The sequence below is a fragment of the Sinohyriopsis cumingii genome, chromosome 13 (genome assembly GCF_028554795.1).
Source record: "Sinohyriopsis cumingii isolate HCF-2022 chromosome 13, ASM2855479v2, whole genome shotgun sequence".
In the NCBI taxonomy this organism is placed as follows: domain Eukaryota; kingdom Metazoa; phylum Mollusca; class Bivalvia; order Unionida; family Unionidae; genus Sinohyriopsis; species Sinohyriopsis cumingii.
In genome coordinates, this window is record NC_142973.1 from 32096077 (window position 1) to 32168165 (window position 72089).

The 72089-nt window shown below is 36.6% G+C and overlaps 1 long non-coding RNA gene across 1 annotated transcript; it reads left to right on the forward strand.

The window, feature by feature from the left end:
* Positions 1-18765: 18765 nt before the first annotated feature.
* Positions 18766-53043, forward strand: LOC149785155 (uncharacterized). Its single transcript, XR_016413489.1, has 3 exons — positions 18766-18822; positions 37586-37769; positions 51054-53043. It is a non-coding gene; the product is annotated as an uncharacterized LOC149785155 (long non-coding RNA).
* The last annotated feature ends 19046 nt before the right edge of the window (positions 53044-72089 follow it).

Here is a 72089-nt window from a genome sequence, read left to right on the forward strand (position 1 = left end):
TCTGGGATGAGATTTGTACTGTTTCGGTGGAAACGTTGAAAATATTCATAGATTGGTTATCAACGAAAAATTCTGTGATCCCGGTCAACCAAATCCTATTGATGGAGAATCTCCTCATGAATGGCTGAAGAATTTTGTTGATTATTATGAAGAAGCCGACACCGATTACAGATCACTTGATGAAAAATTAGTTGAATTTAAAAAATTAATTCGATTGCAATCGAATTAAACTCAATGCGGTATAATGAGAGAAGTAATTTCAGAAACATCAATGAAAGACTTTTTAAATCTGTGGACGCCAAACAATTTAATAGTTGCTAGCACAAAAATAGTTCGTGATGAGCTTCAACGAGAATTATTTAAATTACATCGAGAAAAGTTTCCATTATTAACGGTACCATTATGTTATCGACCAGCACATACTCGGACAAGAAGGAAAAAAACCTGGTGCTGAATGATATTGTCACCGTTCATATCAATTTCGTCGAAGAAGCAATTAACGCAGAAAAATCTCTTTGTATGCTAGGATAGGCTATGACGATTCATTCGTCGCAAGGATTAACTATTACTGATACACGGGTTTGGATTGTTGATAATCGCATAGAATGGTCTAATTTAGTTTATTTAGCTGTATCTAGATTGAGAAAAATATCTCAATTAGCGCGGATCGTTTTAGATGTATCAATAACCGACGATCACGGAATAAACAAAAAATTATTCGGTTATAAACAATTTCATAAAAAAAAATAATTACGAATTTGACTTAGATGTTGAATTTATAATGTCGCTGAAATAACAACAAAACAATCATTCTTTTGGTTGTAACTGTATAATGACGTGGCAGTATCAGAAATACGATTCAAAAGAGTTAACCGTTGATAGGAAAAATAATAATTTAGGTCATACACGAGAAAATGTTACTTTGGCGTGTTTGGAGTGTAATCGACGTGGAATTGATTATTTAAGAAATTGAGGCGGTAATTGAGTATATGTGGGAATTGTAATTCTTCACGAGTAAATCCACGCTGGACAGCAAGTATATAAATTGCTGGTCTACCTGACGATCTTGTCACGGTAGATATTCTATGTGGTGCTGTACTCCAGATGGGATCAGTTGCTCTTTTTCTGCCACCCTCGGCCTCGCCCGGTTTATATAAATATCGTACAATAATATTACCTAGAACTGGCCGTGTGGAAAAATCACGTCTTTTTATTGGTATTTTTTTTTTTTTGTAATCGCGATAGCTGGTTTCATCGCTATTGCTCGCGTTGGTTCATTATTTATCGCTGATATTACACCTGGCAATCTTTCCACCCACTCGTGAGATCGTTTATCTTGAATAAATTCTCTCGCGTACTGATATCCAAATAATCGTTCAGCAAGTGTTTTATTGAATCGTTCAACAATTGCTTGATCATTATGAATATTAACTTTTCCACGTCGTATTTTAACATTATTTTGTTTCATTAAAAAAGAACCTAAAAAGTCTCTGCCAGGATCAACCTGAAGTAGGATTGGCCATTTTAATGGTCCTCGTTGATAAATTTTTCTAAATACATTTGCTACCTCAGTGGCTGTTTTAGTTATTAGCGGCTCTGCTTCTTTGTATCTACTTGCGATATCAACTATCGTTAATACATACTTCTATGTGTTATCGTCAACGGTGTCGTGCAGTAAAAACATAATATCAGCTTGATGAATTTCATTAGGAACACTAACGTCAAAATGCGCGTATTCAATTCGTTTAGGTGGTGGTAAATAAATTTGCCAAACAGCCTGCTTAGATAACCACGCTGCGGCCGTAGCAGGTTTTACTCGAGCAGCCGCGACAAGTTTTTTAATCGCTGTTTTACCTTTCCAAAATCCAAAAGGAGAATAATAAATTGCTTCCATAATATTAATTACCGGCACCTAACGCTAATTTGCCTTTCATCGCGGTGTTGATTAACCAACTAGCTAATCTTTCGTTAATGGATTTATTTTTTTTTATAGAATTTAACGTATGAATTAATTTCACATCCGCGAGATGTCGCTGTTGTAAATCATTACTTCGACAGGCAATATCATGGGCGAGACATGCTTGATCAATTAAATTTATTGGATTCTCCCCTGATTTTGGTTGATTCTGATTATCGAGTCTGATATCGAGTCGAGTTCCAGGGCCGCAATAATTATATCCAGGAAGATGTTTTTCTCCTTGGTATTTGGACCAAAATAATCCTGGCAGCGATGCTAACTTTGCAGTGATGTCAACACCGTATTTCTTTTTTTTTATAATTAAGTTTACTTTGATTGGCTTTTTACCAGATGAAACAATCTAAATTTCTTTGTGCCACATTTCACAAACGTACCAGTGACGGCTGATCTATTGTTGCGCGTGACAACTGTAATCAGATTTGTTGTTGGTGTACGTGAACGACATTTTACACAATATAAATCCATAATATAATTATATCATGAATGTAATTGATTTTTCAGCCACAAAGAAACATGAACCAGTTAAACATCACGCGGCATTACCAAATTCTATTAGAATGATAATAATAGGTCCATCTGGGTCGGGTAAAACACAATTGTTGTTAAATTTGATAATGAGAGGGTTGAAATGGGACAAGTTATATTTGGTTGCGCCATCCGTTGATGATCGCGATGCTATGAGGTATTAAAAGATTTTAATGAAAACGCATGATTAATAAGTGAAAATAATGATGATATTATTGAATTTATCACCGATATCGAAGAAGCCCCATCGGTTGATTCTATCGATGGATCTATTAATAATTTAGTTGTATACGATGATGTAATGTTGGATAAGCAAGCGAATCCTGCCAGGATATTTTCTCGAGGAAGTCATAAAAATACTGATGTTACTTATGTAACTCAGAGGTATACGCAGATACCAAAAGTTATCAGGGATAATTGTAACGTTTTAGCTGTTTTTAACGGCGTAGATACGCACACGCTAAGAAATATTCATTGTACTTGGTGCAGCGGCGACATGGATATAATTAAATTCAAAAACTTTTTCAGTCGCGCCCAAGCAACCCCGCACGGATTTGTAATAAACCTGCATGATCCTCGAAAACGATATCGAATCGGCCTTGACAAAATATTTGGATTTAAAAAAAAACTCACCAACAACAGCAACGGGGGTGGGGTGGGGTGGCGGCGTCCTAAGGTTGTTTCGATATTTTTGTTGTTTTTTAATCATCGTGGAAGCGTTTATTTTGGGAAATCAGCCTGTCTTCGAACAATATTTTCGTAGAAGCTTTTATTTCGGAAAATACTCCTTGATTATTTAAGTGATTGAGGCGGTAATTGAGTATCTGTGGGAATTACATGTAATTCTTCACGAGTAAATCCACGCTGAACAGCAAGTATATAAATTGCTGGTCTACCTGACGATCTTGTCACGGTAGATATTCTATGTGGTGTTGTGCTCCAGATGGGATCAGTTGCTCTTTTTCTGCCACCCTCGGCCTCGCCCGGTTTCTACAAATATCGTACAATAATATTACCTAGAACTGGCCGTGTGGAAAAATCACGTCTTTTTATTGGTATTTTTTTTTTTTTTTTGTAATCGCGATAGCTGGTTTCATCGCTATTGCTCGCGTTGGTTCATTATTTATCGCTGATATTACACCTGGCAATCTTTCCACCCACTCGTGAGATCGTTTATCTTGAATAAATTCTCTCGCGTACTGATATCCAAATAATCGTTCAGCAAGTGTTTTATTGAATCGTTCAACAATTGCTTGATCATTATGAATATTAACTTTTCCACGTCGTATTTTAACATTATTTTGTTTCATTAAAAAAGCACCTAAAAAGTCTCTGCCAGGATCAACCTGAAGTAGGATTGGCCATTTTAATGGTCCTCGTTGATACATTTTTCTAAATACATTTGCTACCTCAGTGGCTGTTTTAGTTATTAGCGGCTCTGCTTCTTTGTATCTACTTGCGATATCAACTATCGTTAATACATACTTCTATGTGTTACCGTCAACGGTGTCGTGCAGTAAAAACATAATATCAGCTTGATGAACTTCATTAGGAACACTCACGTCAAAATGCGCGTATTCAATTCGTTTAGGTGGTGGTAAATAAATTTGCCAAACAGCCTGCTTAGATAACCACGCTGCGGCCGTAGCAGGTTTTACTCGAGCAGCCGCGACAAGTTTTTTAATCGCTGTTTTACCTTTCCAAAATCCAAAAGGAGAATAATAAATTGCTTCCATAATATTAATTACCGGCACCTAACGCTAATTTGCCTTTCATCGCGGTGTTGATTAACCAACTAGCTAATCTTTCGTTAATGGATTTATTTTTTTTTATAGAATTTAACGTATGAATTAATTTCACATCCGCGAGATGTCGCTGTTGTAAATCATTACTTCGACAGGCAATATCATGGGCGAGACATGCTTGATCAATTAAATTTATTGGATTCTCCCCTGATTTTGGTTGATTCTGATTATCGAGTCTGATATCGAGTCGAGTTCCAGGGCCGCAATAATTATATCCAGGAAGATGTTTTTCTCCTTGGTATTTGGACCAAAATAATCCTGGCAGCGATGCTAACTTTGCAGTGATGTCAACACCGTATTTCTTTTTTTTTATAATTAAGTTTACTTTGATTGGCTTTTTACCAGATGAAACAATCTAAATTTCTTTGTGCCACATTTCACAAACGTACCAGTGACGGCTGATCTATTGTTGCGCGTGACAACTGTAATCGGATTTGTTGTTGGTGTACGTGAACGATATTTTACACAATATAAATCCATAATATAATTATATCATGAATGTAATTGATTTTTCAGCCACAAAGAAACATGAACCAGTTAAACATCACGCGGCATTACCAAATTCTATTAGAATGATAATAATAGGTCCATCTGGGTCGGGTAAAACACAATTGTTGTTAAATTTGATAATGAGATGGTTGAAATGGGACAAGTTATATTTGGTTGCGCCATCCGTTGATGATCGCGATGCTATGAGGTATTAAAAGATTTTAATGAAAACGCATGATTAATAAGTGAAAATAATGATGATATTATTGAATTTATCACCGATATCGAAGAAGCCCCATCGGTTGATTCTATCGATGGATCTATTAATAATTTAGTTGTATACGATGATGTAATGTTGGATAAGCAAGCGAATCCTGCCAGGATATTTTCTCGAGGAAGTCATAAAAATACTGATGTTACTTATGTAACTCAGAGGTATACGCAGATACCAAAAGTTATCAGGGATAATTGTAACGTTTTAGCTGTTTTTAACGGCGTAGATACGCACACGCTAAGAAATATTCATTGTACTTGGTGCAGCGGCGACATGGATATAATTAAATTCAAAAACTTTTTCAGTCGCGCCCAAGCAACCCCGCACGGATTTGTAATAAACCTGCATGATCCTCGAAAACGATATCGAATCGGCCTTGACAAAATATTTGGATTTAAAAAAAAACTCACCAACAACAGCAACGGGGGTGGGGTGGGGTGGCGGCGTCCTAAGGTTGTTTCGATATTTTTGTTGTTTTTTAATCATCGTGGAAGCGTTTATTTTGGGAAATCAGCCTGTCTTCGAACAATATTTTCGTAGAAGCTTTTATTTCGGAAAATACTCCTTGATTATTTAAGTGATTGAGGCGGTAATTGAGTATCTGTGGGAATTACATGTAATTCTTCACGAGTAAATCCACGCTGAACAGCAAGTATATAAATTGCTGGTCTACCTGACGATCTTGTCACGGTAGATATTCTATGTGGTGTTGTGCTCCAGATGGGATCAGTTGCTCTTTTTCTGCCACCCTCGGCCTCGCCCGGTTTCTACAAATATCGTACAATAATATTACCTAGAACTGGCCGTGTGGAAAAATCACGTGTTTTTATTGGTATTTTTTTTTTTTTTTTTGTAATCGCGATAGCTGGTTTCATCGCTATTGCTCGCGTTGGTTCATTATTTATCGCTGATATTACACCTGGCAATCTTTCCACCCACTCGTGAGATCGTTTATCTTGAATAAATTCTCTCGCGTACTGATATCCAAATAATCGTTCAGCAAGTGTTTTATTGAATCGTTCAACAATTGCTTGATCATTATGAATATTAACTTTTCCACGTCGTATTTTAACATTATTTTGTTTCATTAAAAAAGCACCTAAAAAGTCTCTGCCAGGATCAACCTGAAGTAGGATTGGCCATTTTAATGGTCCTCGTTGATACATTTTTCTAAATACATTTGCTACCTCAGTGGCTGTTTTAGTTATTAGCGGCTCTGCTTCTTTGTATCTACTTGCGATATCAACTATCGTTAATACATACTTCTATGTGTTACCGTCAACGGTGTCGTGCAGTAAAAACATAATATCAGCTTGATGAACTTCATTAGGAACACTCACGTCAAAATGCGCGTATTCAATTCGTTTAGGTGGTGGTAAATAAATTTGCCAAACAGCCTGCTTAGATAACCACGCTGCGGCCGTAGCAGGTTTTACTCGAGCAGCCGCGACAAGTTTTTTAATCGCTGTTTTACCTTTCCAAAATCCAAAAGGAGAATAATAAATTGCTTCCATAATATTAATTACCGGCACCTGACGCTAATTTGCCTTTCATCGCGGTGTTGATTAACCAACTAGCTAATCTTTCGTTAATGGATTTATTTTTTTTATAGAATTTAACGTATGAATTAATTTCACATCCGCGAGATGTCGCTGTTGTAAATCATTACTTCGACAGGCAATATCATGGGCGAGACATGCTTGATCAATTAAATTTATTGGATTCTCCCCTGATTTTGGTTGATTCTGATTATCGAGTCTGATATCGAGTCGAGTTCCAGGGCCGCAATAATTATATCCAGGAAGATGTTTTTCTCCTTGGTATTTGGACCAAAATAATCCTGGCAGCGATGCTAACTTTGCAGTGATGTCAACACCGTATTTCTTTTTTTTTATAATTAAGTTTACTTTGATTGGCTTTTTACCAGATGAAACAATCTAAATTTCTTTGTGCCACATTTCACAAACGTACCAGTGACGGCTGATCTATTGTTGCGCGTGACAACTGTAATCGGATTTGTTGTTGGTGTACGTGAACGACATTTTACACAATATAAATCCATAATATAATTATATCATGAATGTAATTGATTTTTCAGCCACAAAGAAACATGAACCAGTTAAACATCACGCGGCATTACCAAATTCTATTAGAATGATAATAATAGGTCCATCTGGGTCGGGTAAAACACAATTGTTGTTAAATTTGATAATGAGATGGTTGAAATGGGACAAGTTATATTTGGTTGCGCCATCCGTTGATGATCGCGATGCTATGAGGTATTAAAAGATTTTAATGAAAACGCATGATTAATAAGTGAAAATAATGATGATATTATTGAATTTATCACCGATATCGAAGAAGCCCCATCGGTTGATTCTATCGATGGATCTATTAATAATTTAGTTGTATACGATGATGTAATGTTGGATAAGCAAGCGAATCCTGCCAGGATATTTTCTCGAGGAAGTCATAAAAATACTGATGTTACTTATGTAACTCAGAGGTATACGCAGATACCAAAAGTTATCAGGGATAATTGTAACGTTTTAGCTGTTTTTAACGGCGTAGATACGCACACGCTAAGAAATATTCATTGTACTTGGTGCAGCGGCGACATGGATATAATTAAATTCAAAAACTTTTTCAGTCGCGCCCAAGCAACCCCGCACGGATTTGTAATAAACCTGCATGATCCTCGAAAACGATATCGAATCGGCCTTGACAAAATATTTGGATTTAAAAAAAACTCACCAACAACAGCAACGGTGGGGTGGGGTGGGGTGGCGGCGTCCTAAGGTTGTTTCGATATTTTTGTTGTTTTTTAATCATCGTGGAAGCGTTTATTTTGGGAAATCAGCCTGTCTTCGAACAATATTTTCGTAGAAGCTTTTATTTCGGAAAATACTCCTTGATTATTTAAGTGATTGAGGCGGTAATTGAGTATCTGTGGGAATTACATGTAATTCTTCACGAGTAAATCCACGCTGGACAGCAAGTATATAAATTGCTGGTCTACCTGACGATCTTGTCACGGTAGATATTCTATGTGGTGTTGTGCTCCAGATGGGATCAGTTGCTCTTTTTCTGCCACCCTCGGCCTCGCCCGGTTTATACAAATATTGTACAATAATATTACCTAGAACTGGCCGTGTGGAAAAATCACGTCTTTTTATTGGTATTTTTTTTTTGGTTTTTTTTGTAATCGCGATAGCTGGTTTCATCGCTATTGCTCGCGTTGGTTCATTATTTATCGCTGATATTACACCTGGCAATCTTTCCACCCACTCGTGAGATCGTTTATCTTGAATAAATTCTCTCGCGTACTGATATCCAAATAATCGTTCAGCAAGTGTTTTATTGAATCGTTCAACAATTGCTTGATCATTATGAATATTAACTTTTCCACGTCGTATTTTAACATTATTTTGTTTCATTAAAAAAGAACCTAAAAAGTCTCTGCCAGGATCAACCTGAAGTAGGATTGGCCATTTTAATGGTCCTCGTTGATAAATTTTTCTAAATACATTTGCTACCTCAGTGGCTGTTTTAGTTATTAGCGGCTCTGCTTCTTTGTATCTACTTGCGATATCAACTATCGTTAATACATACTTCTATGTGTTACCGTCAACGGTGTCGTGCAGTAAAAACATAATATCAGCTTGATGAACTTCATTAGGAACACTCACGTCAAAATGCGCGTATTCAATTCGTTTAGGTGGTGGTAAATAAATTTGCCAAACAGCCTGCTTAGATAACCACGCTGCGGCCGTAGCAGGTTTTACTCGAGCAGCCGCGACAAGTTTTTTAATCGCTGTTTTACCTTTCCAAAATCCAAAAGGAGAATAATAAATTGCTTCCATAATATTAATTACCGGCACCTAACGCTAATTTGCCTTTCATCGCGGTGTTGATTAACCAACTAGCTAATCTTTCGTTAATGGATTTATTTTTTTTTATAGAATTTAACGTATGAATTAATTTCACATCCGCGAGATGTCGCTGTTGTAAATCATTACTTCGACAGGCAATATCATGGGCGAGACATGCTTGATCAATTAAATTTATTGGATTCTCCCCTGATTTTGGTTGATTCTGATTATCGAGTCTGATATCGAGTCGAGTTCCAGGGCCGCAATAATTATATCCAGGAAGATGTTTTTCTCCTTGGTATTTGGACCAAAATAATCCTGGCAGCGATGCTAACTTTGCAGTGATGTCAACACCGTATTTCTTTTTTTTTATAATTAAGTTTACTTTGATTGGCTTTTTACCAGATGAAACAATCTAAATTTCTTTGTGCCACATTTCACAAACGTACCAGTGACGGCTGATCTATTGTTGCGCGTGACAACTGTAATCAGATTTGTTGTTGGTGTACGTGAACGACATTTTACACAATATAAATCCATAATATAATTATATCATGAATGTAATTGATTTTTCAGCCACAAAGAAACATGAACCAGTTAAACATCACGCGGCATTACCAAATTCTATTAGAATGATAATAATAGGTCCATCTGGGTCGGGTAAAACACAATTGTTGTTAAATTTGATAATGAGATGGTTGAAATGGGACAAGTTATATTTGGTTGCGCCATCCGTTGATGATCGCGATGCTATGAGGTATTAAAAGATTTTAATGAAAACGCATGATTAATAAGTGAAAATAATGATGATATTATTGAATTTATCACCGATATCGAAGAAGCCCCATCGGTTGATTCTATCGATGGATCTATTAATAATTTAGTTGTATACGATGATGTAATGTTGGATAAGCAAGCGAATCCTGCCAGGATATTTTCTCGAGGAAGTCATAAAAATACTGATGTTACTTATGTAACTCAGAGGTATACGCAGATACCAAAAGTTATCAGGGATAATTGTAACGTTTTAGCTGTTTTTAACGGCGTAGATACGCACACGCTAAGAAATATTCATTGTACTTGGTGCAGCGGCGACATGGATATAATTAAATTCAAAAACTTTTTCAGTCGCGCCCAAGCAACCCCGCACGGATTTGTAATAAACCTGCATGATCCTCGAAAACGATATCGAATCGGCCTTGACAAAATATTTGGATTTAAAAAAAAACTCACCAACAACAGCAACGGGGGTGGGGTGGGGTGGCGGCGTCCTAAGGTTGTTTCGATATTTTTGTTGTTTTTTAATCATCGTGGAAGCGTTTATTTTGGGAAATCAGCCTGTCTTCGAACAATATTTTCGTAGAAGCTTTTATTTCGGAAAATACTCCTTGATTATTTAAGTGATTGAGGCGGTAATTGAGTATCTGTGGGAATTACATGTAATTCTTCACGAGTAAATCCACGCTGAACAGCAAGTATATAAATTGCTGGTCTACCTGACGATCTTGTCACGGTAGATATTCTATGTGGTGTTGTGCTCCAGATGGGATCAGTTGCTCTTTTTCTGCCACCCTCGGCCTCGCCCGGTTTCTACAAATATCGTACAATAATATTACCTAGAACTGGCCGTGTGGAAAAATCACGTCTTTTTATTGGTATTTTTTTTTTTTTTTGTAATCGCGATAGCTGGTTTCATCGCTATTGCTCGCGTTGGTTCATTATTTATCGCTGATATTACACCTGGCAATCTTTCCACCCACTCGTGAGATCGTTTATCTTGAATAAATTCTCTCGCGTACTGATATCCAAATAATCGTTCAGCAAGTGTTTTATTGAATCGTTCAACAATTGCTTGATCATTATGAATATTAACTTTTCCACGTCGTATTTTAACATTATTTTGTTTCATTAAAAAAGCACCTAAAAAGTCTCTGCCAGGATCAACCTGAAGTAGGATTGGCCATTTTAATGGTCCTCGTTGATACATTTTTCTAAATACATTTGCTACCTCAGTGGCTGTTTTAGTTATTAGCGGCTCTGCTTCTTTGTATCTACTTGCGATATCAACTATCGTTAATACATACTTCTATGTGTTACCGTCAACGGTGTCGTGCAGTAAAAACATAATATCAGCTTGATGAACTTCATTAGGAACACTCACGTCAAAATGCGCGTATTCAATTCGTTTAGGTGGTGGTAAATAAATTTGCCAAACAGCCTGCTTAGATAACCACGCTGCGGCCGTAGCAGGTTTTACTCGAGCAGCCGCGACAAGTTTTTTAATCGCTGTTTTACCTTTCCAAAATCCAAAAGGAGAATAATAAATTGCTTCCATAATATTAATTACCGGCACCTAACGCTAATTTGCCTTTCATCGCGGTGTTGATTAACCAACTAGCTAATCTTTCGTTAATGGATTTATTTTTTTTTATAGAATTTAACGTATGAATTAATTTCACATCCGCGAGATGTCGCTGTTGTAAATCATTACTTCGACAGGCAATATCATGGGCGAGACATGCTTGATCAATTAAATTTATTGGATTCTCCCCTGATTTTGGTTGATTCTGATTATCGAGTCTGATATCGAGTCGAGTTCCAGGGCCGCAATAATTATATCCAGGAAGATGTTTTTCTCCTTGGTATTTGGACCAAAATAATCCTGGCAGCGATGCTAACTTTGCAGTGATGTCAACACCGTATTTCTTTTTTTTTATAATTAAGTTTACTTTGATTGGCTTTTTACCAGATGAAACAATCTAAATTTCTTTGTGCCACATTTCACAAACGTACCAGTGACGGCTGATCTATTGTTGCGCGTGACAACTGTAATCGGATTTGTTGTTGGTGTACGTGAACGACATTTTACACAATATAAATCCATAATATAATTATATCATGAATGTAATTGATTTTTCAGCCACAAAGAAACATGAACCAGTTAAACATCACGCGGCATTACCAAATTCTATTAGAATGATAATAATAGGTCCATCTGGGTCGGGTAAAACACAATTGTTGTTAAATTTGATAATGAGATGGTTGAAATGGGACAAGTTATATTTGGTTGCGCCATCCGTTGATGATCGCGATGCTATGAGGTATTAAAAGATTTTAATGAAAACGCATGATTAATAAGTGAAAATAATGATGATATTATTGAATTTATCACCGATATCGAAGAAGCCCCATCGGTTGATTCTATCGATGGATCTATTAATAATTTAGTTGTATACGATGATGTAATGTTGGATAAGCAAGCGAATCCTGCCAGGATATTTTCTCGAGGAAGTCATAAAAATACTGATGTTACTTATGTAACTCAGAGGTATACGCAGATACCAAAAGTTATCAGGGATAATTGTAACGTTTTAGCTGTTTTTAACGGCGTAGATACGCACACGCTAAGAAATATTCATTGTACTTGGTGCAGCGGCGACATGGATATAATTAAATTCAAAAACTTTTTCAGTCGCGCCCAAGCAACCCCGCACGGATTTGTAATAAACCTGCATGATCCTCGAAAACGATATCGAATCGGCCTTGACAAAATATTTGGATTTTAAAAAAAACTCACCAACAACAGCAACGGGGGTGGGGTGGGGTGGCGGCGTCCTAAGGTTGTTTCGATATTTTTGTTGTTTTTTAATCATCGTGGAAGCGTTTATTTTGGGAAATCAGCCTGTCTTCGAACAATATTTTCGTAGAAGCTTTTATTTCGGAAAATACTCCTTGATTATTTAAGTGATTGAGGCGGTAATTGAGTATCTGTGGGAATTACATGTAATTCTTCACGAGTAAATCCACGCTGGACAGCAAGTATATAAATTGCTGGTCTACCTGACGATCTTGTCACGGTAGATATTCTATGTGGTGTTGTGCTCCAGATGGGATCAGTTGCTCTTTTTCTGCCACCCTCGGCCTCGCCCGGTTTATACAAATATTGTACAATAATATTACCTAGAACTGGCCGTGTGGAAAAATCACGTCTTTTTATTGGTATTTTTTTTTTGGTTTTTTTTGTAATCGCGATAGCTGGTTTCATCGCTATTGCTCGCGTTGGTTCATTATTTATCGCTGATATTACACCTGGCAATCTTTCCACCCACTCGTGAGATCGTTTATCTTGAATAAATTCTCTCGCGTACTGATATCCAAATAATCGTTCAGCAAGTGTTTTATTGAATCGTTCAACAATTGCTTGATCATTATGAATATTAACTTTTCCACGTCGTATTTTAACATTATTTTGTTTCATTAAAAAAGAACCTAAAAAGTCTCTGCCAGGATCAACCTGAAGTAGGATTGGCCATTTTAATGGTCCTCGTTGATAAATTTTTCTAAATACATTTGCTACCTCAGTGGCTGTTTTAGTTATTAGCGGCTCTGCTTCTTTGTATCTACTTGCGATATCAACTATCGTTAATACATACTTCTATGTGTTACCGTCAACGGTGTCGTGCAGTAAAAACATAATATCAGCTTGATGAACTTCATTAGGAACACTCACGTCAAAATGCGCGTATTCAATTCGTTTAGGTGGTGGTAAATAAATTTGCCAAACAGCCTGCTTAGATAACCACGCTGCGGCCGTAGCAGGTTTTACTCGAGCAGCCGCGACAAGTTTTTTAATCGCTGTTTTACCTTTCCAAAATCCAAAAGGAGAATAATAAATTGCTTCCATAATATTAATTACCGGCACCTAACGCTAATTTGCCTTTCATCGCGGTGTTGATTAACCAACTAGCTAATCTTTCGTTAATGGATTTATTTTTTTTATAGAATTTAACGTATGAATTAATTTCACATCCGCGAGATCTCGCTGTTGTAAATCATTATTTCGACAGGCAATATCATGGGCGAGACATGCTTGATCAATTAAATTTATTGGCTTATCCCGATTTTGGTTGATTCTGATTATCGAGTCTGATATCGAGTCGAGTTCCAGGGCCGCAATAATTATATCCAGGAATTTGTTTTTCTCCTTGGTATTTGGACCAAAATAATCCTGGCAGCGATGCTAACTTTGCAGTGATGTCAACACCGTATTTCTTTTTTTTTATAATTAAGTTTACTTTGATTGGCTTTTTACCAGATGAAACAAATCTAAATTTCTTTGTGCCACATTTCACAAACGTACCAGTGACGGCTGCTCTATTGTTGCGCGTGACAACTGTAATCGGATTTGTTGTTGGTGTACGTGAACGACATTTTACACAATATAAATCCATAATATAATTATATCATGAATGTAATTGATTTTTCAGCCACAAAGAAACATGAACCAGTTAAACATCACGCGGCATTACCAAATTCTATTAGAATGATAATAATAGGTCCATCTGGGTCGGGTAAAACACAATTGTTGTTAAATTTGATAATGAGATGGTTGAAATGGGACAAGTTATATTTGGTTGCGCCATCCGTTGATGATCGCGATGCTATGAGGTATTAAAAGATTTTAATGAAAACGCATGATTAATAAGTGAAAATAATGATGATATTATTGAATTTATCACCGATATCGAAGAAGCCCCATCGGTTGATTCCATTGATGGATCTATTAATAATTTAGTTGCATATGATGATGTAATGTTGGATAAGCAAGCGAATCCTGCCAGGATATTTTCTCGAGGAAAGTCATAAAAATACTGATGTTACTTATGTAACTCAGAGGTGTACGCAGATACCAAAAGTTATCAGGGATAATTGTAACGTTTTAGCTGTTTTTAACGGCGTAGATACGCACACGCTAAGAAATATTCATTGTACTTGGTGCAGCGGCGACATGGATATAATTAAATTCAAAAACTTTTTCAGTCGCGCCCAAGCAACCCCGCACGGATTTGTAATAAACCTGCATGATCCTCGAACACGATATCGAATCGGCCTTGACAAAATATTTGGATTTAAAAAAAACTCACCAACAACAGCAACGGTGGGGTGGGGTGGGGTGGCGGCGTCCTAAGGTTGTTTCGATATTTTTGTTGTTTTTTAATCATCGTGGAAGCGTTTATTTTGGGAAATCAGCCTGTCTTCGAACAATATTTTCGTAGAAGCTTTTATTTCGGAAAATACTCCTTGATTATTTAAGTGATTGAGGCGGTAATTGAGTATCTGTGGGAATTACATTAATTCTTCACGAGTAAATCCACGCTGGACAGCAAGTATATAAATTGCTGGTCTACCTGACGATCTTGTCACGGTAGATATTCTATGTGGTGTTGTGCTCCAGATGGGATCAGTTGCTCTTTTTCTGCCACCCTCGGCCTCGCCCGGTTTCTACAAATATCGTACAATAATATTACCTAGAACTGGCCGTGTGGAAAAATCACGTCTTTTTATTGGTATTTTTTTTTTTTTTTTTTTTTTGTAATCGCGATAGCTGGTTTCATGGCTATTGCTCGCGTTGGTTCATTATTTATCGCCGATATTACACCTGGCAATCTTTCCACCCACTCGTGAGATCGTTTATCTTGAATAAATTCTCTCGCGTACTGATATCCAAATAATCGTTCAGCAAGTGTTTTATTGAATCGTTCAACAATTGCTTGATCATTATGAATATTAACTTTTCCACGTCGTATTTTAACATTATTTTGTTTCATTAAAAAAGAACCTAAAAAGTCTCTGCCAGGATCAACCTGAAGTAGGATTGGCCATTTTAATGGTCCTCGTTGATAAATTTTTCTAAATACATTTGCTACCTCAGTGGCTGTTTTAGTTATTAGCGGCTCTGCTTCTTTGTATCTACTTGCGATATCAACTATCGTTAATACATATTTCTATGTGTTACCGTCAACGGTGTCGTGCAGTAAAAACATAATATCAGCTTGATGAACTTCATTAGGAACACTCACGTCAAAATGCGCGTATTCAATTCGTTTAGGTGGTGGTAAATAAATTTGCCAAACAGCCTGCTTAGATAACCACGCTGCGGCCGTAGCAGGTTTTACTCGAGCAGCCGCTACAAGTTTTTTAATCGCTGTTTTACCTTTCCAAAATCCAAAAGGAGAATAATAAATTGCTTCCATAATATTAATTACCGGCACCTAACGCTAATTTGCCTTTCATCGCGGTGTTGATTAACCAACTAGCTAATCTTTCGTTAATGGATTTATTTTTTTTTATAGAATTTAACGTATGAATTAATTTCACATCCGCGAGATGTCGCTGTTGTAAATCATTACTTCGACAGGCAATATCATGGGCGAGACATGCTTGATCAATTAAATTTATTGGATTTTCCCCTGATTTTGGTTGATTCTGATTATCGAGTCTGATATCGAGTCGAGTTCCAGGGCCGCAATAATTATATCCAGGAAGATGTTTTTCTCCATGGTATTTGGACCAAAATAATCCTGGCAGCGATGCTAACTTTGCTGTGATGTCACCACCGTATTTCTTTTTTTTTTATAATTAATTTTACTTTGATTGGCTTTTTACCAGATGAAACAAATCTAAATTTCTTTGTGCCACATTTCACAAACGTACCAGTGACGGCTGATCTATTGTTGCGCGTGACAACTGTAATCGGATTTGTTGTTGGTGTACGTGAACGACATTTTACACAATATAAATCCATAATATAATTATATCATGAATGTAATTGATTTTTCAGCCACAAAGAAACATGAACCAGTTAAACATCACGCGGCATTACCAAATTCTATTAGAATGATAATAATAGGTCCATCTGGGTCGGGTAAAACACAATTGTTGTTAAATTTGATAATGAGATGGTTGAAATGGGACAAGTTATATTTGGTTGCGCCATCCGTTGATGATCGCGATGCTATGAGGTATTAAAAGATTTTAATGAAAACGCATGATTAATAAGTGAAAATAATGATGATATTATTGAATTTATCACCGATATCGAAGATTGATTGATTGTTTGTTTTTTAACGGCGTATCAGCACCTTTAGGCTATTTAGCGCCAAACAAAGTGTTATTTGTATAATCTTTTAAAACTTATAAAAGGTCCTATATCGACCAGCGATATAAAAGAACAAATGGTTGAAATTAAAAACGGTAAGATGGTAACGGTGCAAAATAAAGCTTCCCGATCAACGGGAGATGTAAAAAAGATGAATAGGTATTAAAATGGGACGGTACATATATTGCATAAAACTGCACAAGGTGATAGCATAAAAGTCAGAGTTTAGAGTAAATATTTACGGCTTTCAAGGACTCTATAATACGAGTGATGTTTATATTATCAAAAAGTTCTTTCATGTCATGCACAATGTAATAACGATCGCGCGTAGGTTGTAGGTCAAAGCACTCTATCATAAAGTGCTTGACAGTGAATGGTTCATTGCAAGAAACGCACTCTGGTGGGTCTTCACCTTTTAGTATGTGGGTGTGGGTGATATAAGTATGACCAATTCGGATTCTTGCAATGACTACCTCCTCCCTACGAATGGTTCTGTAGGAAGGAGTCCATTCTCCTAGAGTTGGTTTGATTGCGTGAAGTTTGTTATTTACAGCATCATTCCATGATGCCTGCCACTTCTGACGTAAGAACTTTCTGATACAAGGTTTAAAATCAGTATACGGTATTTTAAAATCAGATGGTTCTTGAGAAAGGGCCATTTTAGCAGCGCGATCTGCTTTTTCGTTACCTTTAATACCAATGTGGCTAGGTAACCAACAGTATATTATATTGTGGGAGACACTCAGCTCGGTATATTTTACGAGCATGTTTTTCAATAATGGGTTCTCCAGTTTTCTATTGTGTAGCGACTGGAGCAATGATAGCGAGTCGGAGAAGATGATACTGTTTAAAATACGGTTCTTTTCTACTTGCGATATCAACTATCGTTAATACATACTTGTCTTCGAACAATATTTTCGTAGAAGCTTTTATTTCGGAAAATACTCCTTGGTCTGCTCGGCCATCACAGCTTCTAGTTATTTTAGCTTATTTGTACTATGAACATAAACTTGGAGTGCAAGCACGACCCCTAAACATATAAAAAAATTTGTTTTTCAAATCAATTTATAACCATTTATATAATAAAAGCCTAATTCCTCCTAGTACTAATATTAGTACCCTTACTCGTACCTCGTGGACAGGGTACTAACTAGTACTAATATTAGTACCCTTACTCGTACCTCGTGGACACAAATCAAGTTGAGGCTACGACATCGTAGCTAGACGGTATATGTCTGAATGCTTCCTGTTAATTTTTTTGAAAAGGTATCATAAAGATGGGTTCATTTTTGAAATCTGCACACTCAAATTATGCAGAAAACATTCCATTTTTATATATTCTATAATTATGAAAAAATCATCCCCTTCTGCTATTGTTACAGGTTTGAACCCCATCCCTTGATTTTCTTTGTAACGAGCCACTGACCTCAAAATGGCGTATTTGCGTACTCAATCGTGACGTCTGTGAAAACAACCCATAATATTTTTTTGAACAGAATATTCTGGTGATAACTGCCTATTTTCAAATGGTAAGTACTGCAGTATTTTATTTTCATCAATCAGTCGAATTCGGTGTGCGTTTTGCTTCAGTATTGAAGACGGAAACCTTACGTGCGCAGACTGTTCCATGTCACGCCGGATCGATATAAAACTTAGTGGAACTATAATCAAAGAAAGAATGAAAGAATCTTTTTATCGTCTATGAATCGTAAAAAGACTGGAAAGGCTATACACATCCATTTAACAGACACTAACGTACCAACACATACCTTTCGAACGACAATATCATGAACCTAATCCAAATCAACCATTCTCGTTTGCATTAAGTTCACGGAAAATTACCTCGCATGCGCAGGAATTTCACAGCTGTATCCGGGTTAAAGGTCAAAAGGACCCTAATCACGGAGATTTAACACGGCGATAAGCAGCACTTCAATCAGGTAAGAATGATTTACTCTCTGATTAGGTACAAGTTAAGACATTATTTGCTGATAAAAGTCTCTGATGAGGCAAGCTTAAACTTCTGACAGTAAACAGGCTATAACTTATAATTCAAGAGAAGAGCGGCCACATGGTTACAAGTCGGACCAAATCTGAAAAATAAAGTTTATGAAAATGTAAATCAATTACTATAAATATTATAACATAATTCACACAACTTCCCCTGCACTACTTTTGGGGGAAAATGGTGTTTCTGCAATGCAAAATGTGTTCTCTTGCTATCGAGTAGATTGCACCATATGTCACAATGTATGAATGGTAGGCAGCAGAAAATTTCACCGATACTCTCCTTTCATATGGCAGCATGCAAAACCTCTATATTTCATATTGTACCATCTACATTCATCTCTCTCTCTCTCTCTCTCTCTCTCTCTCTCTCTGACAACAGCAAAGAAAACAAAAATGGTTAGATAAAGAAGTATAAATTCAGTTCTACTCACCACAGGCACTTGATTCTGGGGTAAACTAATGTGTACACTCACTATATATAGTGAGTGTATACATTAGTTTACCCCAGAATCAAGTGCCTGTGCAAAAATGTACAGTAAGCACTTCTGACAGCACCAGATTTCTTCTCTGCACAAATCCAAACCTTGTGTGGCTCTCAATTTAGATGTTGAGATGGCTTGCAGAAAGCAGCAAGAAAACAGTATGTTGAGATATTCTGTATTGGGTGATAAAATATTTCCTGGAGCCAATTTGACGTGTAATAACTGTAAGCCTTTCCTTCCTTGTAATCGCCCATAAGTCGGTTTGAAAGTTCATCTGGTGTCCCGTAAGGTTGAGAAAGTTTGCAATGTCCCAATACATGATGGGTGGCCACATTGTCATTTCATCTTTCTCACCTCTCCACTCATTTGGTTTCAGTAGCATAGGGTCAGGTAAATACCCATCTTCTGTCATCAAAAGTGATTTTTACTTTTGTCATTTTTCTCTGTCAACTTCTTCCTGAGTTGGTACTAAGGGTAGCTTTTGTTCACTCGCTACAAATACTCGATCAACTAATTTCTTTTTTGTCCCCACTGTCGAAAGTCCCTTTTTCATCAAAAACACCTTCAAGCTATCGACTTTCCATGTTTCTATAGTGTCAGAAGATAGATTCTCACCGTTAAAAGACATCGTTCACTCCTGTTAAATGGCGTTATGAATGAGGGTGTGCTGCTTGGGTCCCTTTGACTCGTGACGTCACAATAAATATGGCGGCACACAGTATATTATCGTGAACTTGCTATGCATTTGGACATAGAACACAATTAATTTTACTATATGTTCTCTACATTTGTTTCTCAGTACTGAACTTTCCACTGTGTGACAATCAATACAAATCATATGTTAATCTAAAATACATTCAAAGATGACTTCACGGTGAAGTTCTCATCAAAGGTTGACCTGCTCTTTTTTGAGATGCTGGACTGTCAACATAGCAGCATGTAAAAGAACACAGATTTCACTTCCGGATCATCACCAAGGCCTTATTACTCAGTGTGCACTGTCACCAAAACACACACAGACAACAACACCCTGAGCTCATATTATCAAGAATAAACAGTTACCTTTAAATCCCTACCAAAAAATGCATAAATAAAACTCTTCTATCACCAACAAAATGAGAGGAAAAAATGTTCTAAAAATAAACTAGAACTACATCTGTGGGTACTGAACTGGAAGTATTAATTGTGAACCGATTCCTGACAGGGTTAGACAATTTCAGCTCCACGGACAAAACTTCCATCCTTGATCAAATCAATGTCTCTTAAATACTGCTGCAAAGTTTTAAGGAATTTCATTCATGAATAGGACAGTTACAGGACGGAGGCTTTTAGCTGACACCACTTAACACAAGCTCAAGCCAATTCCAAATGGCCAAATTTCAAAAATGCACAAAACTTAAAGTTTAATTGTGATTTTGCTAATTAAGATAAACACCTGAAATAAACTGTTTTAGTTCTAACACCAGTCTGGAAATTACTAGAAATCAAACTTGACTGTTTAACTTTCTTAGAAAATTCAATTTTTAAAAATGATAAATATTTTTATATGAAAATTTAAATTTAACTTAAATTTTAATGAAAATTTAAAACCTGAAGTTGACAAATTTTGTTCTGTGACAAAGTCTGTCCATTCCTTTGTCATAAACATCAATGGTTTTCCTTATGAGATGTGAAGCAATTAAACCAGAGGTTGTCAGTGAAAGGTAACACCTGAAATCTGGTAGCATCTAAATAGGCAAGCCAGGTCCAAGTACATTACATCATTTCCACCCATGAAGGGGAGAAGTCTTCAGATGTCAGGCTTCCAGTAGTGTTGAAGAGTTGGTGAAGTTCTCTGAAACCAAGCTAGCATGCCTTCTCCTAGTTATTTAAGTGAGAGAGAGAGGATAATTCTTGTATTTTACATGCAGTTATTGTAACAGAAACCATGAAAGGGTACAAGAAGAGGAAGACAACGTTTTTAAACCTTGATATATTCTACATAACAAAGGAGTCACATATCTGACTGATGATACTCTACCAAGTTCCAGTGCTGCATCTGTTCCAGTGACCAGAAGAATGGATGCAGACAAGTTCTCTCTCATAGCAGTGGCAAAGCCGACAAATGGGGGTCTCAAGTCAGTTCAGGCACCAGACTGTAATGGCACACCTGGGTCTGCAAAAATTCTATGACTATCATTCAAAGCAAAACTGGACCTGAAAGAGACAAATTTGAATGAGCATGATGGGACACGTATGATCTGTATGAAAAAAAATGTTTAAATGTGGAATGATATCATTCATCGCCATGGTAATCAAGTCAACATATGTGGCAGACCAGAGTTTCAAATTGCTAATGAAATAAAATAGGGACTTGATTGGAAGCATACTATGATGTGTAATAACTGCAGCTTTAAGTCACCAGAGTATAAGTTGTATGATGAGATAAAAACAAATACACCTGGGCCAAATCCTGCTGCTGTAAATATGATGTTTCAAGCTGGACTACAAGATACACCAATGGGCAACACCAGGGCTAAATACTTGCTTCCAGCCACTGACATTCCGCCACCTAGCAGAACATCTATGCAAAGGGCCTCCAACCTTGTAGGCAAAGCAACTGTGGAGCTCAATGAAATGGACACGACAGACAAGCTGAAACTAGTCAGACATGTTAATGTTATGCGTGGTGTTCAACTTTCTGAGTAAATAAATGTTGCTTTTGATGCAAGATACAATGCCATTAGCTTTGGACATGAAAAGAAACCTGGTCAAAGTTCATCACAAGCTGTTGGAATTGCCTGCGAAACTGTTACAGAGAAGCAATACATTGTGGGGACTACAGTAGAAAACAAGCTGTGTTGGACTGGAGCATGGCTGAAGGGGAAAGGTTTTGATGTGCAATGTCCAGGAGGCCATGTTGACTGCACAGCAAATCTGTCACCAGTTGCACCTCATTCAGAGTATGAAATGGCAAGGGAAATGGGAAACAAGTATGTGCTGCAAGAGATTCTCATTAGACATGCAACAACAGATGGAGATGCAAATGCTGCTGCTGGCTTCCAAAATGCTTACACCATTCTGCATCCAGTGTGGAAAGTAGAAAGACTGTCAGATCCCTTTCATTTGGGTCGTTTACAGTTCAAACAGTGTAATTCTGCAGTATTTAGTGAAAACATGTTTCCAGGAATAAGAACAAGAGAAGGAAAAAGGCTCAAACAGAAAATTGTCAGCCAAGACATTAACTCACATTGCAGTTTAATCTTCAAGCAAATGATGGAGGACAATATTAGTGATGTTACAAAAATCAAATGTCAACTTCCCCAAGTACTGGATGCCACTTTGCGCTGTTATTCAGGGGACTGCTCCAAATGCCTGCATTATTCAAAGGTCTGTGGGGGAGGAAGTACTAACACCTGGTGGATGCGATCAGCATACCTGGCCCCTCATCAAGTGACTCATCTCAACATGACAGAAAATGATAAGACCATCCTGCTAGAAGTTCTGAAAATGAAACTCTCCTGTGATGTTGTAGAAAGACTGCGACTGAACACAAACACACAGAAATGTGAGGCGGTGAACAGATCAATCAGTGTTTCATTACCTAAAAATGTGAACTATTCCAGAAACTTTTAGGCAAGAGTGCATTCAACAATACACAGACTCAATAACAGCCTGGGATCATCACTGAAAATAAAAGTGACACACTTGGGAGGTAAACATTCAAAAAGGACTCTGAGATCACTGGAGACAATGGATAAAGACTGCACTTACCATCAGTTGTATCAAAAGCATTCACAAACCAGGAAACATATTCTAGCAAGACGAGGAAATATGATATAGGCCCATCTGACGTACAGGACACAGCAAGGCAATAGGAAGTCTGACTACTGCAAAGGACTTGCTAGACACCAAGGGCAATCACTCATATGCAAAGGTTTAGCAGGAGCCAATGGACACTGCAGACAGAAAAAGTTATCTTAATTCCATGTGCAAAATGAAAGTGCTCAAAGACACCATGAAGAACACATTGTACAGAAGGGAAAACTGTAGTGGGGAAATCCGTAGGTAACACAACGCATGTTATGTGTAGTTGTGTTACTTACTACCACCTGATGAGACCTATGGAGAGGCCGAAACAGTTTTCTCTGAATATGAAGACACAAATAAAGAAATAAAAAAGCAAAATAAATAAAGATTAAAAACATTAAAATTAAAATAACATGACATGAAAAGACATGACTTACTAGACTAGCTGAATGAATGAATGAATAAAATGAAGGAAGGAAGGAAGGGAGGGAGGAATGTATTTAAGAAAGCACTGTCATACCAGCATGGTCTACTAAAATAAAGACCACACTCTTTCCTTTCTCCTTGTTACTCAACACTTCCATCCATCCTTCCTTCCATGCAAGACATAAATTGATATGGATGTGGGTGGGTGTAAAGGATGTATCATGATACCTGAATTTATTTCATATTACAATTTCAACTTTAACATGCAGTCTGGATAGTCACCATGGCCAATGCAATTACCATAACCTTTGCAATACTGCCTATTATTGTTAACAGAATAACATTCTAGAATCAGATGATCCACATTCACACACAAACTATTATGGCATAAATGGGATGCATCTAACTCCTTTGGTATAGTCAGACTTCTCAACTTCACCATCAGTGCCAGTCTGTGAACATGTTTTTTCTTCCATGTGTTTGTCATGGGATCCTTATATGGCAATATGCCATATAATCCATTGGCTGTTACATTTCCTGTCCATATTTTACAAACACTATTATGTGCTATTACAGAATTTAATGAGATTTTTGCTGACAGGCTTTGAAAAAAATCCTCCATTGCAACTTCTATATGGTATAGGAATACATTGCTGCTAATAATAATGAGTGTCATCTCCAACAGATACCATTTCTGTGAATTTATCGGGAAAAATGTATTTTTAAATTTTTTAAATTAATTTTTTTAAAATAATTATATTTTTTAAATTTTAATTATATTTTCTGATTGCTACAGTCAATATATACATGGTGTGAAAATCTCATGTGTCTATCGTTAATAATAAAATTTTTATAGCAATTTAAAGTTAATTTTACTATATGTTCTCTACATTTGTTTCTCAGTACTGACCTTAACACTGTGTGGCAATCAATACAAATCATATGTTAATCTAAAATACCTTCAAAGATGATTTCACGGTGAAGTTCTTGTCAAAGGTTGGCCTACTCTTTTTTGAGATGCTGGACTCACATAGCAGCATGTAAACAGAACACAGATTTCACTTCCAGATCATCACCAAGGCCTTATTACTCAGTGTGCACTGTTGCCAAAATACACACAGACAACAACACCCTGAGCTCATATTATCAAGAATAAACAGTTACCTTTATATCCCTACCAAAAATGCATAAATAAAACTCTTCTATCACCACCAAAAAGAGAGGAAAAAATGTTCTAAAAATATACTAGAACTACATTTGTGGGTACTGAACTGGAAGTGTTAATTGTAACCCGATTCCTGACAGGCCCCATGTTTTACGCCAATATTAGTCAAACTTTTATATTTGCATGCTATACCTATTTCAACTTTAAAAATGAAGTCTTTTTGAATTTCCTTCCAAACAAAATTGTGTGACACCTGTCAGAAAGTATGTAGTGCTGGTGTTCCACAGGTTGCAAGTTCTGGTCCAAGTGCTCTTGAGAAACCAAAACTAAATTTGCTATATCTTCCTTAATTATAAGAATTTTTCAATGCAGTAAAAACCTAATTGTAATACAAGATAAGCCCTGTCTGAAAATATGTTTGAAAGTTACAAATATTGATAAATTAAATTTTAATGGCAAATTAAATAAACATTTAAATTTTAAAAACTAAATTTTATTGAAAACTTAAATTTTCATACAAGTTTTAAAACACAGTTTGACAAATTTTAGACAGAAATGTTGACTAATGAATGGTATTTAAAACAAATGGTAGACTGGGTCTGTACAACTGATAACATTTTTCCCAGGGGTAGTGAAGCAACATAGCTCATAGTGATTTTGGCAGCAAACTGCAATACGCCTGTCCAGATGCATATAGGTGTACACACTAAAGAAACAATGACAGGTGCTATGTTCCACATTTATTGTGTCAGGTACTTATGCAGTGGTTTCCATAACTAATAGCACATTCAGATTTAAAGTTCTAATGGGACCACTACCATGTTTTATAGCAAAAACGCATTCCATTTCAGTGTCAATAACTACAAAATGTGGCAATGGGATAGGAAAGTAGTTTCTAGGGAGGCTCTACCTTACTGAAAAATGGTGCTGATCTCTCTCGTGAAGACCTAAGCCATGTCTTTGAGGTGCTATTTATCAGTGTAGTGATATGAACTAATCTTGGTCACTTATGGCAGTACACTGCACATGCCCTTATGAAACCTTGCTACCGGACTACTGGAGAGTTTTCAAGCTAATCCAACTCTAACACTTTGTTCCAGATACCAGGCTAGACCTGAAAAGATACAGTATGTTTCACTTAATTCTAGAAAACAGTAAGATCTATGTAAATGAAGTTAAAATGTGTTTGATATGGTGATTTCAAAATAACATTAAGGTTGCAAGCATGGGGGAAAATATTAAACTTGACAGAGTGACACTCAGAAATGTGAAGCAATGGCCATGTATTATTAAAGTGATAAATTCATCCTAAAAATATATGAGGTTTCTAGAAGCATATTTAGTCACTTACAAGTTAAATAACTAATCAGGTAGACTATGTATCATAAAATTTAAGGCAATGTTAGGGTGGTGAGGTTTGATCATTAGTGCAAACATTAGTACATACCAGTATATAGGGAAGTCAAGTGACAATGTACTAAATTAGAATATATTACTATAAGCAATCTTATTCATGAGGGAACTAACAATTTTGGATATTGCAAGTGAATACAGCCAAATGTGGTCACACAGATCAACTATAGGTACCAATAAATCCTATATCATCAACTAAATGTGAAATTCTGATCCCCAAAACTTATAAACAAGGATTGAAATTTGCATATGTGGGACATATACAATGTACTTGTTAAGATCAAATGTGCAAACATAATTCAAATGATCCATTTGAACATTTATAGTGTATTTTTAAGAGTGTTGGTTACCAATTATTAAGCTCATTGATTCAATGGAATCAGATATCAGCTGATGCTTCAATACCGCACTCTGTCAAAGTAATAAATTTAAATATGTTACCATACATAGGCATATCCATGATGAAAATAACATTTTGGGATATTTTCAGTGCACACAGCCAGAAATGTGCCTTACAGATTTACTATTGGTACAATGTCAGCCTATATGATGTACTGAATGTGAACTTTTGATCCCAAACATTCTAAAATGGATGGATATTTGTTCATGTGGGATATGTAACCATGTTAAGATCAGTTGTACAAAGTTAAATTCAAATAATCTGTTTGAATATTTCTTATGTAATCTTTAGAGTGTCAGTTAACAAATATTATTAGTAATTAATAATGCATAAAGCAAGATGGATCATTAGAATTCCCATAACATCATATAGGCCACAATGCCACACTACACCAATCAATATCTTAACCAAACTGAACAATAAAATGGAACGCATTTTGTGTTTAACTTACATCATTTTGCTGTTTTCTTACATCCAAGGGTAAATATACCTGGGGAAAGCATATTTTATCCCTTTGACCTGTATTTCATTCTCAGACAGTTTAAAATGATTTAGTAGAGAATTTGAGTAGGTTCTAGTATAAAGTTTTCATCACTGTCCTCTCACTAAATACCTTATAACTATGTTTATAAACAATTACTGAAGGCTATACAAGCAGATGTGTGTTACTCAGGAGGTGACCACATCATAAACACATGAATTAACTGCTTGGACCCCTAATAAATAGTTTGAATGGCCAATACAAATTATAATTTTGTCTTTGTGTATTTTAAAAGAAGGTCTCATTTTGACTTAAAAAAGATATTTTCTCTGACAAAATGTGACAAATATCCAACATTGAAGATTGTATATGGTGTAGGAATATATACATGCTGATAACATTTAATATCATTTCAAAAATATTATATATGTGCATTTTAGGGAGAAAATTTTAATTTTTTTTTAAAAATTTAAAATTTTTAAAATAAAAATTAATTTTTTACTTTTAATTTTATTCTTATATTTTCAAAGTCAATATATATGACACATTCAAATTTCATGTGTCTATCATTAATTATAAAGATTTTATACCAATTTAAACCTTAATCCAATACTGCCCTGACAGGACATAGAACACAATTAATTTTACTATATGTTCTCTACATTTGTTTCTCAGTACTGACCTTTCCACTGTGTGACAATCAATGCAAATCATATATTAATCTAAACTACCTTCAAAGATGACTTTACAGTGAAGTTCTTGTCAAAGGTTGACCTGCTCTTTTTTGAGATGCTGGACTGTCAACATAGCAGCATGTAAACAGAACACAGATTTCACTTCTGGATCGTCACCAAGGCCTTATTACTCACTGTGCACTGTCGCCGAAGTACACACAGACAACAACACTCTGAGCTCATATTATCAAGAATAAACAGTTACCTTTAAGTCCCTACCAAAAGTGCATAAATGAAACTTCTATCACCACCAAAATGAGAGAGGAAAAAATGTTCTAAAAATATACTAGAACTACATTTGTGGGTACTGAACTGGAAGTATTAATTGTAACCCGATTCCTATTCCAACACAAGAAAAGGAGGCTACTTGAAAACAAGGCAACCACATGAACAATAGAAATAACCAACATTATTTTGATATTGATGGCCTCAGTTGCCAAAAACTGCATTTCATCTTGTATAATATATAACAAGATTTCATTGCAGTTGTTCTAACAGATTATTTTCTGTTATTAAAAACATGTCAATGCTATATAATCTAGGAAAATAACTTTTTTGCTGATACAAAGTTTTCATCATTGTGTAGTTTTGCCAATGATTTGTATTTAAGAAGTGGGTATAAAAAATAAAACAATAATTTTAGTATCACTTTGTTTGTTTCCATGTTTATTATATGGATTTTATTTTGGATTCTGTATCAGAATCGGCATCCATGACAGCAAAGTCAATACAGGTTTCCTTCTACTCAGGCACCTACAAACTGAAAAATAATTTTAATGCTTGAACAAAGTCATATATCATCTCGGCACCACCTACATATGTAACTAGTGTAATAAAACTTTATTCGCTGTACTTGAGCTTCCCTTAATACTGGTAAGCAGGGTTAAATGGTAACTTTTCCAGTTAGGATATTGGATGATGAAATCTATTATAGTAAAAGTAGATTTTACTTGTCCAAATGATTAACTTCAGTAAAATTCTATGTAGAAGCACTTGCCTGATTGAATAAGTTGGATGTAATTTTTTGTTGTCTACACAAGATTTTGTATTTCCAGCAATATGATAACTATAAGTTTAATTTGCAATGCAACCACAATGCACCAAAAGACAAAATTGAATCACATTTTGATGAAATAAGAGCTCAAGTGGCTGTTAAACCTTGTATTTTTCCCTCCTCATTGGTTTTGAGCATACTTGATGGTCTCTGATATTGAATCCTAAAGATCAATGGCCTTAGCCTTGCTAATACTATAACAAAATCTTTTAGAAATAAGTTTCCAATAAAATGATACACTGCATTTGTCAAACAGCTATCAATAATCAATGGAGTATTTGAAATGTGGTCTTTGTTGTTGCAGTTTGTGTGAATGAACACTACCTTCTCCATTCATCTGACAATTTGTGGGCAATAATATGAAAAATTTACCATATATATCAAGTAGAACTTAATAAATAACAACTTGAATATCAGGAGATCTGAAAAACCTTTCTTCCCTTTATGGTTGTATAGACTATATCCTGACCAGACCTATTAATCTCAAGTTTTTTCATCATTCTACAGATAATCTCCCAGATATTATATTGACCAAGAGAACTCTGTTAATAAAAATAATAATAATTATTATTATTATTATTATTACAATTTGTATTTTTCATTATTTATTTATCCTATTGGCAAAATGTTTAAAAAAATTTATTATGTTTTCTCTTCCTTTTTTTTGTTGGCCATGTGTTTTCTCTTTTTTCTTCTTTTTTTGTTGGCCATGGTTGCATATAAAATGTATCTGCTCAAACTACACCAAGTATGCTACACAATATACATATCCAAATTATAAAATAAACTAAACCACAGTAAATCACTTAACTTTGCAAGTGGCATTCACTCCAAGATTGAATTTCAATGGCAAAAAATGTGGACTATAAGAAATTCAATGTTGAACCTAACATGGTCCATTTTAGAACAGAACATTTTGAAGAGAATTACACTCGTCCATTTGAAGAAGGAGAGAGGGAATTTCAAATACAAAATAGATTGAAAAAAGAAATAAAGGTATTACATGTACATGTTATTATGTTGTGAATAGTCTGTATAGCTGATGACTTTTATTATTCATGTATGATGTTTGTAACACTGAGAAAAAGCTCATGTACATAATTTTTGCCAAAACAATGCAAGTATTTGATTATTTCACCCAAATAAATTACCGCTAAGTCATGCCTGTACTTATCAATAATTAATTACCTTTTAATTTACATTTACATTTTTACATTTATGCATGTCAGTATGTATAGATTTGTCTAAACATAAATATTTCCTTTTTATATTAATATTAATTTAATATAGGATTATTATACTTGGAATAGGGGTGGGTAAAGAATGATAACTTTTATGCTCTTGATCTATGCATATACACAATTTAAAAACTTTATCATAGCACACCATCCACATCCTTTTCTTTGCAAAATGTCCCAATGAATCAATACAATTTGTTTAATATGAGTCTGATAAAAACTACAGAAATATACAAAAAAGTTGCAAAATTGTATGCATATATTGAACACTTTGGCATTGAGACCATAACTTTGTTTGAAGATGCTCACTTTGCATGCGACATGGTTCTTTCATGTACAACAAAGTATCTACAGACATAATAATCAGCCAAAAAAGGAATCTCTCTATCACTGTGACAATAGCAACATTACTTCTGTAAGTAAAATACAGACTCTAGAATGTTTGATTAGTATTCATATCCAGACTCTGAAAGCAGCAAATCATTCCATGTCTCACTCATAGATACCGTTATGCCAGTACATGAAAAGCTACAAAACTTTGGTTGAAAGATTCATTAAAAAAGTGTACTTCGTGTTTGTAATCATGACAACTGGCAATGAAAATAGTTTTAAACAAAAGCTGCAAACTTCATTATTTCTTTTGAAATTAAAAATCCCAAAACTATGAAACATTAATTGTTTCCCCTCATAATCTAATGTTAAACATGACATTAGAATAACAATGTAAAATTAACTGAGCAAAAATTAAAATTAAAATGTCACATTGTAAAATTAACTAAGTACAAATTACACCATCTGTTGTACAAAAACTACTGTAATAACCACTGCATACATGTGTTATTTGTAATTTTCTATATTTTTGCAATTAGAAGCCAATTAAGATTATGTTCATTTGCAATGTTTTAGCAACATTGCAAGAATGTTATATTTCCATGTAACCAAACTACAACCTTACAGCAATATTGTAAAACATAGTGTTGGCTGGACAGTGAACCAGTATATTGAAAGCTCCTTTTAAAAAGTTCCTTCTTTGGCTTTGGTATAATTCATTTTCACATCTAACAGACCTTAATTTTGGAATACTATCAACAGCTCTTTGGTGAATTATATTTTTTAGGTAGAAAGGAATGACTTTTCTGGCCATTATTTACATAAAGTTATCCTTTCCAAAGAATATTCTTTCAAATATTGGTAAACATTTAATATAATTCTTTGCATCCCAAAAATGGTCTATATGCTGACTCAATTTGCTATGACTCTCATAATGGTCACAAACTAAGTAACAGAAAAAAGCAAAGACTTCAAGTTTTATAAAACTTTATCAAAATTATCAATGAAACTGTGAGAGGAACTTACAGTATTATGAAGTGAATCCAACCTAATCCTTAAAAAGGTCTATGAAATCCTAAATGAATGAAATGTTCCTTATAAATTTCAAAACCGGAAATGTACTAGTCATCCAAGAAAAGTGACAACAAGGTGGCGTTGTCCATAATTTATTCAAATAATTTATAATGGTTCCTGAGTAATATTATAGTCCAAATAATAAGCACTTTCTATTTCCACTGAACAGTCTATACAAATGTTTTTCCTCTTGAATAATATCTAAGTACAACATAAAACACATCTGCAGACTTACAACAGGAACACACAAAATGTGAATGACCCCAAAATTGGAATGAAACTCTCCTCTTTCTATATACATAATCTAATGCAGGGGTCTCAAACTCAAACCACCCTGAGGATCACATGAGGGCATTTTCAATGGCTCAAGGGCTGCACCACCTTTGTTATCTCTCATGACATCTTGTGACGCCAATCATTTTGCAGGCCACAGGATACCTTTTGACGGGCCGCTTGCGGCCCCATGTGTTTGATACCCCTGTTATATTGTGACTGTACTTTGCCAGAGATCCCACATGATGGATCACACTACTCATTTTGCATCAAATATGCCCATCCAATTAATTTAAAATTTTTAAGATAACATCTGAACAAGTGAAATGGATCAGCTGAAAAATTACCATTATTTTAACTCTTTTTATCCGAAGCTGCTTGCTGTACATTACTTTATATTCAAATGCTAATTATATTCATTTTTAGGGAAAATTTTCTAAGATTTTTTTTTAATGGTTACACTTACATGTTAAGTGAAATTTGAATTTTTTAATTAAATATGATGCAAATGAAGTTTGTTTACATGTGGCACATGACAGATCCCAAAATGTTCAGTGATATATCAAAAAGTGGACTCTTCCAGAACTCAGATGAACATTGTGGATTACATGTACACAGACAACTCCATTTTAGCCTGTATCGAATGGATGATGTTGTATTGTGTGTCAGTATAAATTATGTTTAAATCATTCATGGATGACATGAAATTGGTAACTTTAGCTACATTTTGAAATGCTGACCCAGAATCTGATGGGGATATCATTTGCAATGCTGTCCAGAACAAACTATAGATAAAATATGCCACTGAACTGATCAGTTACATATGCTCCAAGAGAAATTTCAATTTCAATTTCAGAGAAATCTGGAAACATTGGACAGATCTGGTGATGAAGTGTTTTGTCAGTAGTGTCAGAAGAAGTAACTATACAGATTGAAATTAGAGATTCTTCAGCAGTGTCTGAGTTATTCATGTTAAAATCAAATCTTAATGTTGTTTCAACCAATCTTTAATGTTCATATCACCTGGATGAGAATAGAAACTTAGTTACCTAGTCAGTTCAGTTTTGACCACTATATTCTGCAACCCTTTACAAATCCACCATTCTGATCTCCACAAAATCAGCACCAAGCTACACTGTGAACACCTTCAACTTTAATACAGAGGCAATGAGTAATAAGCTAAGACTGATCAAAAATCCTTATCTCATCCCATTTGTATCTATTTTAAGAAGAAAGGGCATGTTAATTCTGATTGTTACAGGTTGAACAATAAGCATCAGAATAAAGACAGTTATTCCAAATGCTCTTATTTCAAAGAAGTCAATATCAAAATCTTGTATTGAAAGCAATACATTGGTTGGGTCAAACAAGACATAGTCTGATTCTATTTCGGAGAATTATGGACCAATCATGTTTAAAGGTTCTGTGTCACTTATTGGTGATTCTGCCAGGCCTATTCCTATTTAAACTATTAAGGGATGTAGGAACTTTGCAGAGTCTTTTCTTATCAGGTACTTTGCCTTTGTCTGAGAAGCCTTCTTCTAGTGAAGTGTTCTTATTCAGGGAGTGGGTGCAGTTTTGTATATGTTTCTTGTTATTTTGTCAATTTGGCATCAAACTTAGTCTCGGGACTCGGGACTGATGGAGCAACAACTTCTGGACCTATTGAGGGTATTTATTTATTACTACACAGTGATCTAGCTGCAAATAAGGTTGTGGTTAATCCACCTGTAACTGACATGCCTTGTTTAGATAAAAAAAAATAATAATATCAAGAGTGAAAACCCTGATTTGTATCTTCCTTGTGCAATTACCAGAGCTCTTGAGAATGATGTTGATCAGGAAATTATTCCTTTAGATGACACATGTATTGGTTAGTCTTTTGATGAGGTCACTTTTACTCCTAGTACTGATCGGTCAATAGACCACAGTAATCTTCTTTTTAAAACTTAATCCCTCTATTCTAACCTGGGTGGCAAAAGAAAATCACTTGTTGAACAGGAACAAGAGCCTGAGGTAACCTATTTGTTTCAGAGGGCTATCAGTGAAACTTAAGCCACATAGGACTGTTTGTTGCTTTGTGACACATGGTGTCTTTATGAGAAAATGGAGAGTACCTGAGGTGCTTGCTGGTGACAAGTGGTCGGTGAGCTATCAAATTTTCCTTCCAAAGTCATATCAACGGGAAACTTGTAATCTAGCCCATGAAACTCCCTTTGCTGGTCATTTAGGAGTCATTAAGACTTATCATAAGATCTTGAATATTTGTATTGGTTGAAAATTAGAAGTGATGTTTCTAAATACTTAAGATATTGTCACAATTGTCAAATGGTAGCATCCTATTCCTGCATTTAATGAACCATTTAGCAGAATAACGGTAGTCTGTGTCAAACCCTTACTTTAAAGACCAAGTCAGGCAACCAATACTTGATGACCATAATGAGTGCATCCAAAAGAGTTCCAGAGGCAGATTCTTTTGAGAAGTATTAAAACTAAAACCATAGTAAAAGCTTTGTAAAAAAAAGTTTGTTTACACTTATTGGATTTTCCTAAATCTGTCAATTTTGATCAAGGGTAAAATTTTATATCTGGTATATCTGGTATTTTCCAACATGTTATGTATGAATCAGGCACCCAACAGAATAAATCTGCTCCTCATCCTGAAAGTCATGGGGCTTTGAAAAGATTTCACCAAACTTTGAAGAACTTGATTTGATCATATTGCTTTGACACAGGAATGGATTGGGATGAGTGTGTGTTCGTTTGCTGTTAGGGAATCAGTTCAAGAATCATTTAATTTTAGTCCTTTCAAACTTGTGTTTTGTCATAAAGTCCATGGACCATTTAAGTTATTAAAAGATAAACTTCTTTCAAATGAAGATTCCAAAATAAATCTTCTTGACTATATATTTGACTTCAAATGTAAATTATCAATGTCTTCTGAAGTAACCAGAACTAATCTTTACTCTACTTGGTCATAAAAGAAATACAAAGTAAAGAAGTTGTCTGCATGGTGATATTGTTATAGCTCTCTTGCTCATACCTTAAAATCCTCTTTGGGCTAAATTGTATTGTTCTTAAACAATTGAAAAGTAAATGGCTTAAATTATAACATTAACAATCCTGGAAGGAGGAAACAAAAAACAACTTTGTCATATAAATATGTTAAAGGGTGTTTTGGTAAAGATAGCCCAGTTAATCATTAAATCAATATAGTTATACCTGCCACACACAGTAAGGAAGTAAACAACAGAATGCAATCTGACTGTCGTGACTTGAAATTAAGAAATATTAAATAATTTGGATTAGAACCTTTCACATCTACAACCGCAAGAAAAAAGTGAACTAAAACAGCTAGTATGTGAATATGAGTACTTGTTTCCTGATGTTTGAACAGAAACAAATAAAATCTATCACAATGTTGAGATTGTATATTCTACAATGTCCTTTGAAACAGCATCCCTACATGATGAATCCTCTCAAGCAATAATATTTGAAAAAAGAAATTCAATAATCACTGGAGAAATATGTTATAAAATCAAGTCAAAGTAACAGGTGTTCACCATGTGTTCTTGTGCCTAAACCAGCTAATACATTCCGTATATGAAATGGCTACTGAAAAATCAACATCGTCACCAAAGGAGATTTGTTTCCAATGCCAAAAATGTACAACAGCATTGATAAAATTATAAATGTAAAATATATCACTAAATTTGACCTTTTAAAAGGATTCTATCAAATTCCACTCATGGAAGAGCTAGAGAAATTTCAGCATTTGCAACTCCTAATGGACTTTATCAATATAAAGTGATGCCATTTGGTATGAATCGTTCTCTGGCAACATTCCAGCATGTAATGAATATGATAACATCTACTGTAACTAATTGTGATGCTACATGGACAGTGTCATCATTTACAATAATACCTGGAAAGATCACTTGGAAATTCTTTGATCAACTCAGTGATGCAAATCTAATTTAATAAATTTAGGTAAAAGTGAGATTACCTGTGCTTGTGTTACAATTTCAGGATATACTGTGGGTAAACCTGAAGAAGTTATAGTCAAGGCTATCTCAAGAGTTCTATGTGCCTCTTAGCAAAATGTAACTGATGTGAATTTTGCTTATGGATGGATATTATTTGAAATTTTGTTCTAATTTCTCCATAATTGCCAAACCTCTGACCAATTTGTTGAGTAAGAAATCCAAGTTTCTTTAATCTGTAGGAATCTTTTAACAAATTGAAGACCATACTTAAAGGTGCATGAGTTCTTTCAACTCCAAATTTCAGTCAATTATTTAAAATGTCTGTTGACACAAGTGGTGTAGAGGATGGTGGAGTACTGATTCAAGAAGATAAAAAAAGATAAAAATGGTGTGGATTATCCAGTGTGCTATTTGTCTAAAGCAAAGAAAACTGAACAAGCACAATATAAAATACTCCTCAAGTGAGAAAAAGAATGCTTGGCTTTGATACATTTCCAAGTGTATATTGTTTCAGCTCCTGCTCCAATTATTGTATTCAGTGATCGCAACCCCCTAATTTTCATTAACAGAATGAAAAACAAACAGCAGATATCGTTGAGATGAGTTTTATGTTGTAAAAATGCAACACTGACATTAGAAAAGGTTATGTGATTGCAGATACACTCTCATGTGTATAGAGGTACTATATTACTTTACTTTGTGTATGTTTTGTGTATTTAAACTGAGTGTATTTGATAAGGCAACTTCCTATGTAGTGTTAATTATTATGGTATCATATGTATGTTTGATTAATAGGTAACAGAAACCTTTATTGTATAATTTTTCTTTTTCTTTCTGAGGGTATGTGTTATGTATATTTATATTGTCTACATGACTTCTGTCATGTTTTGCCTACTGAATCTGCGATATGCTTAAACATAGTAAACAAGATGTTTCAAGGCCTAAACTTGTTTACAATTAGATAGAATTTTTCCATTAGAAATTATTTGTTTTCCATAACATTTATTTGCATCACAGGTCAGGTGATGGTCTGTATATAAGGGAATTTGGTAAACAATTATTAATTCCTATTTTATGGTCAGTCTATGGAATCATTTATAGTTGTGTTCAGATATAATTTGAGAGGTATTATTTATTTAAATTATTTACTGGAATTACAAAGTGCTTCATTGACCTTTTGGACTAAAACACAACAGATTACTGAGAACTCATTCAAAGATATTCTGGATTATATAATTGTGGCAGATAGGTTATTCAAGACTCTTTTACATCAATGCATTCAAGACTACTGGATTTAATTTGGGATATTCTATACTTGTAACAGGACATTCAGGATTATTTGGGATTTAAGTCACAATGCTTGAAGGTGTCTTTTCAATTTTAATTTGGATTATAGGGAAATAAATTGTTTGTTGAGTTTACTGAACTTGTTGGTTTTGCTTAATTTATATTACATAGTTTAAGACCAAGATTTGTAACATTATCACTTTCGATGCAAGTTGTTTTAAAAGACTTGATCCTTTTTACTTTTATGAAGAGACTTTAGTTTGAGAAGTTATGCATTTTTTCAATCATAACTTCACCTGAAGATAATGTATTTGTAAATTTATATTGTAATTTAACCCATTTATGAAATGTCACTGTGTCCATGAACCGATGAACTTCAGTGGCAACTAAAATTTGGAAATCTTGTTCATTCTGCCTCTGCTATGTCACCTTTCCCCAGTTTCTTTACACATTTGCCAATAATTACTATGGTAACAGCTTCATCAAAAGTGTTAATACTGCAACATATTTTGTCAGAATTTAAGAAATTTGCTGTAATATCTTTGATTTCTTTCTCTGTAGGCACATATTCACAATGGTCAACCTCCATTATATTAGCAGCCTGGTCCTTGGAAGGCAAATCAGTGTTAGTTATTGGTATTTGAGTCACTACAGGTGCCAAAAACTAAAGTTCACTTCTTTGCTGTCTGTCCAATGTCATGCTTCCTGAACTGACAAGTCGATCCATATTATTACAAGAAGTTCTGTAAGTGGAACATATTTTTGCCTTTCATTTGTTACAATGTCCATGAAATGTTACATTGTTCTCTCAGCACAAGAGAATTGTATGGGACTATTTGGCATTCAGAACATGTATAAGCATAAGCAAGTTCGTTTGTGGGGAAAGCACACTTTTAGAAACAAGTGACATTTGTAGATAAAATAGAGCTGCAGTGCTTCTGGCACACACAATCCAAAACATACAATCCAAAACTGTGAATGATACAAGTTTATCTATAGTAGCTTCACAATCATTAGAAAGAAAATAAACTTTCAAATTTGCTGTCACTGTCAATTTGTGAACTTTGAGACTTATACCAGTTTTATTTCCTGACTTACTGACCTTGTAGTCATTTAAAAAAATTTAGAGAACAGTTTGCCTGTTTTTAATATACCTTACAACAGTTTCTTCCAGATTCCAGCTCCTGAACCTTGAAGGTTTTTCTTGAGCTAAATTACTTGGTGATGGTCAGAAGCTCACATATCATGCAAAATATATATTAAATGTGTATGTTAATGTGTTATGTATATCTATAATTTTTTTAATTTGTATTCATGGCTATAAAGTAGCACATTGGTTCCTGCATAAATCTTGTTATTCTATAACTTAGTTTAGAAAACAATTTCTTACCTGACTGATTCTGACATAATCTTCTTTAAACTTTTCATTATGCTTTTCTTTGGTTAGGCACAGCTTAACAGGTCCATTACAAAGTCCCTTCACATTTTCCCATACTCGTGCCTCAAGTTCAAAATTATGGTGCCATGTTTTATACAAGCTGACCAAATCTTCCAGTTCCTCATCCTTGTCTCAGCCATATTTTGGATAAATGGCAATCAGACTTCTCAACTTCATCAAAATCTGATATCTTCTTTAACTGTAGCCATCATTTTAAGGTTTTTATAAAACTGCAGCACATCACAATCCACTTTTTCACAAACTGAAACAAAATGGTTTGAAAACTGCAATCCATTAGCCTCATCGAGGCTTATGAGTTTCATGGGTAATATGCACTGTATTTAAATCATTAATGGCAGTTTTATGTTGCTGGTTATCTATTTCACTAACTTCAAAATTCAAATTGCTCAATAAAGCAGCACACTACATATGAATACAACAAAACCTGACTTAAGTAACCTCAGATAGGAGCAAGCACCTACTGAACACCACTTGTAACATGGCTCCTATGCAAAATATGTGTCTCAACACTGCTGTTAAACGTTTATTTCAATTTTTGTAACCGTGATCACAGAAAATGGTATGTTGGCGGAATGCAATTGTTTTAAACCCAGATAAAAAAGTCAGGCTACTGGTTTCCTTAAACTTGCAGGTAGTGTCATGTAAAACTGACCATAAACCAGACTAAAGTACATTGTCACTTCATTGTATTGCCAAAATCATGTAAATATCCATTATGATTCACCATTTCTTCTTTAAAGGAGGTTGTCATATATATAAACAGTTCATAGGATTGGATAATTTCTTTATCGGTCAAAATGAAGTACAATGCTGATAATTTCATGATGACAGAAGCTGAGATCTTTTCATCCATTATTCTCTGTAGTATTGTAGTACATTGTTTGTCTGTGGAGTTAATACATAATGCCTGGTGAAAAGAAGTCTTTACCTTTTAATAAGCTACTAAAAATCTTCTGCTCTAACTCAAAACTATATGTAATTCTATAATTTTATAGTCATTGCAAAAGCTTTCTATTGCCAAAAGTACCACTATCAGTGTTCCAATCATCTGTTCACTGTAGTGTATTGGTTATGTCCTTTGTTTGCCTAGGTAATCCATTTGCGACATGTGTGCATTAAGCCTTTGGACTTTCTCTTTAAATAAAAGTATTTCATCATGGATGAGTGAATTGTTTCTTTTTGCTACATAAGTATTCCACAAGCCTGATCAGAATGGCTACACATGTATCATTATTACAACTATCACTGATCTGGAAACAGTTATTAGTGTTCTTATAATAATTGGGTTTAATGACAATTTTCTGCACATTATTTATATATATACATGGTGGGTAGTATATTTGGTGGAGGAAGAACCAAGAGTTTAGTTGACAAGGAGAACCAAAAGATGGAGAGATCAATCTACTGACACAGAGAAACATGGATGCATGAATGTTATGGCAGAACTGATTACAGTATATTCATAAAGTTGTGATAATGTACATGCAGTATTTCAAACCTACATAGTAACAAACAAACAAGAAAAATACAAGTTCAAGATTGAATTCTGGGATTAATAAAATTCAGGTCTCTGAGGTAAAAGCAAGAGAATGTTGTCTCCAACTGCCACCATTTGGCTTGAATGATGTCCGTTTGTGAGCAGTTGCATTCAAATGCTATGCTAGCAGCAACCATCTAACTTCCTGAAAGTCATCTGGTCTTGGAGTAGCTTCTTTTTAGTCTGAGCTGAGAATACATTACAGTGATCATAATAAAGCTTAAAAGAAATACCAGATTAATAGTAACAAATGAGTTCTCCCTTTTATGATCAGCCTACTGTGGTTTAGATACCACTTCAGGGACTTAATTGGGTCCTGTAGATGCCCCTGAAATGATGGGTCCATACAAGACAGTGGTTTCAGATAAAGGACTGACCTCCCAATGAGTTGAAGCCTGTTCATAGGAGTGATAAAAGAAAACTAAATCCTTGTGGTGGAACTGTAGAAAGTTCAAGCTGAAAAACAAGGGATCTCGCTGATCCTGCCTGCTGTAGCTAGTGTGACCAGAAAGAAGGTTTTGTATGACACGTGGATCATGATGAATATGGATATAGTATACGTTCAAAGGGTGTCTTAGTCATGTTGGAATACACTAATGTAAACTTTGTATTTTGGACATAAGGTCAAAGTTTTTTATTCAAGAAATTTTTTCAGGAAAGTTGGAAATATATTGATTCTTGCCTATATCCTTCATTCATTCAAAGCATGTCTGAAATTGAGAAATGGTAGCCCTTGATATGATTGGAGCTTTCTTCTCAAAAAGCTGAATGAGATAACTATCTATAGTACATAGGTTTGCAAGGCAGAAATGTGATTTTGCTTGCATCACTGGAAGTAAACTTATGATCCATTTCCCCTTATGTATTTCAAAGTTTTGGGTCTTCCTGCTCAAGCTATTCCATCCAGGACTTATTCTAAAAATTGCTTTTTTCTGAGAGCTTGTTTGACCTGAGTGATTGAGGCTGGTTCAGCATATCTGGGTTTCGGAATCTGCAATCCATTTTTTGAGCAGATGGAGAGAAGGCAGGATCTTACCTGAGAATCTCCACTGCTTAGTTCAATAGGTCACGGATCCATCAGTTTTGCCACTTGAGGAGCAATCAGGATTAGACAATACTATGATTCCCTCACTTTGTGCAAAACTATAAGGTCCAAAGGCACTATGGGAAAACCATGTGGGTTGAGACTGTTCCAATTCAGAGAAAAGGAATTAAATGCCTAGGCTTTGGGCACTTAAACTGGAGAGATGAAGGTTAAGAACTACTGTATTCCACCTTAAGGGCACAGATGCAACTAAAGACAGAGAGCTGAATAGACCATTTGGTGAGAATTAGCTGAGTCCATCAGGAAAACAAATCTGCTAGGATAGTAAGCATACATGGGATGTGGTAGACTTGGATACAGATGAGTTCACAATAATGACATCACATGAACAAAAATTCCAAGCCAGAAAGAAAAGGTCTGGAGACCCGGTTCCTCCTTGCCTTAAGATGTAGTTGACAGCTGATTTGTCAGATAGGACAAGAATGCCTTTATCTGGACTGTATTTCTTACCTTGATTGATAGGCATTCACCATGTCCTTCATCTCCCAGAAATTATGAATTTTGTACACTCCTGGTGGAGCCAAAACTGGCTCACTTCTTGGAAGGAGGACAAGAAGTGGGTGTCCCTGCTTGTTATGTTGATGTCTGTGCAAATCTTGATTTCTGGCAACTGATCCTGCAGTGTATGCCTGGTGTAAGCCTGGTGAGGTTCCCATATTTGCTGAGATGAAACTTCATATAATAAAAAACTTTAATCATCTGGTTCAGTGACTAAAGTGCTGGCCACAAATGCAAGAGGAGAATCATTTGTAGTGGTCTCATGAACAAGCTGGAGATCCACTTCCATGCTGAGGAGACTAAAGAAGAGTAGGAAGTTTCCAACTTGAATCTCTGGGTGAATTGTAAGTGCTACCCAGATGAACTTCAGTGTATGATCCATGGGAGACAGAGTTGGTTTAAGACATTTGTAACTCCATACCCAAGTGAATGAAATGGTAGAAAGGAATGACTATTTGTTTTTGTTGACAAGGAAATAAGCTGAAGCAGAAGTCACAAGGGATTTCATGTCTTGATAAAAAATGAACTCACCTTGTGATTTGTAGAAAGTCATATGAGTAGCTGAATGTTATGAATGTGAAGTAGTCAAGAAGACTGATGGGATTCTATGATTCTCATGAAGCAGAAGACCTGACTATTTGTGAAGTCTCCTCTTGAACAGTGTGAAGGACAGATCTCAGCAAATTAAATGGTTGAGAAAACTTGGATCTATCACTGGGAGAAACTTGTGATTGGCCTTGGAAACTAGGGAAAGTGTGGAGTAAAATCTTGATGAATCTACACTGGGAAAAATCTTCACTGCCCTTTTATATAAGAAGTGTTTATCTCTTCATGCATAATGGTGACCTTGCATGGATCCATTGCTTTGTAGCAAAGGAGTATCTGAATAATAGGGGAATGGAAATGAATGCAATCTGGCTGTCCAAGGTGGCCTGAAAGGCCCATCATTTATCCCATCACCTTTCTCCACTGTGGTATTAAATTATTAAATTTTCAACATGAAAAATATTAAAAATCTTGTTTACTTCTTTCCTGTATCACTTTCATTTCCCTTTATTGATATATTTAGAAAGCATACATGCAGTGTTTAATTTGTAAAGATATGCTGGAGCTGGGAGGGATAAACTACAGAGATGTTGGCAGAGTGCATGATTGGGCAAATCACAAAACATTTGTCCAAATTTGTGCACTTGGAAAGCAGTGATGTGTGAGAACTCTGGCTAATTAGTTTAAATTTGTAGTAGTGGCAAGTGAGATTTTTGCTTTTTTGGGGCCATGCTGGATCCCTGAAAATGGTTATATATCCCACTGGTTCTGGGGTAAGAATTTATCTAATCCCTATACATGTGTGATACGGTTAGCCATTGTATGAAAACAATTCTGTAACAGACAAATTAAATCAATCCCACACGAAACACCTGAGGACATGAAAATCACATCATTTTATAATTGACATAAAAAAATCTATTTACAGTGGAGTCCACTGTAATGTATCCACCATTATGATCTTATGCATATTATTTCAAACAGAAATTACAGGAAAATGATCAGATTTATTTATTAGCCGGAATAGCTAAATTACATGCTCAGGGTCATAATTTGTTGGCAGGAACTTACCAGAATCAAGGGGGCCCCCGAGTGGCTGAGTGGTCTAAAGTGCTCACCGTTACAGATCACTGCCATCTCACCTCTGTCTGCGTGAGTTCGAGTCTCAGGCTCAGCTAACGTGGGTACGTGAGAAAGCCTGCCAGTAGCTTCTCGTGTGTCGGTGGTTCTTCCCAGTGTTTTCCAGGGTTCTTCCTCCACCAAATATAATGGCCACCATGAATAGCCTATTTTGTGCTGAAAAAGGACATTAAACCACACAACAACAACAACAACAACCAGAATCATGTCTAGGACAGGAAATATTTATAAATATCTAGGGCTAAAAAAGACAAAACAAATTATAGTCTGATATGTTTCTGAAGTATTCAATGAGAAAAATAAATAACTTTTACCTTGCTGGTTAATAATGTCTATTTTCAGCTCAACAATTGACTTTGGAAGGGACCTAAGCCAAAGCTGTGGTATTCTGGAGCCTCTTAGATGAATGGAAATGTGCAATTTATCTGGATTGTAATATGTTAAAAAGCGCTTCTTCTCTCCTTGAGCATTGCAGATTGAAATCATTGTTCTGTTGCTGCCAGTACTGCACACTGGCAGATCCATATGACCTTGTATGTAATCTTTCAGGGTAGTAAATGTTACAGCATTACCACTTTCACACTGTATATGATGCCTTACACAGGGCAGTCCCACTTTGATTTGCTCCTTATTTCCTTGCATTTTTTTACAGTTATCACGGTAAATAATATCATTTCCCACATTTCTGTTGTCCAAGCCCAGCAGTCTCTTACACAGAAAGTACGTAAAACAGCTACCCTGATCTTGATCCTATCCTTCATACAGTGTGCTTGATTTCTGATTTGTGTCACATGAAGATAATTGAAGAATACAGACTTTTTCTCTTTTATGAGCAAGGCTTGTGATATTTTCTCTAGGCACATATTCTGTGTTAGCATGCAATCCTTGACTATGAATAAAATTTTGAGAGTCTGCATGACAACAGTCCAGAATGACAAGTACTTGATCTACACCAAGCTTCTCTTGTAGCATCACCTTTATCCATTCTGTTGAAGCTTTTAAAGTCTCATCTGCATTCCCCAGGTACAATCCCATCTCCTTAGAGCAATGCCCACTGAATTAAAATATGAAGAGAGAATTTGGAAGTTGGTCCCCTGTTTTACATCCAGTATTCTTAAGTTCTTCATCAATCATGGAGTTGATTTCTTCAAATGCATTTTCAGTGCCTTGTACCATTCGTTCTTTGGTCCCTGGTTTACTCGGTTTCACGATCTTTAACTGCTCTGTACTGAAAAGGAAAGGAAATAATTTTTAAGGTTTATTTAACAATAATGGTAATGTAACTGTAACAAATTGTCATTGAACATTTTAGTTACCCAGATTTGGGACAAGGGAAATAATTACTTTTTCCTGTCCCTGAATATATGTTAATTGGAGTTTTTATTTACTCTTCTTTTTGAGGCACAAGCCATCAACAGCTTTATCGAGGAGTGTGCAGTAAATAGCTGAGCAAAATGAGTGCTGTTACAGGTCAAATGGGTGCACTTGATGCAAACAAGCCAAATTTAGCTCATTTTTCATGTCTGAACAAAAGAATTACTTCAAATGATACAAGATATATATTCAGTGTAGATGATGGAGAATTACAATGTTTGAAACATTTTTCTTTTGAAATAGATACCTAGAATACAAACTGAAAATTTAAAAAGAACTTACAGTATTGTGAATTAAATCCCAAATAGTCCTAGAAAAAAGTCCAAGAGTATAAAGCATTCCAAATGAATTCCAGTGGTGTTCCGAATGAATTTCAATCTTGAAAGTGCTCATGTACCAATAACCTGGAACAGTGTTGATGTTCTAACAGTTCTAACAGTCTTGATGTATCACAATGATATGATGTTCTAACAGTTCTAACAGTCCTGATGTATCAAAATGATATAATCCAAAATGTCCTTGAATGATTTCACAATGATCCCAAAATAGTGATTTAGTCTGAAAAGTGTCAATGAGCACTTTGATATTCCAATTAATAATTTAAATAAATCCTCTAAAATACTAGCTGAAACACAATTTAAATTGATTCTACAAAGACTGAGTTTAAGACATGGAATAAGTAATTCTGAAGTAAATAACATTTATATAAAAAAACTAAGATGCAATAACTGAACCAGGATGAGGATCATTTTCCCCATCAAATTCATAAACAACATGCTTCTAGCACATTCTTAATTTCTAAAAGGAACTAGACCGTGAACTTAATATCTGTAAACATGTTTACCTCCATGTAACAATGATCTTAAAATATGATATAACATCATAGACAAGAATTAGCTATGTCATATGTTGTTTATAAGAAGAATGACATTAGTCAGAAAGGGACAATTCTTACCCTCAATTATAGACAAAAGTCAATCACACAATATAAATTAAATATACATAACATATAATCGTGGATAAAGCCAACATACAATACAAATTAAATATACATAACAGTTTTCTGAAAATGACTATGCTTTTGATGTACCAATTTTCTGACACAAATATACATAAAATACAATTTACCTGGCACCCAATACAAAAGGAAGCTTTACTGTCAGGACTTCAACCACCTTTTCTGCATCTCTTATGAATATCTGTGCAACTTTGGATGGATCTTCTCCACATGAAAGCTGTTGCATGTTCTCAGCATTGTTGTCAGCCACAAACACACTATACACACGGTCACCTATACAACAAGCCAAATCAGTGAACTGTTGTCCCCTGCCAATAATGATAAGGTCACAAAAGTGCACAATAATGCAAGCTGTCTAAACACTACAAGACAGTGCTTTAAAGTACTGGAAAGACATGGAGAGTAACCAAATTTCATTACCCTTTTCTCAAATGTCATTAGTGTAAAAGTGCAGAAAGTGTAAGTGATCATGAGCTTGAACAGTAATTCCAGCAAACCTGTGGAAAAGAAAGGAGGGAAAAGTATGGCTACTTTTAAATATGTATGAAAAAATAGGGATATTCTATAAAAACAACAGTATGAAATGTATGTAAATAACTGAAAAAGTAAAACCTCTACTTGACCTACTCCATGATCTTGAACAAAAGCATGCTCTTGCATACTAGCTGTCTCTTTTGTCTGGGTTTTCTCTATCTTCTTTAAATACACAGCTTTTCTTTTGCCCCCAAAAACTGACAAATACTTCGAGGCAAAATAAAAGCCTCTCCAAATCTAGTTAACAAAACAGATTTTTCAAATGTCAGCATAAAATTCAAAAAAGCAGAGTCAGTAGTCATTTTAGAAAAAGTAGGGAAAACTTGGGTGTCTGACAGACTAGGAAAAGTAGGACAAACTAGGGCCACTGGAAAGACTGTTTGAAGACAAGTCCTTGACTGTGACACAAGAAATGCCATCAAATTGAGAAGCATAAGCATTTCATGGTTCATTCCTGTATATTACACCCTTTTTGTTGTTGTTGTTGTTGCTGTTGTAAGGTTTAACGCCATTTTTCAGCACAAGATAGGCTATACATAGCAGCCAGTATTAATGGTGGAGGAAGAACCTGGAAAAACCCCGGAAAGAACCACCGACCCACGAGAAACTACTGGCAAGCTTTCTCACATAACCACATTAGCCGAATCCGAGACTTGAACTGACGTAGACAGAGGTGAGATGGCAGTGATCCGTAACAGTGAGTGCTGTAGACCCACCCGTTTTGTAAGATAACACACACACACACACACACATTGACACAAAAACTGACAACTGTGCAAATTGAAAATGGTTTCCCAATGTTTTGGGTTAAGCAGGCACTTTATTAAGGGAGAAAAAAATATACAAAAGAAAAACTTAACACAAAATGTACGAAAAATTCTGGATTCCTACATGTTAGAATAGGGGCAATTTACAACAAGAGATATAACAATACAAAGTATTGCTGGAATAATAGATGAGTGGGCTCTTGTGTCTATCACACAATGAACCAGGCAGTATGTTTTTACCTAATTCTAAGTTATGAACAAAGGACAAGACAAAGTGTGGTGAGAGAATGATACCAGAAATTATATCCTGGTACTGTGATGCAAGGAGGTTTTCAAGGACATGTGTTAAAATAATTGTGTCGGGATAATTGATAAGAACTAAAATAATAATAAGAATAGTAAAATAATAATAATAATAATAATAATAATAATGATAATAAAGACAATAAAATCATAAAACATGTAATTACTTAGGTAGATACTAGTGCAAACTTTGTGTCAGGTTCAAAATTAATGACTGGCTATAAGTCTGAGTGTGATGGGATTTTTTCATTTAAGCCAAATTCCCTATGAGTTTATAGTTGTAGTATCCAGTATCGTTCCTTACATGTGCATTCTGTCTGTCCACCATAGGTTAGATTCAGTCAGTAACATCTCGAGCAACTCGACTGAATGTCCATTTGAGTTCTAGTGGTTGGTGACTTTCACATTGATTTTGTTGCAAATGTTGCTTTTGTGATTCTTCATTCACTTTCCATAAGCAGTGGTTTCACCAACATATTGAATGGCACAGATCTTGCATGTCTGAAGATAGATTGTATTATTGGCTTGACATCCTCACTTCTGATTGGCTGTGTACTTAACTCCTGTTGTCAAACTTCTGAAAGATTTGGTCTCGGGCATATGTTGAAATTTTGTTGGTTTTCTTTTAAGTTTTATATTTCAGGAGTGTTCCTCTGTTGAGGAGTCTAGTTTTATAAATAGTCTCCTCAATGTAACTCCTTTTGTACCTTCTCCTTCTATAAAGTACCCCTTGAGCTCTCCGAGTCTCTTTTTAAAGATGGTAGGACTATGGAACATATGAATTTGATCTGAATGCACATGTCATAAGGGAGAGTTTTTATTATGTGCTATTTTGAAACTGTTGCCTTTAACAAGCACTTAAATGCCATGGAGTTAATGATTCTTCCTTCACATCCAAATAAAAAAGGATGAGGCTTCCACATTGGTCTATAACATAGGAGTTAGATTAGGACTGTATTTCTTCTGTGTTCTAGAACATTCTATACTAATTGAAGGATGGCATATTTTAGTTTGGACATGAGGACTTGCATCCCAGAAATGGTAAGCATGCAATAGTGGCAGGTAAAGTATTACTGCTATTAAAATGGTAAAATTCTATTACTGGTAAGCAGTTTTGGAGCATTCTTTGAAATTTTTCTGTCTTTTCTAATGGCAACCATACTGGATGCCAGACAAGCACCATTTGGAAATAAGAATACTATGAACAGAATATTTTGTGTCTGCCCTGTCTTTCATCCTCTTTGTAGAGTATGGATGACTCTGGAGATTACTGACCAATGATTCTCAATGAACTGAACCTTTGGTCAAGGTATTCATTCGTGAATTAAACTTACTGTGCATAAATCATTATTTTCTTATTAGACTTACCACAACCACAAGTTTTGCCAAGGTACTTACTCTAGAACAAATGTTATCTGCAAAATTCCTTTTTCTCTTTGAACAACACTAACATTAACCTTGGTTTTGAGCTTTTGACCCCAACCTCTCTATCCAACAGGCCTCATCCATACCTGAAATGCACGTTCTCCACAAACATTGGTCACAGTATTAGGTCAAGAACTTTCTTCTTTCTGTCGATGATTTTTACCTTTTACTTTTTGACACAATAGGCTTCTTTGTTGCCCAAGGTCTAAGTTATCCACATACTTTGGTGGAGGTAAAGTTAAGAACTAAAAAATGTATGCAGTAACTATCCATCTTTCTTCAGAATGACCTTGACCTTGCCTACAAGGTCAACAAACTTCTTCCTTGCTTCCAGTGTAAGCACATTCAGGTCTGTGATGCAGAACTCATTTTGTTATGTTTAAAAGTTATTTTTTTATTTTCAGTAACAGTGACCTTGAAATTTGATCTTCTGACCCCAAAATGAATTCAGTTTCTTTCTCTCATAAGAAAGAACCTGTATCTTTTCCTTGCCTCAGACTTCCATGGGACATAAAATATATATTATCTGCATTTCACCCTCTTTTTTTCAGCCAATGCAGCTCCATCAAGTATGTTTTAACATACATTCTGACCTTTATAATCTACAATTTTGTACACTAATACTTATTCTGAATTTGTTCAATGTAATATTTTGTCTTGCAATTCATTTTTTATCATTGCTTTTTATATCAGACCATGCATTATACATGCCTGATGTAAACAATAAGATATTTGCCAGATCTAACAGACTTTTTCTTTGGTTGTTGTTGTTGTTGTATGGTTTAACGCCATTTTCAGCACACGATAGGCTATACATGGCGGCCAGTATTAATGGTGGAGGAAGAACCCGGAAATCCCTGGAAAGAACCACCGACCCTTGAGAAGCTACTGGCAAGCTTTCTCACATATCCACATTGGCCAAATCCGAGACTCGAACCTACGCAGACAGAGGTGAGATGGCAGTGATCCGTAACGGAGAGCGCTTCAGACCACTCGGTCACTCGGGGCCCCCTTTTTCTTTGGGTATATCTTTAAGAGGACTATACTGCACATACTCACCTCCTCAAACCAGAATTTGCACAGTTCTTGTGATACTAGTATATGGCTCTTTTTGTGAGAATGACATGGTACTTTTTTCATTCTCCTGGAGCAGTGACACTGCAATCAGGTCATTGAGACTGTCTGCATCAGAATCAGGGCACTTGATATATATCTCAAACTGCAGGCTTTGGCCCAGGGTTCCAATCATCTTTGACAGATTCTAAAGATGAACTTTCTGGCCTCACTGCAAAGCTTTGATGACCAGCTCATATCTGTGACTCCCATTCTAGTCACATGAGCAAATATTACATAGTCTCTGAAGTACAAGGTCAATCTGTGATGAATTTATCTAGGTCAAAGATACAGCAGCCACAGTAGATCAGATTCTCAGAATCTTGTGTGGCAATGGGCCAGCGTGTCACACAGGCACCTAAAAGCCTATGGAAGACAGGTGATGGTAGAAACTTTCCTTTACACACAAAACAAAGGACTGATGTATTTTCCACCTCAGGAACTGATTCAAAAAAGACAATTTCTTTTGGCATTGCTTGACAGAGCATACATGGCACAAGTTAGTATTCCTCTTCCTGAAATACAATAAAAGCATTCATGATTCAACCCTTTGAAATTGTAGTTATTACATAACTTACTTACTTTGTATTACCAGAGAACTTTGGAATGATTTCTTATTTTCTGAACATATATCTGTATGAGTCTTAAAACTGCAAGCCAATCTACGACAAAACAATCATATCAACCAGTTTCTAACAGACTATAGGTCTTCAAATGCACTCTACAGACTGGACTCTCTCTATTTAACTCCACTTTAAAATCATGAAATTTCTTTTATATGCAAATTATGCAACAACTTCCTCGTATCTCATATTTTGGTATTAATCTGGCCATCTAATCACAGAAAAATTAAACTATAAATATAAATCAAGTTCATCCAATAATATGATTACATGGCATACACACCAGTCATATCTATAACTAATCGCAATAGGCCCTGACAATCAGGTATGAAATCAAATCATTCTTTTAAAAGTTCTAGCCACCTGAGATCCGTGGATGACAGCTCATTATTATGATTCATAATAAACTTATCAGAGAAAATCAAGATGGGATTGTAATAAGTTTGATGCCCAATCAATTAAGAAGATATAATAGTGTTTATTAATGACAATGGTTTTTCATATTCAAGAATACTCCTATACTTAAATTTCATGATTTGTCAACAGTACAGCTCATAATATTTTTTTCACTTCTTCATACATTGCAGAGGGGATGAAGTGAGCATGTAGAGGATTAAGGAAAAATCCCTATCTGTTGCTGCCTTGCAAACCTCTGGATTTGTGGCATTTGAAGATGGAGTATTACCTCATACACCATTCATCCTTGGAGTTTCAGCCAGGCCACAGAGTTGTCATTTAGTGTGTGTGTGTGTGTGGGATTTGGAATTTTAATGTAGCTTTAATAAATTTTCAGTCATATTGCTATGATGTCTGCAGTTTGGCAGTTTATAGTGAAGTCTTGCACTGAGGCATCTTTCCACAAACATGTGGCATTATGTCCAGTTCAGTCACATTATCCTGACACCAGGCCGACCAGTCCTAATAATAACTTCTTAATGCCGAGTGCCAAGCGAGGCAGCTACTAGTACCATTTTTTATAAGTCTTTTGATATGACTCAGCCAGGGTTCAAACCCACAACCTCCCACATCCGAGGTGGATGCTCTAACCACTTAGGCCACCCAGGAGTTGCTATTTAGAGGGCAAGGTAAACTGTTTCACATCAGCCTGCATGCTATAACAACAGATTATTTTGCAGAAAAGTTTTTTCTTTCCATCTTTGTGGCACTGATCTTGACCTATTTACCCTAAAATCAACATTTGTCTCAAATTCAAGTCGTAAACAAATGAGTGTCTCAAGAATGTTAGTTTATCAGTATTACAAACTAATCTTATGTTCAATTATTTTATCTAAATGAAATGTTACTTGCAATATTTTTATTTTATGGTTTTTCTACATTTAAAATTATGGATTTGTTAATTTTAATCCCAAAGCTGCATTATCTTGCTAATTGTTATCAACTGTTCTATTGACATGTATGTGTCTTTTATTCCAAGACATTATAGTTTTGTTTTTATTTGGTTGCATTTTGCAAGAGAAAGAACTCATCATAACTATGAACCTATGAGTCTAAATATTTACCAATATAATGGTTTATTTTCCTTGCTCTCCTTTGGAAGAAATTACTGCATAGCACGTAAAATGAACTATTTACATATGCATAGAATTTTATTAATAAATGTAGATCTTATTCATAATAAAACTTACTGGATATCTAGATTATAAATATGTATTTATGTCATGTTTACCCCGACCCAGAGTAGCCCAGTTTGAAACATGTATAATCAAGGTAATTCTGATGGGTCATTGTTTGATGTCGAACATTGCCGAAGGCTAGCACTAATCAGTTACGTAAGATTGTTGTGGCCAGAATCGAAAAACCGGACATCGGAGTTGCGAGGCGCCAGATAGCCAGTTATCACCTAGGTGTCGAAATGTTCCCAGATCAAAAGAAATTGCATGAAGAAGTGGGAGTGTCCTAACTTCTTTCCCCTGCAAACAGACAGACAGGTTGAACTGGCCGCTAAGACGATTGGACAGGGGCACAGCACCACCCAATCAGAATCGAGATGGGGGGGAGACCTTGATTTGGGTAGAATGATATCCCTGCGTTTTCCGGCAAAAGTTAGTTCGCTGAGAGAAATTACCCAGAGAAGAGGTTAGCGTAACTCTGAATAGCCATTCGTTATTGGCGGGAAAATCTTAGAGCAGGAAATTCTAAGTACAGAAAGCTTCAAAAGGAAGCTTTGAGGGACAGACCAGTTAAAGTTTGGTCCCGTAGTCTCAGATAGAGAGACGGAGGAAAGGAGGGAAGGAGAAGAAAGGTGAAGTTGAAGTCTGGGAGCGGAATTGGAGGAGATAATAGAGAGGGAAAGGAGAAGAAAGGCGAAGTTGAAGTCTGGAGTGAAGCTGGAGGAGATAGTAGAGAGGAAACAGAGACAAAGAAGGAGTTAGAGGAACGGAAAGAAGGAAGAATCAGCGGGAAGAAATAGATGAGTAGATGCAAGGACAGGGGGAAAATCGAACTCACACTGTAAATCACGGGATGAATTAGGCTGTCACTTGGTCGAGGGAAAGACGAGTGATTGGAAGTTATCGTTTTTAAATTATCACATTTATTAAATTGTTATTGATTGAATTTCATCTTCGTGTTCTCTATAATTTAACCGTTGGCATTGCTGACTGGGGGTTCAGAGCTGTAAATCTACATCATCACTAATTTAACTTTCTAACCTAATGAGCCAGGGTGGAACTTTCAATTTAATTTAATTAAATTATATTGGGAGAACCCCACCCCAATACGACAGAACGCCACAGTGGGCGCTTCGTCCGGGATTTGAATTAGACATAAATATTATTTTACGACCTAAAAGTTTATTTGTTAGTAAGTATTAGTGAACAGTGTGAGATATTTTCCATCCTATGTATTTTGAATTTTTATGATTTTCTCATCTTGTGTTTGTTATATTTGATATTTGCATGTTTGGTAGATCTTTAATTACTTGCAGTAATTGTGAAGCAAATATCGAGCAAATATCTTACCTGAACGAAATTAGTTGTTGTCGACAGGTAAGTATTTGGCTGGGAACTTGTAATATCTGTCCATTGTTAGTAAGCTCGAGACAAGGTATCACTTCCTATTAGTATAACAATATGGCTACAGAAAGGCAAATGATAAAGGAGTACCGTGCCATGGGTTCGGAAGATCTCGGCTACAAGGGAGATTGCCTGGCAGCATTTATTGAAGAAAGAATCAAGGAATGGAAGGCAGAAAAAGCAGCGGAGAAGGCGCTGGCTAAGATGGCAGCGGACCAAGAGCGAGAACTGGAGCTGGCCCGGATAGCCGCCGAAAGAGAAACACAGAAAGAGCTGGAGCTGGCCAGGATATCAGCGGCCACAAAAGAACGAGAGCTTGCTCACACTCTCGAAATGGAGAAGGTCAGGTTAGCCACTAGGGACATAGATCGGGACGACGCTAGCACAAGTTCTGGAGGGACTGGACGACCTTTCATCGACCACCGAATGGTCCAGATAAGTATGCCGCGGTTCAGCGATAAGGAGGAATCTATCGACGATTTTCTTGTTCAGTTTGAGAAACTCGCTCACGCTCATAAAATTCCTGAACAACATTGGGCGATTAATGTCTCAGCTTTTTTGCAAGGTGCAGCTCGTGAAGTCTACCACGGCTTAGCTGCAGACGATGCTGACGACTACAATGCGCTCAAAAAGGCCCTTCTCTGCCATTATCGGCTGACCGCCGAAACATATCGTAAACTTTTTCGGGACTCGGTGAAAAAGGCAACGGAACGGAGACCCACTCTCAATTCCACACCCGTGTTCGAGGGTTATTTGAGAAGTGGATGAAGATGGCCGAAGTCGAACGATCGTACGATGGGCTACGTGAGATTATACTCAAGGAACATGTCCTGAGTACTTACTGTCGCGAGTTGACAGTCTTTCTAGCAGAGAGAGAGCACCGGACGCTCGAAGAGATCGCTAGCATGGCGGAGCGATACGAGCAGGCACACTCGAAAAGTGGAGGTTCTGGGGGTGCGGACCGACCCCGACCCACTGAGTCGTGCTGTGTGGTTGAGGTAGAGGCGGCTGTCCGTAACCGTCAGGGCGATGGGAGGGTCGGAGGGGGATCTACAGGTAGGGATGCCAACCATAGACCTGGACAGGCCTCACCCACGAAAGCGGGACTTGCAGGTCGGCGAGGGCCGCCGACGTGTTACAACTGCAAGCGCCCGGGGAATATTGCCAGGGACTGTCCCAAGGGCAGGCAGACCCAGGTGAATGCCGCCGCTAGGAAGGAGCGCAAGTCGGAGGCAAGCTGCAACCCAGCCAACCTCGCGTCTGCTACTGTCAACGGAGAAGGTGCCACCATCTTGTATGACACTGGGTGTAGCGTCCCAGCCCTTGTCGACAAGAAGTACGTTAAGCCCGAGGATTACACAGGGGAGGTAATCGAAGTTCAGTACGCGAACAACGCACGTGACTCATTGCTAGTGGCTGTCATTGACCTCGATTCACCGTACGTGAAGGGGAAAATTGAAGCTGCATGCTTGGATGGTTTGTCGCATGACGTCATGCTGGGATGTCGTTATGTATTGCCACAACTGAACCCCGAAACCTGCACACCGATGCCGGTGAGTGCTGTGGAAACCAGGTCCAAGAGTCGACAGACGAAAGCGAAGCCGATGGAAGTTACATCGACACCGGTGAGTAACGTTCTTCCGGCCGAGCTGAGGAAGCTGCAACAGGAAGACGCAACTCTGACGCAGTTGCACCAACACGCTCCAACAGGGACGGAGAGAGAAACTCCGAATGGCGGGGTGAAGTTCGCATACAAGAAGGGGATCTTGTATCGCTACGCCAGGAATGGTAACGAACACTTTAAGCAAGTCGTCATACCAAAAGAGAAGCGAGGGGAAGTGTTGAAACTCACGCACGAGAGTCTCATGGGTGGACACACGGGAATTGCCAAGACGCGTGACCGTCTTGTCAAAGGATTCTACTGGCCAGGGGTCCAGGGAGACGTCAAACGGTTCTGTCTCTCCTGTGACAAGTGTCAGAGAATGGCACCGAAAACGGATCATCAATCCATCCCCCTGGGGAGTACACCCCTTATCGATGAACCGTTTAGACGCGTCGCGATGGACTTGATCGGACCGATAAAACCCGCGTCGTCGCATGGAAATCGGTATATCTTAACGGTCGTAGATTATGCTACACGCTATCCGGAGACCGTTGCGCTGCGTAATATTGATTTGGAAACCGTCGCGGAAACGATGTTTGGGATTTGGTCAAGAGTTGGAGTGCCCGACGAGATCCTGACCGAACACGGGACACAATTCATGAGTCGCGTGATGGCAGAGGTAAACCGACTGATGTCAATTAAGCACCTCACGACTACACCGTATCACCCTCAATGTAACGGACTGGTCGAACGGTTTAACGGAACCATAAAGAACACGCTCAAGAAGCTGTGCGAAGGCCGCCCCAAGGATTGGGATCGGTATATTCCTGCCATGCTTTTCGCCTACCGGGAAGTACCTCAAGCGAGTTTAGGGTTCTCTCCCTTTGAACTCCTGTACGGGAGGACCGTACGCGGCCCAATCGCCATACTGAGACAACTGTGGACGGACGATCACGCCGTGGAGGAGGTACGCACCACCTACCAATACGTTGCGGACTTGCGCAACAAACTGGAGGAAGTTTGTTCCCTTGCACAGGAGAACCTCAAGCGAGCGAAGGCGCGTTAGGTGAAGAATTACAACAAGCGCGCAAAACCACGCCAGTTTGAAGTAGGGGACAAGGTGTTGTTATTGCTGCCCAAAGAACACAACAAGTTGCAAGTTTCCTGGAGGGGTCCATATGTTGTCACCGAGAAGGTCGGAGGTCAAACATATCGGATACGGCTACCAACGAAGGAGAAATTGTACCATGCCAATCTCCTTAAGAGATACCGGGAAAGAGAGACCGCCAGCGATTTTGTTATCGCCACGATAGTCACCGAGGATGCCGAAGGTGATGCGGAAGGTGCCAACACTGTTCCGAGCTGTCCGTTAACGAGGGCTGAGACACCCGAGGACGTGGAGTGCGACCCCATGTTGACTGCGGTACAGCGGGGAGAGATTGATACGTTGCTGGCCGGGTATTCCGATGTGCTTACGGAAATACCCGAGAGAACGTCGCTTGTCGAGTTCGGGTTAAAGCTGGTGGATAACCGGCCAGTCCAGCGGAAACCCTACCCCTTGCCCCACGCAAAACGACAACTCGTAAAGGAGGAGATCGAGCAGATGATTGCTCTGGGAGTGATCGAACCCGCCGACTCTCCGTACAGCTCTCCGGTAGTCCTAGTGCAGAAGAAGGACGGCACCCATCGGTTTTGTGTCGACTACCGGAAGCTAAATCAGGTGACAGAATTTCAAGTCGAAATGCTACCTGACCCGGAACATATTTTCGCTTCTGTCTCGAAAGCGAAATATTTCTCCAAGCTGGATTTGTCCAAGGGCTATTGGCAAATTCCGGTAAGGGAGGAGGATAGGGCAAAGCTAGCTTTTGTTACTCCCGACGGGACCTACCAATGGTTGGTCATGCCGTTCGGGGTACAGAACGCGCCCAGCGTCTTTACTAGGATGATGCGGAAGTTGTTGGAACCCTTGCGCGATAGGGGTGTCCACAACTTCATGGATGACCTCTTGTTAGCCACAGCGACGTGGGGTGAACACCTCACTCTGTTAGCTGACGTTTTGGAGCGGCTGCGTCAGGCGGGATTGACAGCTCGCCCTTCCAAATGTCACCTAGGGTTCCGGACATTGGACTATTTGGGACATACCCTGAGCCAAGGTACGCTGTCCCCAGAGAAGTCGAAGGTGGAGCAACTGAGAAACGCCGCACGGCCCACCACGAAAACTGAGGTGAGGTCATTTCTGGGATTGGCCGGGTATTACCGGAGGTATCTGGCCAATTTCAGCGCAATTGCAGGACCGTTGTCTGACCTAACCAAGAAATGTGCCCCGACTAAGGTTATTTGGACAGATGCGTGTCAGCATGCTTTCCAAACGCTGAAGGATAGACTTACATCCGACGCAGTTGTCCGTCTACCGGACCTGGCAAAAGACTTCGTTCTTCGCACCGACACATGTGACACGGGACTGGGAGCAGTACTACTACAGGAATACAATGAGACGCTTTTTCCTGTCGCGTACGGCAGTCGGAAGTTGTCAGCTGCCGAGAAGAACTACTCCGTATCGGAGAGAGAATGCCTCGGAATCGTGTTCGGTATATCACGGTTCGAGCGGTACTTATACGGGCGGAAGTTCATCTTGGAGACCGACCACCAACCACTCGTGTATCTCGCGCAGGCGAAATTGTCGAATGGACGATTGATGCGATGGTCGCTGTTCTTACAGCAATACCAGATGCAGATCAGGTACGTGAAAGGAACTGAGAACGTAGGCGCCGATTTCATGAGCAGGAGCGCTGGAATGGTATAGATCGCTGTATATATATATATATATATATATATATATATATATATATATATATATATATATATATATATATATATATATATATTCATGTTCGCACTCAGTGTGTAGTGTCGCGATAATTTTGTTCTTTATTTCGTGTATTAATGCCATTGCATTTGAAGTAATTTTGAGGGAATAAAATCCCGATTTTATTCTCAAGCATGGGGGGATGTCATGTTTACCCCGACCCAGAGTAGCCCAGTTTGAAACATGTATAATCAAGGTAATTCTGACGGGTCATTGTTTGATGTCGAACATTGCCGAAGGCTAGCACTAATCAGTTACGTAAGATTGTTGTGGCCAGAATCGAAAAACCGGACATCGGAGTTGCGAGGCGCCAGATAGCCAGTTATCACCTAGGTGTCGAAATGTTCCCAGATCAAAAGAAATTGCATGAAGAAGTGGGAGTGTCCTAACTTCTTTCCCCTGCAAACAGACAGACAGGTTGAACTGGCCGCTAAGACGATTGGACAGGGGCACAGCGCCACCCAATCAGAATCGAGATGGGGGGGAGACCTTGATTTGGGTAGAATGATATCCCTGCGTTTTCCGGCAAAAGTTAGTTCGCTGAGAGAAATTACCCAGAGAAGAGGTTAGCGTAACTCTGAATAGCCATTCGTTATTGGCGGGAAAATCTTAGAGCGGGAAATTCTAAGTACAGAAAGCTTCAAAAGGAAGCTTTGAGGGACAGACCAGTTAAAGTCTGGTCCCGTAGTCTCAGATAGAGAGATGGAGGAAAGGAGGGAAGGAGAAGAAAGGTGAAGTTGAAGTCTGGGAGCGGAATTGGAGGAGATAATAGAGAGGGAAAGGAGAAGAAAGGCGAAGTTGAAGTCTGGAGTGAAGCTGGAGGAGATAGTAGAGAGGAAACAGAGACAAAGAAGGAGTTAGAGGAATGGAAAGAAGGAAGAATCAGCGGGAAGAAATAGATGAGTAGATGCAAGGACAGGGGGAAAATCGAACTCACACTGTAAATCATGGGATGAATTAGGCTGTCACTTGGTCGAGGGAAAGACGAGTGATTGGAAGTTATCGTTTTTAAATTATCACATTTATTAAATTGTTATTGATTGAATTTCATCTTCGTGTTCTCTATAATTTAACCGTTGGCATTGCTGACTGGGGGTTCAGAGCTGTAAATCTACATCATCACTAATTTAACTTTCTAACCTAACGAGCCAGGGTGGAACTTTCAATTTAATTTAATTAAATTATATTGGGAGAACCCCACCCCAATACGACAGAACGCCACAATTTACTAAGTTTAAGAAAAATCTTATCAGAATATGTGTTGATCTTGCTGATAATTGTGCCTATCAAATTTCATTCATTTATTCCAAGTGTATGCAAAATCAAATTAGAAATAGTCTCTGGGACAGTAACAAGTTAAGCCAATTAGACGCAAGATAACCCCATTACTATGTGTGAGTCAGATTCATCCAAGACCTTGATGATACAAAAATAGACTCCAAGCCTTTCAAAACCAGATGAATATATGGCTTCCAGAATAGTAACAAGCTCAGACAATCAAATGCAACATCATCTCAAAAGTATGTTTGGATCTTGCCCATAATTAAACTCTTAATAATATAGCTCATAATCCAAGTTTGATTAAACTCAGATTAGAATTATGGCTGATGCAGTGGTAACAGCCACAGTCAATCAGGTGCCAGATTACCTCTTATTATGTGTGGAGCTCACTCATTATTCTTTAATTCACAGAAAACCTTGATGATATAAGCATATAGTCCAAGTTTGATCAAGGTGGATAAAACATAATGCCTCCAGATGGTATGTATCGAGTCACATACAAGGTCACTTCACATCTTGCCCATTATTGAAGCTTGTCAAAGATTTTGATGATATAATAATCATATATTCCAAGTCGGATTATAAACAAATCAGAAAAACGGGCTCCCAAGTGTTATTAAGCTCAGCCAATCAGATACAAAAACAGCAGATATTGTGTGTGGATCTCATAATTATTATTAAACTTGTCTGAGAACTTTAACATATAAGCATATTCCATTAGTTTTATGAAAATCAGAACTGAACAATTGCCTCCAGACTCCAGAATAGTAGCAGTCTCCATATTCCATGTGTGATCAAAACTGGATCAGAAATGTGTCCTTCTTAGCAGAGTAGTAACAAGCAATTGGTGACAGGCAGATGACACACAACACAACAGATGCAGCAGCATCATAACATAAACTCACTTTACTTTATAGCCTGCTTAGCTAAAAATTGAAATCTCACCCAATGAAAATTCCAGAGGGAGAACTCCCCCTCTGTCTGAAAAAAATCCTGAAAAAGCAAATGCCTTTAAATTTTTCTTATAGGGTATGATGTAAAACCAGGAGGACAAATAACTCGAATTCGGTTTTGAAATAAAGCACATCAAAAACAAAACTGTGGCCCCATGTTTAATAATCTTCTATGCAGGCACTCATAGGGAAAGGTTGATTCTGGAGATCACTAACTAATAGGTCAAGCTTTGGTCAAAGTACCTATCTTTTGATCCCCAACCATATAGACTTCTTCCTTGTTCCAACTGCATGCCATTCAGAAGGTGTGGGCCAGGTACATGATGTAGAACCACTGTTCTACATAGAACCAATGTTATTATTTCAGTCAACAGCCTTCAAATTTGACCTTCTGATTCAAAAACTGATAGGGTTCTTCCTTATCCCATTTGCAAGCTAGCCACAAAGTGGTAACTGTGCATGGTGGAGAACTTGAGTTACTGTGCATAAACCATTGTCGTCTCTGTCACAGTGACCTTGACCTTTGACCTTTTAACCCAGAAATGGTAAGTTCTTCCTTACCCCAACAAAGTTTTGTATATGTAGATAGTGGACAACTGTAGTGATTATGCAGAAATGAAACTGGTAACAGGCCATTGTGATTGCATTCCATCACATCATAACATGCTTTGCCTCTTAGTGGTATAAGAACTGGGGAACAATTTCTCTTACATGGTAATGATCTGAACATCATAACTAATTTTGAAAAACAAGATATTATCTAGCAGTTTTTCATTTAGGATAAAAAGTTTATGTTCATGTCCATTGTTATATACTTGTTAGGTTTCAAGTGAAAATAACATCTGTGTTTCTTATACTAGATCATGGGTGAATTCATAACATTAATTCTTAGAGGAAAAAGAGAAGATAGTAATGGCATGTGTAAATCCTCTTGAAGGCATATTAGATAGCCAAGATATAACATGTACCTGGTCCAGTATCCATAACCTTGTGTATGTTATTATGTCTGCATCAGATTTTTAAAAGTAAGTAGCATTATTAGCCATTGACTTGGAGATGCTTCCATAAAAGTAATTAATACAAATAAATGAAAAGATGGCTGTCATATTCAATCGGTGTAAGTAACAACATCATGTTGATTTCATATTAGATTGATGGGATGTAGGATGTACCAAAGTTCATAAAACAGTATAGTGTCATTTGTTGCACCTTGTGGGTGGAAATGAGAAACTTTCATCTCTTGCAAAGTGTTTGTAATAGAACTTATTCAAATAACAAGCACAAAGTCAAACTTCAATTTTGTTTCATTATGAAATTTAGTTTTGCTTTGCTTTGCTCATTTTCCAGATGGCCCATCCCTCTATAAATCACAGCTGTGTTTCAACATTTTGCCTTCAAAAATAAATGACACTTTTTATTTTAACTTGAAAATGTAAATACCTAACTCGTTACAGCTGTGCCCCCAGTACGAAAAGAACTAACAACAATAGTGTTTGGCTCAGTGCTCGTACATGTATTTAGTTATAGCATGTTTACATCATGGTGTCACCGCATGCACATACAAGATTTTGACTTGCACTAAATGAAATACATCACTTGGATTTGAATTATAGGCACAGTTGCGCTCAACTTAAATAATACTTCCAAAATACAATTTAAAAAATTCTGAAATAATGCTTTGAAAATAACTGTAATATCTTAAATACTCAGACCTAGTTTTCTCTGATGCAAGCGACCATAAATAAGTACCTGTTTACAGTAATCATGCTACTCCATGGAGCAGGTGTTCATACTTTAATTGATTGACAATGATAATTAATGGTTAGTCAGTCAAATATAATTGGGGGGGGGGGGCAACTAACCTAGTACTGCTATTATGTAGGGCATCCCACCCTGTTCAATCCACTTTAGATTTTTAAACAATTAATTTGTGTGGATTAATGTTGTAGAACAAACGGTTTACCGGCATTGCTACCAGACAAAAATGACCCTCATCACATGCCAGTTTCATGGAGCAATTAATTACCTGGTCTCCTGTCAGAAACCAAAAGACAAATCTGCCAATTATAAACAAAAGGAAACACCAAGACAACCAGCTGTCCAAATTCAATGTCTGAGTGAATACTGTTGAAAGTTACGAATTTGTGTTACGGTGAGCCGAAACACAAAACTAAAATGTATTAATGATACTGTATACTGGTTATGTGACTTGTATAATTAAAGATGTGTGTCATTTCATATGATTTACATCAAGTTGGATCACTTATATCTCTGAAAAATGGTAACTCTGAGCGCATGGGTCAAAATAAATAAAATAGCAATAGAGATCTTTTTTAAATGTGATTTGGAAGAATGAGATTAGGTAAAAACAATGAATAAAGCAAAAATCTGAATCTAGTACCTTTTAGAAAAAAAAAAACAAGGATATACAATTTGCACTGTGCAAGTACTGATCTGTACACTATATTATAGTACCGGTTGCTCTGTAAACTCTAAGCACCCTGTGAATTATTGAAGTTTATATTTTATTTTATTTCATGTTAGAAAAGGCGGAAAAATATGCACATGCAAAATAATAACATAAATACAAGCATAGTAATTTATAACTGTTTATTGACGTAGTAAATGGACAAGATCTGGTCACCGCTGTGTGCAGTATGGCGATCTTGCCAATTTTGTCTTGACATTTTTTTATACGTTTATAAGTGTGGGGACACCGAAATTGCTATAACTTTTAAATGCACATAAATCTTGGGACACAAAAATTAGAATATTTGTGGCCCAAGACTTACAGTCATTACGGTAATCGATTGTATTGTACAGACTGCCCTGCGAGTTTTACACGAGTTCTAAGCAGGACTGTTTACTGTTTATACGGACTACAGACAAGTATAGTGGTGGTCAAAAAATGTCTCTCTTGAGCTAAATCCCTCCCTGTTTGTTATTTTAATTTTCCCAAGATTACTGAAAATATAGTTGGGGTTTTTAACACAACTATATCGGGAGTTCTGAGTCAAAATGGTTTTTTCCACATGACATGTGCAATTATTGACTTTTACTGCCATCAAATTGAGAATGTAAGTGTATTATGGCTCATCCCTTTACCTCAAATAGTTTTAAAAAATAGTAAAGCAGAAACCAGTAACCTAAAAATATTGATCTGTCATCTTGTTCCTCAAGACATGTGGAATGGACATGCCAATTTCATCAATTTATCTTAAACAGCTCTTATGCTATCTTACTGTGGGGAAAATGTGACTGAAATCTAAAATACTTATCTCGGATCATAACATTGAAGAGAATTTCGAATATGATATGCCTTAAAGTGATGGTGACTATATTAGTGTACAATATTGTTTTATCTCTGCATCCAGAAACAAAAGCTTCATTCCTTAAAACACTTATAAATTTTTATTAGTGACATTGATTTGAAAGGCAGGACCGAGGGTGTTGATAGTCATTAACACCATCTGATGGGAAGGGAAAGTGTAATGGAAAACATGAAATAAAATATTGACCCCTAAACGTGATTTTGACCTTGAATCAATAATGATAAAATACATGAATGTGGTATGTAACACACCTTAAATATGTCAATTTTAATCTTTTCTATTCAATATTTTGTTTAATGTTTCTGGGGAAAATGCATGTATCGTGCAAATACAAGCACAGATTTGCATGTCCTCGGCAAGTTGTAAACAGTCTTTTGCTGTCACCGTCTATCTCTCTCAAAAATTTGATAATTCAATATTCTGTATTTTTCTTCAACACTTAACTGATGATGAAAGGAATATTTTATGATATTCCATTTTTATGATGTTGAGAAAACTGTTATATACTTGCTCTACTCCAAGATTCATAATTTTTTACTATTCATTTCCTGCAATTCTCATATTTTAATAAACATCATTCAGTGACTGCTCACAATTTACTCTGTTTTAATGCATTCACCACCAAAGATACTTGTTACATAGCTCTCCTTCATTAGAATGCGGGACTTGGGGTCCATAACTACTGGCCACATTGTGTACTGAACCATGGTATAGCAAGTACTCAAGTATGTACAGATTTACAGTATAGTGTTAATGATTGAAATCTCATGACTGTTTGTATGTGAGTATGTGAATGTGTGTTGGGGGAGGGGTGTGGCAGGAAAGGTATCAATGTTTCAGAAGGAAATAGAGCTATAATAGTAAGCTTCTAGTTGTTTTGCTTCAACCTGTATTGTCCGGTGCAAGTACAATAGCTGAAGTTGGTCATGGGATGCATGTTGTAATGGTGGCGACATGTACAATAAACTATATTTTCATCAGATTTCTGTTGCTCTGCAGTCAGGTTTTTGTAAAATAAGCAAACATGGTGGGGATAGGGATAGACAGGTAGGGAAATTTTGGCAGGTATCTGGCTGGGTTGGTTTTTAGTGGGTTGGGTTTCTCCACTCCTATTTTGTCTAGTTTCCCTACCCACTCCCTCTGATTTTGTCAACCATGGGGGGGGGGGGGGCAACCTGGCAAGCTGGGCCAGGTATTTCCTGATTGTGCAAATCCCAGCCTGGGCTGGTTGTCTGGGTCAGGTACCCATCCATCCCTAGTTTTCTTAGTTTTCAGATGCAAAGATTCTAGCAGCATTTTTTCAACAAGTGGAACTGAGACTGCTTAAATGGCTGACACCTGCATAGTAATCAAATACAAAAGCAGTTGTTAGACTTTCTTCCATATTTGATGGCACATCAACATCATTTGGCAAATATTGAAAGGCCTCTATACTATCTTTCTTTCTGACTTAATGAAATTTTGCTATTTTTTTTTTCTTCAGAAAATGTATGGGTTGTTCAACATAATTTCTGCATATATTTTAAAGACCTTTAAGCTAGGATGCTTTCTGTCAATTTATCAAATTCTATTTATTTATTTATTTATTTATTTAGATTATTGCTAGGTTTTTCTATTTTTAGCAATGGTGGCCATTTTCGAAGGCAGGAAGGAAATGAATAAATTTTAGAGCCATTTTGGCCAGGATTCTTTCTTTCACATTTGGTCAAATTCTGTGAAGCAGTTTATGAGAAGTAATTTAAATGCTTTTCTAGTAACAGCCACCATACTTGATGGCACATTGCATAATTTGAACAGATCTGAAGAAAAAAAATACATGATAGTATGCTTTCTGTCAAATATGGTCAAATACTGCAAGAGGATTTTGAGGAAAAGTGGTTTTGAGGTTAATCAGTTTTATTAATTTCTGATTGGGTCCCTCCTGTATTTTAAGTGAGGTGCCTGTCAGGCTTATCTGAAAAAACCTAATTTGCCTGAGAAAACTTTGATCATGCTGATGAAATGTGGAAATTTATTTTCAATTCATTGTGAGGCTAGAATTCTAGAACTTTCTTGCGCCCGTACAGAAAAATCTCACCAATTCACATGAGCTGCTCATAAGCTGCACATGAGAACCTTGTTAGAAATGTATGCAAATTGGGTAGATTTTGCAGGCTCATGTGTGCAGTTTGTTAGATGCTGTTAGCCTGGGAAAAACCTAACATAATTCTCATGTGTGCGGATGTTGCTCACGTGAGAATTTGAATATTCACATGAGAAAGAAGAACTTAGAAAATTATTCTGTACATATGTATCTTACAAGTTGAAAATAAGGCAGCGTTCTACATTCTCACGTGAATTATCACGTGAGAAATTTGGACTTTGAGGAAACTTTGTGGTAAACACTTATTTCAAATTTGTTCTAAGTTGGTTTTTCTCATTTTGCATTTTTTTATGTTACTCTGTTGTTTTTTATTTAAAAAATCTCAATTTTCTTACAGACTGTTTTAGTCTTAACTTTGACACAACAGTCATCTCATTTAAACTAGAAACGTGTAGATGCTAAAGATGAAGTTATGGTCTTGGAAAGAATAAATTAAACTCATAATGGTTAAGTAAAAAGTACAATTCTGATGGATGCCAGATAGTGAAAAACATATTTTTTGTGACAGCTTTGTCTCGCATATGCTGTCACAAATTAAATAATAGCCATATATCTTATCGGTTTCTGAAATGGTTCATACAAATATCAATGAATTTGTATTTGAACATATTAATGCTCCTATCACTATTCATAAAACAAAAGAACTAACACTTATGTTTTGTATAACTTGACTTAAAACATAACAGCTTTCAATGAAAAAAGTTAATACCTTGTATAACTCTGATGTTTAATTCAGTAATCCATGAAAAGATTAAATGTTTTTTTTCCCCAAAAAGTATGCAGTTTATAAACAGAATAATAAAAAATTCCTTTTCCCTTAAAAATGAATGCTACATAAAATAAACATATCATTCAATGTTTTTATCCAGAATTGAAAACAATATAATCTTACTTCTCAATACTCCACTATAAAACTGTAAAACAAATACACACACATCTGGAAAAATTAATCACTGATGTGTGTCCTTGTGGTTTAATAAACTCTCTACTACGTTGTTTTCTTCAATGTTTACTTTCACACATAAGTCAATAATATATGTCACTGCAACTACCACTGACTGACTTGTGCAATTTGTGTTATTACAGACAACGAAGTGCTCCATTAGTCTTTGTCCAGTGACTTTATCAAAGGGAAATCTGAATTCAGCTTCTCTATTAACTGTCAGTGGAATCACTATTGCTAAAACTAAATTATCATCACCTCTGAAAGATGTGTACTTTATATAAAACTGAATAAATCCGTAAGAAACATTTCCTAATCCTGTTGTATATTTGATTGTGTAGCTGCTTCGCACTTTTACACGTGTATATTCTTGGGAATGGAATATCTTGTTGTTTATTTCCAGCCTTTTAAATGTTCTGAGTGTGCCATTTAAAGGTTTATTCAGCAAGTTTGCTACTTAACTATAACACTCATGAGACAAATCATTGACACTTTTTTTGTTGACTTTACCTGGAGCAACAATATCATCCTGAAGTATATATTCAATCTCACATGACAATTTTTTATTTTCTTGACAATCCCATCTTCTCTTGAACCATTTTCAATGCAGTGCTTAACAAGAAAGGGGTATTCCATGAATTACGGAAATCGTGCCAATAATCTGTGCCTCAACTGTCTGTGTACCTTGTATAAGTTTTAACAAATATCCATCTGCATCCTCAAATGGGAAACATGAATATGCCCATAAAGGTCCGAGTTGTCTAACATTTTCAGGTAGATGGAGCAACAGACGCACATTAAGTGTTATATATATTTCTTATAAATCTTATAAATCTGAAAATCTTGCCATAACATGTTCCAAACAAATTTCTGCAGCATTTATTTCGTCGCTGCTGATGGAATCTTTTAGAAGAATATATATAGCATTACTAAGTAACAAAATGTGTATGTAATATTCAAATGTTAGCACATCCCGCAGCACCACTGGAACATAATAGAGCAACCAAGATCAAAATTCTGATGCTTTCCAGTATTTAAGATCATTTATTGACCTTGGTTTCCTCTTAATATTTAATGGTGGTTTGATATTCTCAAGTCTTCCACTGACTTTCTCCAATGATCTAAAACAACTGTATGTTTTCTCAGACGTATCTTTGAAGAACCAAAGCTATATTAATCGCTTTGTCGTGCCTAATAGGACACAGTGCATGTAATCAATGCAATTCCCAGTAACAAAATTATGATCTTTCCACTTTGTGAACCAACACGCTCCTTTTATACCATACACTAGCAGTCAGAGATCTCGGAAACGCTTAATTACGCGTATTTGGACGCCAATTTTTGATCTGGGACGCAGAAAATCACTTAGGCGGGAGTCCTCCGTATGCATATAATAGGTGTGCGGAAAATTCAGACTTGCCAGTCCTGCTTCCGCCACCTGCTTTGTGGGGAAAATATGTTGATCAGTTAGCTGTGCTGATATTTACAATGACGGAATTCAGTGACTGAAAGACCCCTTGATGTACATACATGTTGCCATTATAAGAGTACATCAAAAAGAACATGAGGCAATATCTGGGCGGCAAGTTCAAAGGCTTTGACTGGCGGCCGGGTGGTAAAATGTACTGATATTTACAGTGATTGAATTCAGAGTCAGAAAGACCTAGAGATGTAGATGTGGTCATTTATAAAAGAACATCAAATAAACAACTTTAGCTTTCGTTATTGTGTTCATTTCCGAATGTATCGGAATAAGTAGTGCACGTGACCTCAGAATCAAGACAAAATGCCATTCGTAAATTTGGATAAGTATTTTGGGGTTAAACGGCACACTTACGAAGATTGTAACGAGATTCAGAAGAGTGCTAAAGCTGCTAGAATTGATAGTTCGGATAGGACAGTACATAAGTGTAAGAAAGTGTGTGATGCCTAGCTTAGTGTTTGGAATAAGCCCTTACTTGGATTGACAAAATTCAGTATCACTCTGATGGACGAACAAGAGCTATTTAAGAGGTACATTGACTTACCATACTTTTTTTTTTTTTATAAATGCCCCTCGCCTTAGCCCGGTTAGTTCTAGTGTTGTAGCGAAATGTATTCATCAATACATCAGTAGCTAGGCATAGCTTTGATATCAATTACGTTGACAAACAAACTCTTGCCCATTCACAAGCATATATTTTGATAGCTGATTGACCATTAACCCTTTTCCGAGTACGGTAGCAACTATCAATTTCCTGCATGATATCCTTTGATGATAAAACATACAAACATGTGTTTTAAGATCAGAATCGGTGATCGGGATATATATTAACTGCCTCTTGTACACTATTTCGTCATAAAATTAGTTTGAAACTGTAAGTGAACCAGTAAGCCTAACGGGAAATAATGGCGGACTTCGCTAAGTCTGGGATGTACCAGTTTATTAGATTGTCTGTTTTCGTAAATCATCGGGCAAATATTTTCAGAAAAATATACAAATCATTGAAAGCAAAGCCAATGTATTATTTTATTAAAGATTTAACTTTGAAATGCAAATTATGTAGGTCAGAAACGTATGGGACAATGCTATGTTGTGGAATTCGCGAGATGCGCTTTAGGGTCTAAGCTGTTTTCCGACTTGACACGTATTTGCGAAAATACGGGGAAAAAAACAGCAAATCAGATACTATTTAACCATTGCCTAAAATTACTACAAGGACGATGACAAATAAATAAACCATAAATGTGCAATCCCAATGGACTCTTGTAATAAATCTATATTAAAGTGAGTGATTACATTACGAAAACCTCTCGATCTAAAAATAGATGCACTCACGTTTGTGTTGATTCTGTAGGAAAGAAGGGACTGCAACTTTTGATGGTGGGACTCCTATTTTTACCAAAATGGGAGTCCTGGACTCCCTAGTTTTAAAATCCTAGCGAGACCTATGGTGACTGGCCTCCCTCTATCGGCTGCAGATTGTGCCATTTCTAATGAACCTTCAAGACTTCTTCTAGGGCCTTTAGGATTGTCAAACTGAAATGGAAATGTATGGCATCTTCCTTTCCCAGCAGCAGCAGACTGCCCCTGCTGAATGCAATGTGGACAACTATAAAGTCCATTGTATTGTGTCATGTTACACACTGCACATTATGCTGGCATATCAGCCGTTCCAGTCATCAAAATACCTTTAACTATAATTGTATCATCAACATCGGTTTCTATTTCAATTCCCTTCTCAAGTTTTTCTAAATCTTTGATAAATGGCTTTAAAAATGTCAACATTTCAGGCTTTTTAGGACCAATTCAAAGACGAGCTAAAAGCAAATTTTCAGAGTTACGACGGATCTTAAATGGAAGTTCGTTAACTGCAAAATAAAGTGGCCAAAGCGATGTACTGGAACTCTTAAAAAGTGGGATTCCATCAGGATTATTCTGGCTAGAGAAAAGTTCATTAAATGCTTTATAATGACGCCCATCATATATATCCTCAAGACTGACATCCATTTTCTTTTTTCTTTTGGACTCAAACTGCAATTTTTCTCTGAAAGAAAAATTGTACACCAGTTTCTTTAACTGTTCAACCAAAGAGATTTCAACAGATAAACTTTTATCAGACTTCTTTTGGAATCTGTTTCCACACAGTTGATTTGGACATGTGTCGGGAAAGTCGTCCTAAATGCTTAGAAAACTGGACGAGCAAAATGTGTGCTTCTTTGGTGGAATTTTTAAATTTTGAAACCACCTTTTAAACAAATGTGTTGAAACAGGTATTGTGTTATTTTCTTTACAATGCAAGGAGATAATGTGGAGAAGATCTGAAAATGCGTCCCCTGTTAGATTATGCTCCAGTACGTAAGTCATAATGAGTAGCATACTTGCTCCTGTTGATAGCTTAGCACCTTCATATATCGGTTTATTCTTAAGGTCTTCAGAAAGATTATGATCATGTTCATAATCATCTTCAGAAGAATATGGTGTTTCTGAAAGAAAACTTTCCTCTGAACTAGAAGAATAGCCATAACTGTTTTCTCCATCACTTTGCACTGCACCATCGTCTCCTTTGAAATTTACTTCACAACTGTCATGAAAATTTCCAGTCAAAATGTGTTCATTTGGAACACTTGATTAGCCTGCTGCAATGCTGCTGCTGTCTCCCTTCAAATTCAGTACTTGTTTTTCACTGACTGATCCAGATGCGAGCTTATGCATGACTTTCTTGAAATAAGCGGGTGCATTCTCAAGTGAATCTCTCTCTGTTAAGTAAGTGCAGTAGATATGACCAGTCTTTCGAACCCTTTTTGAGTGTGGAACTTCATTCAATTTTTGTGGTCCATGATTTGTTTCAACGCCTCCGATTATCAACAAAAAATAAAGGGTTAACGAAAAATTGTAAAACACTGTTCGCTCACATGACAGGGACCATATCCATAAAATTATTTTCATAATGTTCATCATTTGTTTTTCTGCAAGTGCCTTAAAAACATACATTGTTGTGTGCCATAAAATCTTTCTAATTACTAAACTACAAACAGCAATGTTCAGTCTCCTTTTTAAGAACCTCCATTTTAATGGTCTTTCATTTCGAATATTAGAGATGTGATCCAAATATCCATGTTGAGTCAATGTGCTGCATTTGACTGCTTCATCTGACATCCAGTTGTGATAAATTTGTGTTTCCAAATCTTCTGAAAACATAATAAATAAATAAAACATAAATAATAAATAAATAAATAAATATATTTCTTCAGTAGAGACTCATAAAAGTAATAAATTCATTCATTACTATTAGAGGCCGACCGAAACTAAATTTCTGGTTTCGGCCGAAAACGAAACCAGACCGAAAGTTATAAATTGACTTTTGGCCGAAACCGAAGCCGAAACCGAAAGTTTAACTACACCTTCGGTCGAAACCGAAACCGAAAGATAAACCGAAGTTGCCGAACACAAGATTTATTAAATAGACCTTTGTTATGATGCAATGCTACACTTCAGCAACTGAGTAGGGTAACATGTCGACAACGATCAAGTCCATGATGCACTTATCAATTCGCTGAACTGCAACGTGGTCATCAGGCCTGACCATTCTGCTCTCAATCATTGATGTCAAGGACGTCTGCACAAAATTCGGTAATGCATGTTTAGTCGCTTTCTCTTCCATCATCATCTTTTTCGAGGCATGCTCTGCTCCGTCGTTCATGGACCTCTTGAGATACGTACCATGGAGCTCCTTGTGGCAGCTGGCCAGATGACCTTTCAAGCCTGAAACTGTCTGAAGTCTTGGTCTATCGCTGCCAAGTGATAACAGTTTGTTGCATTCTTTGCACTGCGCCTTGCTTGCATCAGAACCGATTTTTGTGAAGTAATCCCACACTGCATTTTTCGACATTCTTTGCGGTGATTAGCTAATTCGTTTATTATTAACTTCAATTTTCTACTTCACACATTAATTCGCTACAGCTTAACTAACTGAAATTATCAATA